Here is a 72,089-nt window from a genome sequence, read left to right on the forward strand (position 1 = left end):
GCCGTTCACACTTTTGCCTGACTGCTTAATCCTTTAACAACAAATAGAGGATATTGGGGGGAGGGATAAGAAATGCAAAGTAGATCAGGCTCTTGGCTCTGATACATTGCATCCCAGCATTCCAAAAGAATGGCTCAGGTCATTATTAATCCTTTTAGATACAATTCAGAATTCATGGCAGCAAATACACATCTCAAATGTGATTCTTTTTTCAAAAAAAGGGGCAGGTATAAGTCTAAAACTACATACCTGTAAGCCTTATAATACAGTAATAGTATGAAACAATAAGCAGAGGGAATCATCATAGGGTGGGTTAGTCCAAGACAGCCTTTAGATTGTCAGGACATGCTTACATTTATTGTTTACTTGGGAGAAGTTACAGTCCCAGTGGATAGGGATTGAGACAGTATGCTATTTACCTGGATTTTAGAAAGGCACTAATGTTCCACATAATAGACATGCAACATAAGATTAAGGATTTTAAATTTATTAAACTAGATTAGCAAATAGTTAGTAGGAAGCAATAAACTATGGTGCATGGAGATCTATTCAACTGTGTCTGTGGTGTGTTGGGGACCACTGTTGGTTATAAATTTGATAAATCAATTGGAGAGGCAATACCTCCCTCCTCAAAAAACCCTCACTAAACTCATCCATGATCTCCAGCTACTGATCCATTTCCTACTTGTCTTGTTGTTGTTCCTCTCCAAAGTGCTAGAATTGGTCATTGACTCATTTGTCTCCCAGGTTCACTGCTTCCCTCTATCAAACCATCCAATCCAATCTCTGCACTTACCTGGAACAAACTCCGTACCCCCATCTCACCAGTTCTGGACAGTCTCCACTGGTTCCCCATCACCAAACTTATTGAATTCAATATCCTCACACTCGTGTTCAAATCCATTCACTCCCTGGAACCTCCTTACCTCTCCGACCTCCTCACTCCCCAATCCACCACCCGGCATCTCCACTAGACTGGCACCAGCCTCCTGCTCGTCCCTCGCACTATCCAGAGTTCTAGATGATCTACAGCCTGTGGAGGAAGGAGTTAGGGAGACAAGCAGGGAGTTTGCATACTCAAGCCGGGATGTTCGAGGGTTTCAGTGGCCTGCAGTGTGAGACAGTGGTGGAGCTGGGCGATATGCGGAGGTGGGGTAGGAAGGATAATTGAGGGTCAAACAAGATACCAAGGTTCTGGACTGGCTTAGTAAGGTGGGCTGTGCATCCTTGGATGGTGATGCTGAAAGCACCTGAGGCAGCCAATCAGGAGGGCCTCAGTCTTGTCCTCTGAATAGGGTGCCCGAACACCGACGGGGCTAAAAAAGAGTTATCACTGATTACATTTGACACGCAAACGTCACACCACTATTTAAGGAGGGTGGGAGAGAAAAGATGGGGAACTATAGACCAATGAGGCTGAGATCGGTGGTAGGAAAATTTCTAGAATTCTTAATTAAGGATGTCGTAGTGGGATACTTAAGAGGATCACAATATGATTAGACAGAGTCAACGTGGCTTTACAAAAGGGAAGTCATACTTAATAAATCTTTTAGATTTTTTTGAGGACATATCAAGTAGATTAGATAGGGGGGAATCAGTGGATGTAGTGTATTTAGATTTCCAAAGGCATTTGACAAGGTGCCACATAAAAGGTTGATCCATACGATTAGGGCCCATGGAATTAAGGGGAATATATTAGCATGGGTTGAAGAATGGCTAACGGGAAGAAAACAAAGAGTAGGGATAAATGGGTCATTCTCAGATTGGCGGGATGTGACTAGTGGAGTGCCACAAGGATCAGTGCTTGGGCCTCAACTATTTACAATCTACATCAATGAGGACATCGAACTTAATATATCCAAATTCGCGGATGACACTAAACCAGGAGGGAGAGTAAACACCGAGGATGACATTAAAAAAGTGCAATGAGATATAGATAGGCTACGTGAGTGGGCAAATAAGTGGCAGATGAAGTATAGTATAGGGAAATGTGAAGTCATCCACCTAGGTGGTAAAAACAGTAGAGCAAATTATTTTTAGAAGGGGAGAGACTTGATAGTGTAATCGTTCAGAAGGACTTGGGTGTCCTTGTACACCAGTCACAAAAAGTTAGTTTGCAGGTACAGGATAGGTTGAGCAATTTAGGCCTATATTCTCTATAATATAGAAGAATGAGGTGATTTTATAGAAACCTATAATATTATTAAGGGGCATGACAGAGTAGATAGTGGGAGATTTTTTCCCTGGCTGGAGAAACTATAACCAGGGGTCACAGTCTTAAAATTAGGGGTAAGCCCTTTCACACTGAGTTGAGGAAAAACTTCTTCACTCAGAGGGTAGTGAATTTATGGAATTCTCTACCCCAAAGGGCTGTAGATGCTCAGTCCTTGAACATATTCAAGACTGAGATTGATAGATTTCTTGTGGATAAAGGGATATGAGGATAAGGTGGGTAGGTGGAGTTAGAATAGATCAGCCATAATCTTATTGAATGGCGGGGCAGGCTCGAGGGGCCGAATGACCTACTCCTGCACCTAATTCTTATGTTCTTAAAAAGTAAATGGCACTAAAACACAATAAATGCATTTATAAAGACCTTGTCCTTTTATTGCACCCATATAACATTGAAAAGTCTTAAAAGTACAACAATCACTCCGAGTAATCACTGTCAAATATAGTGACCAGATTTGTAGGCAAACACAGCAGCCATTTGGACTTGGAAATTTCCAATCAGCCATGAGGTAAATTACCAATTAATACGAGAGAAACTGCCTTCTCTGGTCAAATAACATAATGGGATATTTAATATCCACCTGAACAAACAGATGTTTCTTGGGTAATAATCTCATCCATATTATTTACAACTCTGGTTTTAGAATATATGGTAGTTTGAAAAAAAAACGTCATAGTATATATCTTATATGAACACAGGATTTTATTTTAATAGAGTATAATTCACTTACTCATATAGCATCATTGCAAAAAATTCTGTTCTGAGCATCAAAAAGCAGATCAGGAACTATTAAACAAAGGCAATGTGCAATGTCTCCACCTGCTGGCTAAATATAAACTGGTTTCAATAAGATGGAACAAGGGTTGCCTCCTAACATCATGCCAAGTGGTCTCGTCTGGTTGGCAATTCCTTCAATAGTGTTTTTTTCCTGATATTGTGACCGTTTGTAATTTAGGTCCAGCTTGTTTTTCTTAAATGCAAAAAATTCTACCTCAATTCTTTTTAATGTGGGTGGGCAGAGAACATTAATAGATTAGGAAGCTTGCTGAAAAACTTAAGATTTTTTAACAACAGCTTCTTTCAAGGTTTACAAGAAATTGTGAACTAGGGAAATGGACACCTTATCAAACTTCACAGATAAGGAAATTAGTATGTAAATGATTATAAAAGCATCAGTTGAGTTTAACATAAGTGTACTTCCTTGATCCAATCATCAAGCCAATAACAACCATCAGAAAAAAAAATGCAACATTAACATGAAAAGGAGCCGTCACAACCCTGCAAAAGATGGCAGTGTTGTTGATCTGATGCATCAATTGGCCATTGTGTTAGTCTACAAGCAGTCATTACTTTTTACAGCACATCCTACAAAGCACTAGGGAGGACATTCGCTTGACATGAAATGTGCTGTCACTTGAAAGGTTACTGTCCCATAAGACACCATGAAATCACTGGTATTGCAGCCATACCCGTAATACAAACATTTGAAAAAAATTAATAGATTGAGTAAAATGATTTGCTATTTCTGACTCTTGGGGGTCCTGTAGCTAAGTGGTTAGTGACTCTCCTCGCAAGCAAGAGACCTGGGCTCTATTCCCGGCAGGGCGAAACGTTAGGCAAGTTTCCTTACTCCATATGCCTGTTTACCCAGCAGAAAATAGGAACCTGGTTGTTAGTCGATTGGCGGATCACTTTTCCGGGGGTAATAATCCCTTAAAGATAAATAACAATTTGGTCACTTTATTAAGTTTATTAAGAAAGTTTATTATAATTTTAACCAATTTAAATAAAGTTACCACAATGAAAAGCATCCAATATTTATTTTATTGTTTCAGCAATACAAGTTGAAGAGCATAAGCAGTAAATATCTGAAATAGACAGTAACAGTATTGACAAGTCAGTATTTATACTACTTTAAAGTAACCATATAAAAATATTTTGAGAAGCACTATTATAATTCTTGGTTATTTTTGATGGATTAAACTAGGTTTCTTAGCTTGTAGGTGAATAAACATGTGCAAAACTGATCATGGTTTTGTATCAAAACTGCACTAAGAGAGCATTTGTGTGTATGGACATTAATGTTGAGCTATTGCTTGGACTAGCAGTTGCTGCATGCGTGTGCTAGACTAAAAGGAGCGACTGGTTCTCCCTCTTCATTCCCCATCTGGTGAGCTCCCAAATCTCAGGTAGGTCATCTTGGGAGATGCTTCACCTGAGCCTCTGAGGGAGGAAAATTTATTTTGAAAGCCAGTTCAAACGTGCAGATCTTCCACATTTCCTAGCAGGCAAATAAGACGGAACAGAGGCAGACAGGGCCCAGATCAGCTGCTCGTTTGTTACAGAACAGTTCACATCAACCTGAAGAAGCAGGTGATCACTCCCAGGATGAGGAAGGGTAGTTGACAGTATCTTGTTTATGGCACCAAAAACACTCAGCAAAATTGAGCAGGTCTTCACAGCTTCAGCCTCAGACAAAAACAAGCTTCTTAGTATAGTCCACCAATCCTTCAAGATTTACTAGATTACCTGAAATGTTTTGACATCTTCTTCCCCCGCAAGAAATGGAGAAATGTGGATGTTATTCTGGACAGGTCCAGGGTACAAAAAAACAAAACAGACAAGGCTTGGTGGCATTTGCAATTTCATTCTCACTGTGTTTACTCTTTGTTATCAATTCTCTATACCTTGGGCAGAAAGCCTGCAAAACCACAAGTCTTTTGGGGTTAGGGGTTAACTGTACATTGTATTCTGGATCACTCTAAATGTTTTATGCAAGGATATTTTATCCCATAAGAATGAAACAAGGTAGTTTGGAATGACATATATTGCATATTCTTATGCAAATGATACAGAGAAGAAGAAAAATAATATATGTTTGGTTGGGGAATATTCAAAACCTAAAAAGCAGCTTTCAAAGCACATTTTGCTGTTTGTAGAACACTTGAGTATTCAGAGTCACAGGACAAGCAGCACTTTCTGATATAATGAAAACAAAAATCAAACAGAATCCCTTTGGGCTGCAGAAGACTTATGACCTGCACTCGAGATACTGCCGTGGCAGAACAAGGGAAATCCAACTTCAGTCATTGCTAATTGGCTTCATCAGTTTAAAAAANTACTCCCTTTAGCAGCCTCAGACAGCCCCTTAGGAATAAATGGAGAAAAGCCAGAGATGTTGCCAAAGCAAAGCACTAGGGAATACTTATTACTTTACTACAATCGAGCTTTTCTACAAGAAACTACAAATCTTGCAAAAACTGGATTGCAAATACTATATATATACATATAGACACACACATATATATACACACACACACATAACAGAGCCTGCAGTGTGCAGTATATAACCAAAAGCTGACAATCATTACAAATAAAATGAATTTAACCTCTGAGAAAAGCAGACTGTTGAGGGAAGAAAAATCTCAAATATATTAAGTGTTGAGAGGCTTGGCTGGGAATTGGAAGAAAATTATAATCCAAAAATGAACACTTCCCTGGACTATTTTCTGATAAATGGGCGGATTTAGCATCTTGCATATTATTGTGCCAGTACAGTACCATGGTGAACTCTGATAGGGATTCTTGGTACATGTCAATCAGCTACTTGATTAAATGTCTATTTGGTTTGAAGTACACAAGGATTGTATTCCAGTACAAGTTAGAGGGTGGGAGGGGGGGAGAGGATCAATTATTCTAGGAAAGGCAGTTGGCTCTTGCAAAACGTTAAGCAAATGACATGGTAGGGGCTTCTCAATAATTTAGATAAGATTCAACGAAAAAAAACACATTTAAGGCGGAGCATATAAAAAGGATTAAAGTATTGGTAAAGTATGAGAATAGGATCCAATAACTGAAACAGAAACAAAAGGAGTGTATCACAAAGGAGGCTAGAATAATTATTTGAGAGATCAAAGACAATGCAATAAATTTTATGGGTTTGATATTGCATGTAATACCATTCCAACAAGAATTGCAATTAGTGTGAAATTGAATGCTATTTGGCATTATATAAAATAGCAGCTACAGTCACTAACTTTACAATAAAAGAACTGGAAACCCCCACTACTCTCGATCAACAGCAATTTATCTAACTGGATATTTACTGGACTTTTCTAGGACACAGCAATTTTGCTTCTTGTTTTGGACAAACAGCATAAGCACAAGATATCCTGATCATGCAGTGACACAGAAAATAGTGAGTGAAAATTGCTCCCCCCGGGAACCTGTAGAAGAAAGTTCAACTTTAGCCACATTAAATCCCAATGGTGGGAAATCCAGTCACATATCTTGGGAAACTGGGATGATAAATTAACTAATTGTTGTAATGTTTGCTTAAAAAAAATACACACACCTAGAAGAAGTTATTCGAATTGTTGTTTCAGAAAAAGGTGAGGCAGTTTTTCTTGAATTTCCAGCCATTGACATAGCCAATAGGATTTGAGGGAAAAGAATAGACCCATTTAAACTGGGTTATTTCAGCATTTTGCACACCTCGAAAATAAAATCATTTAGACATGCCAGGTATAGTTGAAAAAGCAGGATCTAAGATTATAACCAGTCATCCACTGGGTATTTGGGTCCACACAGTAATCACTCATGTCTAGTTGACATGGCTTTCTACATTGGTTTTACACACTGAAACCACAGTATCAAAATCAAGAGGTTAATGACCATCTCAGAACTTATAACTGAAGCAAACCAAAAAAATGAAATATTTATTCTATTGAGCGCCTGTAATCAGTGAACTTTCCTAGAAAAAAACAGCTTTTTGAAAGCTAGAACATTGTTCTTCTGTAAGTCAGTTTTTAAAAAATCCTTTAGGATTTTCTCATGATGTGTTCATATCCCATTTTCGTCACACTTGCGTGATATTTGCTATTTTCTTTAGCTGCGTATAAGTTACATATTTTGCAGTATTTTTTCTTTTCAATAAAAATCATATAAATCATTCTCGTTAAGGTGCAATGTATTAACCAGAAATGCACATGTTTTACATGACAAAAAGACACATCACTGAAAACAATAATTCACGTTAGGACTGTGCCAATCGATCTCTCTAGAAACAGATTCAGCTTATTTCAATAATCAAAGTACTTTGATTATATTCTAGAATTCCCTCCTTTAACTATCGGGGAGCCAAAAGAGAAGAGAGAGCAACTACATCTACAGGAGGACTTCAGGAATTATATGACGATATTTCAGAAAGAACTGGTCCCCTTTTGTAGGTACCTGAAAAATATAACTACAAGTTACAATTAGTAATTATTATTATGTGATGAAATTATTTAGCAACTTTGACTCATTTCCCGTAATCTCATGACAGTACTTTTCCGTCCGTCCCCCGTTTCTCCAAGAAATGTTTCTGGAGCAAACCCACGCAATAAATCACAGAAATTATCAGTTTTCTTACGCAACTAGTGTTGCAGCCAGCTGTGAAATTCCGGTTTATTCAGATCACTGTGTTCAGCAAGGCCATTTCATCAAATCGCAGAACTAGTCAGAGTTAAATCTTTTGTCACTTCAACTCCAAAGGCATTGTGTACAAATGCTAAATAAAATGAGATCACACATGCACATTCCATTCCTGCTCATGAAAGAAGCAGAGTGCTGATTTGAGAGATTTGCAATAGGTGAATCTCGGATGTGCCAGGCCTAATTCTTGCTCAGACGCCAACTTCACAGAAGTCAACCACTGAGATTGGCATCTGAGCTGAGCTCCTGAGGGTCAGCTACTTCACACCTGAAATTCACTATTTATAGACTGTTTTCTGAATCTCACAAATTAGGACCCAAATGTATGTCCTAGGACCTATGATAAAGCTGTTAAACTGGCACAATCCTTACAATTGAACTCAGGTTTAAATAAACAATTGTAGAATGAAAAGTGAAACACCCCAAAAATCTTCCTGTTCCATAAATTATGGCATGAGTTTTTTTTTAAAATAATTTTTGCACAAACATTTTGTTGTATTTATACGAATACAAAAAAAGGAAACTTCTGAATGTGAATGTATTAGGATTAGAAGGCTGCTGGTGGTCTAACCATTAAACAAATTCACCAATGAACACATGAATGCACACAGAGGAAACGTTACTTATCCAGCAGCCCAGAGTGAAGTAATGCAACACTGAATTAGAGTTGAGCTCTCTTGACAGATAACTAACCAATATAAAGTATTAATGTACTCCTGCTTATATAACTGAACCTTCATTTCAAACCCAAATCATTAACTCTTCACTTTGTGGCGTAGGGCTATGAATCTTAAGGAACTCTGTTTTGACCTGGTTCCTTGTTTGAAAACAATGGTAACTCGGTGCACTAGTCACCCACCCAAAAAAAACTTTTGTCTTCTACTAATGATTTACTGTACTTATTTCCACAACTATGCCAACTCTATATTTTGTAATTGAGTTTCCAGGCAACACCAGAACTAGGTTGTTGAAAAATAGCTTGCATTTAGCAGACTCTTTTCCCTCCTCAGCTCTAGCAAACCAAGCTGGGATTATTTTAAAATAAATTATTTAGTTTTAATGATGGGAGGTCCTGAAGCAAAAGCTAACACAGGCTATTTGAATAGAAACGGAAACATTGACGTATTTAATTTCTCTGAAAACCAGTAACATACCAGAAGCCAAGAGTGACAGATGATGAAATAGCAGGACTTTCCTCTTTAATTTGAACGAAGGGGAAAGTGTTGATGACAAAAATAGAATATCAACAATACACAAAATAATATAATTGAGATTATACTCTTGTGCATACATGACTTGCTGCCCTCCACATCCATCCAGGTTATGTTATATTGCAATTCCCATTCTAGGCAACACCAGAATCATCTTGGCAACATATAGTTAACTTGCATGTGGAAGTCTTCCCTTGCCCCAAGGTCCAATGTCAACTAAGCAACATAAAGGCCTGCAGGGCAAGGAGTAAAACTCCTGTCCATCAAACTTCTCTCAACCATTTATCTCCCAAAGTCTGTTCCTGGACACCCCCTAGATTACGATTAATCTTTCTTTTCCACATCTGCACACTTTCCTTGCTGCATCATACAACGGCGCACAATGCTGTCAAAGCTCCCCAAGTAAAACAGGGCGATCGTGCGGAAAAGGCCCATGGTAACGATCTGCGGAAACAATGGAAACAGATCCATCATTAGTCAGTTAGAATAACAACAACAAAATTACATTTGTAAATCATCTTTCATGTCGGGAGGACGTCCAAAGGCGCTGACAGCAGAACATTTCCGATTAAAACTTACAGTTGAATGAGAATTAGTTTTCCCCCTCTGAAAGATGTCAGATTTCCATCTGGTAATTCGTTTTCACATTCAGCATATTTGCAAATCCATATATCTGTCCAGTTTATGTATTTCATTAATTAACTGAGTGAGCCAGTGAATGAAAGCACTGTGCTTTCAGTGATACAATTCAAATTCAGTTCAGATTGCCCTAGTAACTCCTAAGTTCAATGACAATTTTCGCAGTGGGTGGGAGTCCAGGGCAACATGCTGAAGTTCACCACTAATTAAGGAATCTAATAAAGTGATAGAAAAGAAAGTATTGCATTGATTTAGCATTAAGCACTCCTCTAAAGGTTAGGATAAGGCATCTTTTTGGAAGTAAGGTAGGAGTAATATTTAAGATGCATTCAACTAGTGCTTTGGAAGCACAATAAAAAGAAAGCAGTTCCAGTCCCTGGAAACTATTAATCTAGGAAATAAGAACCTTAAATTAACTGGTAAAAAATGACTGTAAATGAACCAGGACTACATAATTTAAGACGAGACTTAAATATTGCTTCCGAAGGTTGAAAAAGGTGTTATTCGTTGAACAAAATATTAAGTTCTGCTTTGCTAAATCACAAACGTTTACAACACAACTAGGTCAGTCGACTACCTGAAGTCATCAAGTGGCCCATTTTCTCTCACCACATCACAGAAGATTTAAAACAAGGGGAAGGAAGGAGAGCAAAGTGCTGATTAAAGCATATGGATACGTGGGATGGTCTAAGTTTGCAAAGACAATTACACAATTCATCAGATTCAGCTTGACAAAAGTTGTCTGAAATTCAGAAAGCTAATTTTTCATTGTTATTGAGGTCATTTTAAAACAAATGCAACCCACTGTAAGCACATTATTTTAAAACATGATCTTCATCCAATAACCTTCATAATTGCCAACACTCACAATCAGATGGCAGATATTTGCTTAGAATCACCAAATGCAGAGATTATTACAAATATTATCGTGGAGTCCTGTAGCTCAGTGGTTAGAGCACTCGCTTTGAAAGCGAGAGATCTGAGTTCAATTCCAGGCAGGTCAGGGTGAAACCTTGGGCAAGTTTCCTTACTCCACACACCTAATAATAATCCCTCCAAAACCAAAAACAATAATAAATTGGTCATTTTCAATCCACGACTGTGTGTGGGACATTGCTGTGCGCAATTGGCTGCCGCGTTCGCCCACAAATATACAGTCAATTCACTTTACAGTGTGTTCTGTGAAGCGCGTTGGGACGTCCTCCCGACGTGAAAAGCGCTATGTCAAATGCAAGGATTATTATTATTATTATTACATTCGCAGCAATCTGATGCTTTTCTAATCAATTCCTCTAGATCTACCCGAGAGCAGAGATTTGCATTTCTGGTACATTGTTTCTTGGTAATTCTATTTTACTGCACATTTCAGAGACCAAACAAAGGAGTTGGCAGCCTCTAGTGCAAGTAAAAACTTGAGAACTTTTCTACACCAGTTCAAGCATTCATCACGACCAGGGAGATTTCACCAACTCTCTGCTCGCCAGACTACCTGCCTTTCCCCTCCACGAGCTGCAGACTATCCAGAACTCTGCAGCTTGTGTATTTTTCCATACTAAACTCTGTGAGCCTATCACCTCATCCTTGCCTGGCTCCATTGGTTCTCCTTCCCTCAGCGGATAAAGCTCATCCCTCTATGATCTTGCCCAACTCTACCTTTGCAACCTCTTCAAACGCTACCAACTGGCCTGCTTCACATCCCCTGCTCCACTCATTATTTGCAGTCTGGCTTTCAGCACATTTAGCCACAATTCTCTAGGACTCCATCTGAAAGCTCCTTTGACTTGCCTCTTCCCTCGCCACCTTCAAGGCCTGCTCAAGTACTTCCTCTTTGTCCCCCCTTTCAGATATCTTTTTTGGCCAGCAGGGTGTCTTACATATGCAAATACCCATCCCCATGCTTAAGAATATCCAAACCAGAGTTCCATGCATCCCACCTACAATAAGAAACTCCCATATTGGAATGCGTACTCCCTCCCTGGGTCTTATATAATTCCAGAGAGTATTAGGTGCAGATTGACAAGAGCCAATGCTTGTGGATCCCAGAGTGTGCATTGGGATACTGCTGCAGTTTAAATAACTAAAACCACATAGCTTGCCACTGAAAGCACTATCTGGCAAGCAGGGTTTATCTGGAGAGGAAGGAAAAGGAGAACACGACAAACCACATCAGACGAGCTGCATGTGCAACTGAAAGAGGCACACAACCAAATGTTTAGGCTGACAAAGAGATTTTAGAATATCTCAGAAGTTGACAGGTGAATGAAAGGAAATAAATACATTTTGATACAGGCACACAAAAAAATCTGATAAAAAAACAGAAGACAAAGCACATTATTCACTTTACTCAATTCTTGCCACAAACTCTCTCTGAAAAAAGTGTGTAGTCACAAGTAGAACATACCTGCTGGAGCCCTTCTGTAATACTAGTGACGGGTGACATACCACAGGTGAGTGCAGACAACATATACCCATCGGGACCAATCGAGCTGTTAAAATTTCCTTGCTGGTGAAAGGGGTACAAGGGGGAAAAAAAGGAAGGAAAAGGTACCAATAATAATCAAATTAACAAAGAGCTTGTATAAATTAGCTCATGCATTTCCATTCCCACCCATAAGTACAACAAGCATGTGACCATACAAGCTCACAATTTACATATACTGTATCTTAAAAAGATCATACAACACCAAACCAAGAGAAAGGGCTTTAACCATTGAGTATTGCCCTGTGACCAGCCAAACCATCACAGCTTACAGGGTTATTATATCTCTATTCAGCAGCAGAGTCTAAAATCTGTTCATTTCAAACAGGACTCCATAATTAAGTAATCTAGAGTACGTCATCCAATTCATGGGAACTCTCTCCAAAATCAATCTACTTTCAAAGCAGAGTTCCTGCAAGTCAAAGTGACGTGCTTCCAATTACAGTAAAGAATTTACATTCAGATTCCTTAATTAAGGAATCCCATTTGAAATCATTACTCTTTAGACCCCAGTGGACCCCAATCAAGGAACTCAAAAGAAATACTTAGTGGCCAAAGATGTAAGTTCTACAACAAGAGACATTGCCATCAATTCAGTATTTCTATTACAAACTCGATTACATAATCAAGAAGTATCATAGTAAAAATATTTGATTTGCAACAGTTACACAAGATGTTATGGAGGGATTTATGGAGGAGTTGACTTGACTAAAACATTACAAGCACAATCTTTAAGGTGAGCAGGCAGCCTACTCCTTCTCTCATCTCTGCCAATACAATTCTAACTGAACTCGGGAGATCCGTAAGACACCCAGAGGAGAGTCAAACTGCCTTTTTTTTCTCCTTCACCTCTTGGTCTGGGGAAGGGAGAGTGAGATGGGAAGAGAAGAGCGACTCACCTCCTCGATGTGCTTTCTCAGACTGAGTTCAGGAATGGTATGTGAGTGAAATTCACCTCCCTTTCATAAGGCATCAATAGTATTTCTCTGAACAGACACTCACCACAGCATCATTTACAATAATTTTTGCCACTTGGTCTGGCTGACATAATCCTGATGTTTCAGAGATCAATTTGGTCTCCAAAGGCTGTAAAAACAAATATTTTCCATTAATGATTTCAAAAAAAGCAAGCATATGAAAATAGGCAATTTAGTTGTAGTGACAACAGGATTTATGGAAATTTAGTCTGCCCAGTAACCCAATCAATTAACTCAGTGACAATTTCACTTTTAATTCCAATGCTTGATTCTGAAACATAATAATTCTTGCAATTGATATAGTGCCTTATCACAGCATCTTTTGAGCACTTCACAGGATTTACTGTGAAGTGGATTGACTGCATTTTGAGGGCGAAACATCTTCATAAATGTAGCAAGAAAAGATAATAGTTGTTACTGCAAAATCATAGCGACAGGAAAAGTAGTGCTTATTCAGGAGATCGGTCGATTAAGGTTTTAATTCCTGAGTACAACAAAACTTCTGCTGGGATAATAACCTTGGTTAGAGTAAGAGGTTTGGAATAATGAGAATCCACTATAGTTATTAACTGTAATTTAGATTACCTTCCATCTAAAGGGCCTACACTTCTGTCTCAAACATTCAACGACAGGCTGAGGACACTCCAATGACCTAGATGATGAAGCTACCACAGTGTATTATAATAATCCTGCATCTGATATAGTGCCTTATCATGTACGTTGAGACTCAGACAAGATTGCAGGTTTGAATCCCACATTACTGGAAGCCTGCAACTCTGTCTTCAGACACCTGCTAAATCAGCTATGGTAAATTAATGAGCTGGTAGAATGAGGCAGGGAAGTAAGCATGAAAAAAAATCTTTACCTTGTCTTTATTCTCTTCTTGAAAGCCAGGCGTGTCCGTGTCTGGAGGGTACGCAACTGTGATGTAGATGTTGTAAGACTTTACCTGAAAAGTTGAAGTTAAAAATTCGATCAATATCGAGCACTGAAAAGGGTTGAAAATAGAGAAAATATTCATTTGAGGTATGTTCAAAATAGAAGTTTTTTCTTTAATTTCATTCAATGTTATTACAGAAGAAACAAGGTTAAAATGTGATTAGAAACAGTGGGAACATTTGGTTTTGAACAGCTTTTAGCCTTGCTCAAAGATCTACTCTGACTGCAAACATATGGTACAACGTACCATAAATAGTCATGAGGTGAATGACCAATTCATGTAAAAGATGAAGAGCCTCATTCAGCCAAAATACATTTGAAAAAAAAGTTTACTGGAATTTTTTTAAAAAATGTGAAAATGCTAAAATAAAGAGATGTGGAAAAGAATCCCAGTAACAAATCCAATTGCATACAAACCCAATAAAATAAGCAAAAAATCTCCAGGTGGGTTTGGGGGAAAGAGAATTAACACTATACCCAAAATTTAAAACTATGCTTTCAGAAAAAAATTGCAAATTAAAACTTAATTCAACAAGTTACTACAATTACTACAATTACTACAGCTTGACTACAGTTTTATTATATGAAAAGTATAGGCATCTCTGAAATTAATACAACTTATAGAACTCAAAACTTTCCATGATTGTTTTTTAAAAAGCTTAAAAAAAATTAATGAGTCCACACACATTACACATATAAATTTTGAAATCTACGTTTGGACAGTTTATGCCTCAAATTCTACTTCTTTGAATTCTATGGCTCCTCTCCCTTGCTCAGTGTCTGACAATTCAGTTGTAGTGTATCCAAATAATCCCACGCTGTACCTGCGAAGCCATACGAGCTGTTAAGGGTGCCATATAAATGCAAGAAATGTTACTTACAATGCACAATGACAAGACATTCACACAAAAAAGTAGAGTGGCAGTGGATGCTGAAGCATGCACTCACTGGATCATTGGTGATGCACTATTAGATTATAAATAAACTAATAATCCTTGTATTTGATTATAGCGCTTTTCATGTCTTTTAGATGTCACAAAGCGCTTCACAGAATATACTGCTAAGTGAATTGACTGTATATTACTGGGCTCCTGAATAAGTACTACAGTATAACATTATAGAAGGAAAGAAAGGAGCAAGACAAACTGTGAGGGCCTGATGAAGACTATAACAATAATAATCCTTGCATTTGATATAGTGCTTTTCACGTCTTCTAGACGTCTCAAAGGGCTTCACAGAATAGACTGTAAAGTGAATTGACTGTATATTTGTGGGCGAAATGTGGCAGCCAATTGTGCACAGCAGTTTCCCACAAACAGTCGTGGATTGAAAATGACCAATTTATTATTGTTTTATTTGAGGGATTATTATCAGGCGTGTGGAGTAAGGAAACTTTCCCAAGGTTTCACCCTGCCAGGAATCAAACCCAGGTCTCTCACTTGCAAAGTGAGTGCTCTAACCACTGAGCTACAGGACTCCACGTAATCACTTTCTCCTCTCTCAACCAGCAATCCCTTTGCAAGAGGCCAGATGCTGGTACAGTGACTGAGAAAATAAACATATGGTATGCTTAAAAATACCATATGGCAATAGTATCCTTGAAAATTTAACACAGATAATTTGTCACATCAAAAGATTTACCTCCATTTGCAGCGATTCTGCTAATCCACGCAGAGCAAATTTGGAAGGAGAATAAGCAGTGTATCCAAATAATCCCACTTGTCCTGCCTGGGAAGATACAAACACAATTCTTCCCAGCCGCCTCTCCTTCATGGTGTGAATGACCGCCCTTGTAGGATAAATGCTGCCTAGATAATTGGTCTCCATTAACCTCTAGGGGAAAGACAAGAAACACTTTTTTTTTTAAAAAGTACCTATCATATAGATATTTAAGTTATAAAGATTAAGCAGCTTTAACAGTTTTTCTAAAAAAAGATGACTCCAAATTAAATAGCTTATGATAACATTGATTCTCATTAAAACAATTGTTGGCTGCACCACTAAAAAATGGTCAGCTAAGAATTCCCATCTGATGAGGAGGAGGGAAAACAGATACAGACAGAAGCAAAGACTACAAAACATTCGCAGGCAAGACTAGTACATAAATAATAGCCATGTGGGCGAGGTACAGGAGAGCAACCAGTACTCTTGGGAGTCAAGAGAAGGAAAAAAAGGTCGAACAGGATGGGGGTGGGAGGGAAAGTGGAGAAAAGATTGAGGAGAAAAGCAGCAGTTCAATCCAATGCTCCTAAATACAGTACTGCTGCATTCAAAATAATTTAACGTTTACAGATCATGTAAATTGCTCACCCTGAATAAGCCAACTTCAATATCTTCAAACTTCGCAGCAACTGATTTCCCAGCACAGTTGATGAGCATGTCCACAGGTCCTAGTTTCTCCTGGGCCTAGTGTGATCCAGTAAAGCATCAATACATCAGTAGGATTACACTATTAATGATTTAGTACACATCAGATTTGACTGAGAAAATGGGAGATTTCCTAGGTTTCATTTGAGCTGACCTAATTGAACCAACAATCTGCTACATTTGATACATCAATTAACATCAACCTGGCTCAGTTGGTAGCATTCTTTTCTCCGGGACAGAAGGTTGTGAGTTCAATCCCCAAATTGGTATTCTGAACTCACAAAGTCTAGGCTGACACTCCAATGCAGTGCTCTGTTTGACATGCAATCCTTCAGATTAGATGTTAAATCAAAGTCCTTATTGCCTGTCCAAACGGATGTTAAAGATCCCTTGGCACTATTTGAAAAGTGAAGGCAATTTTTCCCGGTGTTCTGGTTGTCAATCCACCAAATAATATTGGTCATTCACTTCAAGACTGTTTACAGGACATTGCTATGTACAAATTGGCTGCCACTTTCTCCTACAAAATACAATTATTATACTCTACAATAAAACTTAAGTGTTTTGAGACATCTTTCCAACATGAAAGGCACTACACAGGAGTGGAGTCCTGTAGTTTAGTGATTAGAACACTCCCTCGAACATAGGTTTGATTCTAGGCAGGGCAAAATCTGGGTCAAGTTTCCTTACTCCACACGTGTGATAATAATCCCTCAAGAAAAAAAAACAATAATAAATTTGTCACTTAAATCCATGACTGTTTGTGGGACATTGCTGTGCGCAATTGGCTGCTGCAATTCGCCCACAAATATAAATCAATTCACTTTAAAGTATATTCTGTGAAGTGCTTTAAGACGTCCAGAAGACATGAAAAGCTCTTTATCAAATGCAAGGATTATTATTATCATTATATCAAATGGAAGGTTTATAATAAATATTGTAGTCATTTGCTGTCCAGATCTTGCCTACCTTACTTACGTTGTGTAGATAATACACTGCAGTAGTTTGCAAACTACTTCTTAAATGGTCAACTATAATGTTTTGTGGCATTCTAGAATGCTTTAAATCAAACTAAAACAAATATAGAATGACTTTCCTAAGTAGGGATAAATATCTTGATTAGAAAGCATACCTGTTTTGGCTAGTTTAATTTTGACTTAAATTATGTTGTATACAGTAGGGGGGAGTTGGCCAAGTGAAAATGTCCCTGGGGCTGAACTATTTGGAGTCATATTTAAATGGCTTGATCTCTTGGAACAGAAGTGAAACATGTGTTTCCCTTAAAACAAAAAGTCAAGAAAGCAAACTTACTTGTTTGATTACACTTGCGACTTGGCCATAGTCTTTTGATATGTCGACAGAAATGCACAGCACCACCTGTGAAATGGTCAGAAGACATTCACTGCTCAAAGAGAATTTGTAAGTGCAGCAGACTGAGTACTTGGAACCAAACAGTTCAATTTCCTTAACAGAACTTCACGTCAAAGGGCTATAAACCCATGGCATAAGAAACCAATAGGAGCAGACACACAATGGGTTGAATTACACTTTTTCTACTAAATTACACCTATTCTGACAAAAACAGAAGTCGCTGGGAACACTTAGTAGGTCGGTAGCGTCTACGGAGAAAGGAAAGTGAGTCAACATTTCAGGTCCACAACCCTTCATCAGAACGGGTCGTGGCGGTTCTGACGAAGGGTCATGGACCCGAAGTGTTGACTCACTTTCCTTTCTCCATAGATGCTACCTGACTTGCTGAGTGTTCCCAGTCACTTCTGTTTTTGTTTCAGATTTCCAGCATCTGCAGTATTTTGCGTTTTACACCTATTCTAAATTGGTTTCAATGGAACTGGGGAAGAAGCTCTAAAAAGAACAGATACATGGTCTATGGTGGGGTGGGCAGGGTTAAAGTACATGAATTCCATCCCAAAATTCCACTTTGAATTCCCAAACTCAATAGTGTTAGTGCACAGGCTTAAAACAGAGAAGACAGGGAAACAACATTTTCCCTTCACTTTTCATTCCCAACCAACAATAATTTAACTGGCAACACCCTACTGAAATAAAAGCTAGCGACACCCAGACAATCTTACTCAGAAACACTTCAGTTCCATTCAGCTCATCTTAAATCAAACAGATATTAATTAGTTTTGGAGTACAATTTAATCTACTTTGCACTGATCAGCCAGAAACAAATATTTTAATCAGAGTGGCACAGTTAAGCAGTTAATCCAGCCATGAGGAAAATAAGCCTATCCCCCCTCCCCACCACCAATCCTAAATTAATTGCTTCCTTTCATCAATGAACAATGATGCTGCTCAAAAACAAAAGGACTATTTAAACCACGAGGGATTCACACCCACAACACAGAACTTTTTAAAAAGTCTGCTACACCCACCTGCTTGTCATTAATTGAATGTTTTTCGATTTCCTTCTTTGCCCGCAGAAGTTTGCCCTAACAAGAAGCAGAGAACAAGATTGTAAAAATTTGACACATTTTTCTGGTGCTTCTTTTAGACTTTCAGTAAACATCACCGAAGCATCACAAAATCTCTATTATATAACGTACATTATTTGTTCCTTCCCACCCCCTTTCACCACCCAACATGGAAAGAATTCTCCTTTGTCAGCAGTTTCATGAAACACTGCAATCTGTAATTACTTTGTTCAAGTTAAATAACAACGATGCACACTTATTATAAGTAGGTTTGACTGTTCTACACAGTAGTAATCAAACCATTCTCCAGGCATGTCAATAGAAAACATAATCCACCTAAACTAGTCATTTTTAATATCCTTATCCTTTTTGAATCCATTCTCTTTCACATGTCTGCGTTGCTACATACTGTACCTACCTCCAGCTAAGAGTGTCAACAGTAACTTGTTTCCATGAGTCACTAGTACTGCTGGTGTCAAGGAGGGGGAGAAAGGAGAAAGCCAAGAAAAGAGGGGAGGACGTACATGAATAATATTTTAAAAGAAACTAGATCACTTGTTCGGTTAGACAATTTCAGTCTTCCAAAATAATAGAGAAGTGAGGATTATACTATTGGCAATGCGTATTTACTAAGAGGAAACAAGTACTGAACATTTGCAAAACCTGGCATTGCTCTGAATTAGGGCAGAGTTGGCATTGGGTGGAGCACACAAAAAAAATCAGAAAGAGTATTCTTCATCTCAGACAAGAAAAGGAGGGAGGAGAGTCTGCTCTGTGGGCATCAGCTGACTTGCAACCCGATAACCAATTATAAGAACTCCCACTGGCAGTGGGGAAAGCACTTCTCAGAATAAACCACTCTGAGCTGAAGGGAGATAGGGCCACGGGAGAAAAGCTGATATTATTTAACCAGTTTGTGGTGATAAAGTTCATACAATAATCATCCCTTATGATTGCTGTGTAAAATTGGCTGCCGCGTTTCCCCACAAAATATACACTTTACAATATATTCAGTGAAGCGATTTGAGACGTCTCAACGGCGTGATAAAGCGCTACATAATATTAAATAATAACCCTTGCATTTGATATTGGGCCTTATCACGTCTTTGAGTCTTCTCAAAACATTTCACAGAATATACTGTGAAGTAAACTGACTGTGTATTTTGTGCGCGAAACACGGCAGCCAAGAGGATCTTAAATTGGATCTGTTCAGTAATTGGGAGCCAGTGGAGCCTGGGAAGGACTGGTAATAATAATAATAATCCTTGCATTTGATATAGCGCTTTCCACGTCTTCTCGACGTCTCAAAGCGCTTCACAGAATAGACTGTAAAGTGAATTGACCGTATATTTGTGGGCGAAACGCGGCAGCCAATTACGCACAGCAGTGTCCCACAAACAGTTGTGGATTGAAAATGACCAATTTATTATTGTTTTGTAGGGATTATTATTAGGTGTGTGGAGTAAGGAAACTTGCCCAAGGTTTCACTCTGCCTGGAATTGAACCCAGGTGTCTCGCTTGCAAAGCGAGTGCTCTAACCACAGAGCTACAGGACTCCACGTGGTGTGATGGGGATACGGAGTTTTGTGCGGATGAGTATCCGGGCGGTGGAGTTTTGCATTAATTGTCCCAGTGGTGATGGGACAAGAATTACCTTGTAATTACATGTAGTATTTACCACTTAATAACTTGATGGAATCTCCTGTCTATTTTTCATGTATATCACACACTGACCGGACTGGACAAGTGAAATCTAACCCTTTCTATCGCTTTTCTGGGGGCAATTATCCCTTCAAAAAATAAATAAACTGGTCACTCAATTCACGACTGTTTGTGGGGCACATATGTGTGCAATCTGCTGAAGTGGTTCGCCCAGAAAATATACAGTCAATTCACTTTACAGTATACTCTGTGAAGCGCTTTGAGATGTCTCAAAGACGTGATAAGGCGATATATCTAACGCCACGATTATTATTACAATAGCATTGGTGACTTCTGTCCTTGTCCTAGAGTAAACTGAGTTTCAATTATGGTGAGTCAAGAGACTAGAATTTCAATCAATATGTAACCATTGCACTTTTCTCTATTTCATTCAGTTTTTATTATTTCCAGTTCAAGGCTGGATTGGTTGGTGACCCTGTGGCATCAGACTAGCTTTGCCAAAACACATGGAAAAAGTCCCTTTTCTGACTACTACCAAAATAAATATTTAATAAAGTAACAAAACAAGTGTTGCACAATCAGATCTTGGAAATCAAAGGGACCTAGAGGACCATGTCCTTTGACACTTTTAAAAACTTCAAAATTATTTAAAAGTTCAACCTCATTTAATTCAGAAAACAATAGGGTCAGTTTGTGGAGTACTGTAATAATATTCCTTGCATTTGATATAGCGCTTTTCACGTCTTCTAGATGTCTCAAAGCACTTCACATAATATGCTGTAAAGTGAATTGACTGTAGATTTGTGGGTGGAAGCCGGCAGCCAATTGCGCACAGCAATGTCCCATAAACAGTTGTGGATTGAAAATGACCAATTTATTGTTGTTTTATTTTTTGGAGGGATTATTATTACTGTAGTGAAGTGTTTAGAGCATTCACCTTGCAAATGAGAGGACCTGGGTTCAATTCCTGGGTAGGGCAAAACATTGGGCAAGGTTCCTTACTCCACATGCCTGATTACCTAGCAATAAGTAGGAAGCCAGTCATTACTCAATTGGCGGATTGCTTTTCCAGGGTAATAATCATATCAAAAATAAATAAATAACAATAATTTGGGACACTAGTGTGCACAATTGGCTGGCCCATTTCACTCACAAAATATAGTCATTTCACTTTACAGTACATTCTGTGAAGTGCTTTGAGACGGCTCAAAGACATGATGAGGCAATATATCGAATGCAAGGAGTATTATTAAGCACAATAGGTCAATATTTACTGGCAACACTTTTTGGATTGCAGTTTAAAACAAAGTGTTCGGTTCAGTTTGACCTCTGTTCAAGCTATAAATATTTTTTGTAAGATAACCATAAGATAGTGTGATCACTTTTAAGTGTGATCATGAGAGAGTCAATGAGAGAGAAAAGAATAGGGGAATACAGAGAAAACCTGGGGTGGTGGGGGGGGTGAGAAGAAGAAAGGAAGTCGCAATGCCTCTTTTAAGAAAGTGCTGGACGTGCAAATGCAGCAACTCCAAAATCCTTAATTATAACGTAAATACTAATCAGGGAGACTGTTTGAAACCAAGGATTGTAACTGAAGAAACCATAGCTACCTTCGTTCATACAATAAAATGTTTAATTTGGGGTTTAAAATACTTCTTAAAAGATGAAGGAAACCTTCTTCTAGGATAGAAATACTGAAGCCTTTTCACCACTTTCTGTCTGACCCTCACAGTATAGTCAGTTTTCAGGACAAGTATGAATATGGACAACATTTCAATAATCATAATATTCTGTCTCCCCCTCCAAATATGCTAAAAGAATCAGTTTTGTAATTCAACAACAACAAAATATTTGTACAGGGCTTTTCGCGTCGAGAGGACGTCCCAAGGCATCAGTGTTTCGGACCCGAGCAGCGCATCAAGATTGGGGAAGGTGGAGGGCAATTGGGGGAAGCAAGAACATCGAAAGCACAGTCAAAGGGGAGGGACTTGAGATGGGTCTTGAAGGAGGCAAGGGAGTGGGCGAGGTGGAGGGACTGCAGGACGGAGTTCCAGAGAGTGGGGCAGAGTGGCAGAAGGCTCACCCGCCAATGGTGGGGCAGGCGAGGAACGTGAAGCAGTTCGGAGCTCACTGAGCAGAGGGATCGGGCAGGATGGTAGGGGGTTAGGAGGTGGCAGAGGCGGGGGGAGCAAAGCCATGGAGGTGAGGACCAGGACCTTGAACCTTTAAGCCCATCCATGGCCTTGCTCCCTCCTACCTCTCTGTCCTGCTGACTCCCTAAGAGCCTGCGCTCCCTCCCTTCATCGGGCTCCGGCCTACTCTATGTATCCTCTGAGTGATGGGAAGCCAGTGAAGTGATGGGAAGCCCTCTGCCTCCTTGTCCTCCTGGACCTCTCCGCCGCGTTCGACACAGTCGATCACGCCATCCTCCTCCACCAACTTTCCTCCGTCATCCACCTCAGTGGGACCGCACTCGCCTGGTTCAACTATGTGGAAGTTGACCCCATGTCTGTGGATGATGTAACCAAGAGAGAGTATATAGATATTGAAGATGAGGGGATATGAATTCCAGATATGAACCTATTCACTGCTGGTTATGGCAGATACATTTCATCCCCAACAGTTTTTCTATGGGAAACAATGAAAATATTCAACATTGATAAATTACCAATTCATCCAGTCACATACCTCATCCCGAGCCACCAAGGTTATAAAAGCACCATGCTTGAAGCACTCTATGGCAATGCATTTTCCAATACCACTGGATCCTCCAGTCACCTACCAGAATAAAAGCAAATGTTAATACTGTATTTAAATCTTTACCTGTCCAGCGCCTTGGGACGTCCTCCCAATGTAAAAGGTGCTATACAAATGTAATTTGTTGTTGTTTGTTGTTAAAATATGCAGCATTAAAAAACAAACATTTCTCTTTCAACAATTAAATAGACCATGTAGCAAATCTTTCTGCAATTTACAATAATGAAAACAAATGAGAATTAGTTAATAATAAAAACACAGAGTTTATCTTATGGTTTGTTTAATAACTTGACACAAAAATACAATCTTAAATACATGTTAACTATTTAATGCTGAACAAAACATCTTTAGGTTTATGATTATCATTTAAATTGTGTGCGTAGATCAATCTCTTTCTACTCAATCAATTTCCTTTAAAAGTGTATTTATTAGTCGTTGTCTACAATTCTTCTAACTTGACAAGAAAACACTCACATACAGAGCAATGATAAAGTTGACGACGAAACTGTGGGTAACTTAAGATGTGTTTTACCTAACACAGGCAATAATATTGGTCAAACGCCAATAGAGTATGGTAGCAATAAGGAATTGGCTAACTTCCCAATGCAAGAGTGAACCAATTGGAGTGTCAGAGACACAGACATTTAAGTGAATCAGAAAAGCTGCACCTGGAGACTCTCTGACCAGAATGTAATTTAAACATTGCAGTTAAATTAAGAAAGGGATTCAATGCTAAGCTGGCTGAAGCTTGTCCGTTTCAACTCTAGAATAGGCTGATTTCTATGTTGGGAACTACATTCTGCAAAAATGTTATGGACACATTTGGCATCTGTGCCCAAGCATGCAAAACCAACCCAAGATAAGGTACGTGCGTTTTCAGAAAAAACATTTCCAAAGAAGAATATTTTATCCAAGAAGAGGAAGATAGCATGGGAAAAATATCAAGTGGAATACAAAGGAAGGAAGGAAGGAAGCAAGCAAGAAAGCAAAAGTTTCAGCAGTTAGATTAAGGTACACGTACGATCACATAAGCCTCTCTTATGAACGAGAACTGCACCTTACTAGGGGTTACACGATGGTATGCCTTTAACCTGAACTCAATACATTACTCAAAAAATGCACGGTCAATACATTTTACAGTAAATCCTGTAAAGCATTTTGAGAGGTTTTGGCAGTATAAGGATCTACATCAAGTGTAAAGATACAGCGCCCTATATACCGTTAAATAAATCTAACATTTGATACATTGCCTTTCATATTAGAACAACAACTTGCATTTATACAGAGACCTTCACGTGGGGTAGCGTCCTGAAGCGCTTGACAGTGGCAGAGTCTGACCCCAAGCCAGCGAGAGAGAGGGGGGGAGGTGACCTTAAGCACAATTACAAAGGTCATTAGGGCGGGATTTGATGGGGAGGGCGCAGGGCAGAGGGATTGAGGGAGAGTTGCAGAGTTTTGGGGCGTAGTGGCTGAAGGCAACGGTGGTGGACTGGAGGGCACAAGGGACAAACAGGAGCCGGAGCCAGCCCAGCAGAGGGTAGCGTGGGTGGGGGGGGGGGGGAGCAGGTCAGACAGGGAGGAGGTGCGAGGGCATGAAGGGATTTGAAAACGAGTAGAGGTTCTTGAAGTCAATCTGTTGTGTAATTGGGAGCCAATGCAGTGCGGCAAAGACTGGTGTGATGGGGGTCTGGAGTTTTGTTCGGGTGAGTATCCGGGCACATGAAATGTGACTCTTGCAACACGACCCACACTGCAGTATCTAAATCTTATGGTTTTTTTTGAGGGGTGGTCAAATTTTAAATTCCAGAATAAAGAAGCAATCTGGCTGCTAGTCTGTCGTGGACTAATTTTAGGTACAACAACAACAACAAAATGACATTTACAGAGCGCCTTTCACGTCGGGAGGACATCCCAAAGCGCGGAACAATCAGATGTCGGGACCCGACATCCTGGGGGAGGGGTGGTGTAGGGGTGAGGGAAGGCAGAGAGGTGGGAGGAAGACCAAAGGCACAGTCGAAGAGAAGGGTCTTGAGACCGGCCTTGAAGGAGGCACAGGGGGGAAGAGAGGCAAAGGGACTGTGGGATGGAGTTCCAGTGTGTGGGGGCAGAGAGGCTGAAAGCCCGGCCACTGATAGTAGGGCGGGTCGGGCAGGAGACATGGAGCAGGACAGAGCCCGATGAAGAAAGGGAGCGGGCAGGCTCTTAGGGAGTCAGCAGGACAGAGGGGTAGGAGGGGGCCAGGCCATGGATGGCCTTAAAGGTGAGGACGAGGATCTTGAACTTGATTCCCTGGGGGATGGGGAGCCAGTGGAGTCGGGCGAGGGTGGGAGTGATGGGGTCACGGAGTCTGGTGCGTGAGAGTACACGAGCTGCAGAGTTTTGGATGATCTGCAGCTTGTGAAGGGAAGGGTTGGGAAGGCACATGAGGAGGGAGTTCCTGTAATCGAGCCTTGAGGTGACGAATGCGTGGGTGAGGGTTTGGGCAGCCTGAGGGGTGAGGCAGTGGCGGAGTCTGGCAATGTTGCGGAGGTGGTGGTAGGCAGTGCCGGTCATGGCGCGGATGTGGGGGAGAAAGGACAGTTCAGGGTCAAACAAGACACCCAGGTTCCTGAGTGGCTTAGTGGGGTTGAGTGTGCAGCCGTGGAGGCTGATGCTGCCAGCGCCTGAGGTGCGGAGGCGCTGGCGCGAGCCAATCAGGAGGGCCTCGGTCTTGCTGATGTTGAGTTGGAGAACGTTGGCCCTCGTCCAGGACTTGATGTCGGACAGGACCTCAGTAATCCTGGAGTTCAGGGTGGAGGCAGAGAGGTAGAGTTGTGTGTCATCCGCACACATGTGGAAATTTATCCCATGTATGCGGATGACGTCACCAAGGCGGAGCATGTAGAGGGTGAAGAGGAGGGGACCGAGGACAGAGCCCTGAGGAACACCGCACAAGACGGTGCGGGAGCTGGAGGAGAAGCCGTTTGCCGCAACGAAGTGGAGGTGGTGTGAAAGGTAGGACCTGAACCAGTCAAGGACAGAACCTTGAAGGTTGAAGTGGGAGGAGAGGCAGTGGAGGAGGATTGAGTGGTCCATGGTGTCAAAGGCGGTGGAGAGGTCGAGGAAGACAAGTAGGCAGAGGGAGTCCTGGTCACACATGGTCAGGATGTTGTTTGTGACCTTGGCCAGAGCAGTTTCTGTGCTGTGGGCAGCCCGGAAACCCGATTGGAGGGGTTCATGGAAGGAGTGGGAGGAGAAAGAGCGAAGCTGGGAGGCAACTGCTCTCACAAGGACCTTGGATAGGAAAGGGAGATTTGAGATGGGCTGGTAGCTGGATAGCTGTGATGGGTCGAGGGAAGATTTTTTCAAGATGGGGGTAACAGTGCCTGTTTTGAGGGGGGAAGGAACAGTGCCAGATGACATTGAGAGGTTAATGATGTCGGCGAGTAGTGGGGCAAAGAGGTGGAGCTGGGATTTAAGTAGAGGGGCGGGGATGGGGTTGAGGGAGCAGGTGGTGGACTTCATGGAGGTTACCGTGTTGAAGACAGAGGAGGCGGTGACAGGTTCAAAGGTGTGGAAGGAGGGATGGGTAGTTGTCGGATGGGTACTTGTGTGGGGTGGGGGTAAGGAGGGGTTGAAATTTGGGAGGGCAGTGGCAGCTGAGCAATTTTGGACTCGAGGAAGTCCAGCATTTTCTCGCAGTGAGAATCGGAGGAAATCAAATTTAAGCATTTGCTCAGAGTTATACAAACAATTGCAAAACAATCCCTAAATACTCTATTTCACCCAGACTGCTGCGGTTTTCAAATTCTGGGCAATATCATGCGATTGTTGCAACATATATTTGTTAGCAGTCCTGTTTTAAACAACCCAGAGGTTTTTAAAAAAAATAGTGGTTGGTTAACTTGTAATCCAAACCACTGATACCCTCAGCTTCCCCGGCAGGACCTTGTGTAACAACAGTCACACACTCACTATCTGCCTCAGTCACTCACTATCTGCCTCAGTCACTCACTCACTGTCAGTCTCACTCACTCAATGTCTGCCTGTCTCACTCACTGTTACTCGCTGCCTGTCCGCCACTCGCTGCCTCACTCACTGCCTGCCTCACTCACTCGCTGCCTCAGTCACTCGCTGCCTGCCTCAGTCACTCACTGCCTCAGTCACTCGCTGCCTGGCTCAGTCACTCGCTGCCTGGCTCAGTCACTCGCTGCCTGGCTCAGTCACTCGCTGCCTGGCTCAGTCACTCGTTGCCTGGCTCAGTCACTCGCTGGCTGGCTCAGTCACTCGCTGCCTCAGTCACTCGCTGCCTCAGTCACTCGCTGCCTCAGTCACTGCTTGTCAATCACTCACTGCCTCAGTCACTCAATGCCTCAGTCACTCACTGCCTCAGTCACTCACTGCCTCAGTCACTCACTGCCTCAGTCACTGCTTGTCAATCACTCACTGCCTCAGTCACTCACTGCCTCAGTCACTGCTTGTCAGTCACTCACTGCCTCAGTCACTCACTGCCTCAGTCACTCACTGCCTCAGTCACTCACTGCCTCAGTCACTGCTTGTCAATCACTCACTGCCTCAGTCACTCACTGCCTGTCAGTCACTCACTGCCTCAGTTACTCACTGCCTGTCAGTCACTCACTGCCTCAGTCACTGCCTGTCAGTCAGTCACTGCCTCAGTCACTCACTGCCTCAATCACTCACTGCCTCAGTCACTCACTGCCTCAGTCACTCACTGCCTCAGTTACTCACTGCCTGTCAGTCACTCACTGCCTGTAAGTCACTCAATGCCTGTAAGTCAGTCACTGCCTGTCAGTCAGTCACTGCCTCAGTCACTGCCTGTCAGTCACTCACTGCCTGTCAATTACTCACTGGCTCAGTCACTCACTGCCTGAGTCGCTCACTGCCTGTCAGTCACTCACTGCCTGTCAATTACTCACTGGCTCAGTCACTCACTGCCTCAGTCACTGCCTGTCAATCACTCACTGCCTCAGTCACTCACTGCCTCAGTCACTCACTGCCTCAGTCACTCACTGCCTGTAAGTCACTCACTGCCTCAGTCACTCACTGCCTCAGTCACTCACTGCCTGTAAGTCACTCACTGCCTGTAAGTCACTCACTGCCTCAGTCACTCACTGCCTCAGTCACTCACTGCCTCAGTCACTCACTGCCTGTCAGTCACTCACTGCCTCAGTCACTCACTGCCTCAGTCACTCACTGCCTCAGTCACTCACTGCCTCAGTCACTCACTGCCTCAGTCACTCACTGCCTCAGTCACTCACTGCCTCAGTCACTCACTGCCTGTAAGTCACTCACTGCCTGTAAGTCACTCACTACCTCAGTCACTCACTGCCTCAGTCACTCACTCACCGCCTCAGTCACCCACTCACCGCCTCAGTCACTCACTCACTCACTCACTCACCACGACGTGGGCCCCGTTCAGTTTCAGCGGCCTGGGGCTGATGAGCGGCGACACCATGTACAAGAGCAGCACGAAGGCCACGATGAAGGCCCCGACCACCAGCAGCATGACGAGCAGCAGCGGGCGCCAACCCGAGAAGTCGCTCCACACAGAGAAGCCCTCCCCCAGGGAGAACATTGATCCACACTGCACTGCACCGCACCGCACTGCACCGCACAGGCCCGCGGCGACGGCCAGAGTCCCGGACAGACAGACAGGGAGGGGAGGGCTGCGGCCACTGTGTGAGTGACTGTGTGTGTATGCGAGTGACTGTGTGTGTGAGTGAGTGACCGCCCCTGAGCCCCACAGCGAAAGCAAATCACCAAACAGCCTCCCCCCTCCCAGAGCCTGGCAGCACACAGACGCGCATGCGCGGCAGCCCCCGCCCCGGGGCACTGTGGGAATTGTAGTCGTGGCGGCCCCTCCCGCCCCAGTGCCGCGCGCGGACGCACGAGTCGGAGTCGGGAAAAAAAACGCACACATATATATATATATATATATACTCAAATACAACTACTCTCCCGATCGCGTTTAAGTATATACATATATATATATATATATTTACTTAAACGCGATCGGGAGAGTATTTGTTCACTTCCCGTTCAAGCAATTCTCCGAACTTTTGCACCTCATCGCTTTAAAATTTAAAAATTTAAAAATAAATGTTTGATTTGGGGGCATTCAAACCCCAGTTGGGACCAGGGCCCGAAACCCGAAAAAAATAACGAGAGAGAGAAAAAAAAACCTTCCCCACCAACCCCCCCACCCCCCACCACAGGGCCCACCCGCCGACCGCCGGTCAATGGTTATAATGAAACTTCGGTCAGACCGCACGTCCCGGGCCGCCCGCCCGCCCGCCCGCCCGCAGGTCCGGTCACCTTCCTGCAGCGAGGACATCGGGACAGCGGAGAGCGCGGCCACCGCTCGCGTCCGCGCGGCGCTCTTCACGCCGGATAGCGCCCCGGAGCGCTTCACAGCGGCGGAGTCGTGACAGCGAGCCAAGGGCGGGGTGGGCGGGTGGTGTCCATCGGTACGATTATAAAGGCCTTTGGGGCCGAATTTGAAGGGGGGCAATTTTACAGCACAAATTTACTGGGAGTGTTACTGTGGGCTTAACCCAGTTCAATGTGAGGGCCTTTGGCAAAGTCTCTTCATTAAACAGCTTTCTTTAAAACCACTTGTGAGTGTTTAATGAGAGCTGACAATTTCAAGAATTCAAACTCAGAGACGACCTGATTTCAGTTTGAAGATCATTGTAAAGAACAAGTGTAGCAAACAATGACTAATCCTCCATCTTGCAGAAATCTGCAGAGGACACATCTTGAGGCTACATGCAAAACAATATCCCTGGCAATATCATTGCTATTTTCTGCCAGTACCTTTGGGCGACTGTCCAAATCAGATGATGAAAAGTCACCATACTTACAATAATTATTATAAAGAATATTGAGATAAACATGATAAAGCCTTCTAAAAAATGCAAGTTCTTTATATTGATCAGTCTAAGGTCTGAACTTTTCCACCATTTGCATCAATGTTGACCAGCGATTAGCCCAGAGGTCCTTTGCTTCCGTTTCTTGGTGGTAGGAATTGTTTGTCAATTCTTTCATTGCTTCCTCTGATTCCTTGAGTATCACTCTGGCTCAGTGGTACCATTCTCACTTCTGGGTCTGAAGGTTATTGGTTCAAACCCGTTGCATTGTCCTTCAGATGAGATGTTAAACTGAGATCCCGTCTTGTCTGTTTAGCTGGTCATTAAAAGTTCCTTTACCACTATTGGAAAAGAGTTTTTCCTGGTGTCGTGGCAATCCCTGCAATAAACAATCTCCAAGTAAAATTGTTCATTTGTTTCATGTCTGTTTATGGGACATTGCTGTGCGCAATTGGGATGTTGCATTACTCCATTCCACAGAAACTCTTGTTAAGTGCTTTGAGATGTCATCCAGATGTGAAAAGGGCTGCACCAAATGCAAGGAATATTATTTCTTTACATTCTTCTAAAAGATTTAGTGAACCAAAACATTAAAACAAATTCTATTCACTGTGAGGAGGTGATTTCCAATAAGCTTTATTTACAAACAGAAATTAGGAGAGAAAATGCAAACATTTCAGATTTCTTAAACCCTCAAAACACATTTAAAAAAGAAATCGCTGGAGCTGTGAAAATTGCTTACGTTAAAGTAGTTCTTTGAATACAAATGACTGATCGTTTATGTATAAGAACTCAAATTACATAATTGTACAGAATTAATCAGGAATTTTAGAGAATTATAATAGTCCAAGCCCATGGTTAGTACGCTTAGAAGAATTAATGTGCAAATAGCTCGTCTAAAATGCCCCATTCAAAAAGTATTTAGGCTATAACATTCAATATTATTGTATTCCACGATATAGCCAATGTACAATATTCTTTAAACAAAATCCATGGTAAACTCTTGGTAGCATTTGGAATTTCTCTCAATTTATTTATATTACATATATAGTGAGAGATGGTCCATTCATAGGCAAATGTAGACATAGAATATTTAAACCATTATTCACTCAAGCTGCATATAAAGTCCCATGACCTCAAAAACGTAATAGTGCTTGAACTTCCACAAAGTGATGAAGAAAAACTCACTGTCATAAGTTTAAGTGAATAGAAAAGAAATGTACAGAAAAAAGGAACTATTTTGCATATGAATTGTTTCTGCTTTAGCCTTCCTGCCCAAAGTCTTCTGTGAATTTCTTCAACTTCTTCAGGTCCTCATCATTAACAGTTGGTTTTGTATTTGTTAAGGATCGTAGCATGTCATCCTTTAAAGAAAATGGGGAAAAATATGAGATAGGGAACAAAATGTAAAGGAACTAGATCAATCAATGATTAATTTAAAACAAATCAATCAGTCCAAGTGATCAGAACACTCTCCTAACAAGCTATTAATATAAACTAAATTTTACATTCAAGACATGTCTTTAATGCTCAATGAACTGCCCGAATTGCATTATAAAATGCTGGGATTATCTGCTATTCTAAGTAAATCTGTTATGGCTCTGGCATTCATTTTCATAATTGTGCTACTGTCTGGCAAGCTTCCAGCTGCTTGTTCAGCAAGGACTACCTTAACCATTAGGGCTTAATCAGACTAAAAATCTAAAAATAATTATGAACAAACCACAAATTCAAAGCTTCAATTGAATATTTTCTAGTGTGTTATTGAAAACAAAACCTAAAATTTATTGGACCTTTACTGAAAGATGCTTATGTTATTGTAGGTCAGAAGGTTGTGGGTTCAAGTCCTATCTTGGGACTTGAGCTCGAAGACGAGCTGAACACAACAATTCAATATTGGGGAAGCACTTCATTGGTGCTCTCACAGGTGCTGCTAAACGAAGGTCCATCTGTCTGTTCAGGTGGATGTTAAAGAATCCATGACATTATTTGAAAAGAGGAGTTTTTTGCAAATTGCCTACTGTAATTGCCCACAAGTACACAGACACAACACTTCACATTAACTACTGTCATGCACTTTGAGACAATATTTTAATAATGTCTTCCATTAGGTATAGCACCTTTCACATTGGAAATGATTTACTGTGAAGTGTAGCAATTGTGTATTTTGTAGGTGAATGCACCAGCACAATGTCCCACAGAAAGTCCCACAAACAGCCATGAAGTGAATGAACAATTTTATCTGGTTAGGCAGCACACCAGAAGAAACTCCCTTCTCTTTTTGATTGATTTCAAGATCCTCACACTCGTTTTCAAATCCCTTCATGCCCTGATACCTCCCTACCTCTCCAACCTGCTTACCCCTAATCCACAACCCCGCTGCCTCTGCTTGACTGGCTCCAGCCTTCTGCATGTCCCTTGTGCCCTCCCTTCCACCATTGATGGCTGCGCTTTCAGCCACTATGCCCTGAAACTCTGGAACACTTTTCCTCTATCCCTCCAATTGCCCCTTCAACAACAGCAGCAGCAAATTACACTTGTATAGCATCTTTCATGTCAGAAAGACATCCCAGGGTTTTGGACCCAAGCTGGGAGTAGAGGTCAGAAGGTGGGGGGAGAAAGGTGGCCGAAGGCACGATCAAAGATGAAGGTCTTCGGACGCAATTTGAAGAAGGCAAGAGAGGTGGTGAGGTGGAGGGATTGCGGGATAGAGTTCCAGAGTGTGGGGGCAGATGGTGAATGCCCGGCCGACAATGGAGGGCAGAAAGTGCGGGGGACCTGAAGCATCCGGTGTCCATTAAGTGGAGGGAGCGGACAGGCTGATATGGGGCTATAAGGTCAGAGAGGTAGGGGGGAGCAAGACCATGGAGGGCCTTGAAGGTACGAACAAGGATTTTGTACTTGATTCTCTGAGGAATGGGGAGCCAGCGAAGCCGGCCAAGAATGGGGGTGATAGGTTCCCGGATCCGGGTGCAGGAGAGGACACAAGTTGCAGAGTTCTGAATAATTTGCACTTGTGTAGGGAAGAGTGGGGAAGTCTAGTTGGCATAGAGCAGGCAGTTGGCATAGTCAAGCTGCGATGTAATGAAAGCATGGATCAGGGTCTCGGCAGCCTTCAGTGTGAGGCAGTGGTGGAGGCGGGCAACGTTGCGGAGGTTGGGAAAGGTGAAACAGGTCACGGCACGAATGTGGGATTTGAAGAATAGCTGAGGGTCGAAAAGGACACCGAGGTTTCGGATTGGCTCGGTGAGGTGAAGTGTGCAGCCATGAATGGTGATAGTGTCAGCAGCTGAGGTAAGAAGGTGCTGCCGGGAGCCAAGCAGGAGGGCCTCTGTCTTGCTAACATTGAGCTACAGGAAGTTGGCTTTCGTCCAGGAATTGATGTCAGACAGACAATTAGCCAGGACATCAATAGTCCTGGAGTCAAGGGTGAAGGCGGTGAGATAGAGCTGGGTGTCATAATAATAATAATAATCCTTGCATTTGATATAGCGCTTTTCACGTCGGGAGGACATCCCAAAGCGCTTCACAGAATACACCGTAAAGTGAATTGACTGTATATTTGTGGGCGAACGCGGCAGCCAATTGCGCACAGCAATGTCCTACAAACAGTCGTAGATTGAAAATGACCAATTTATTATTGTTCTATATTTTATTATTGTTCTATCTGCATACAGATAGAAATTGACCCCATGCCTGCGGATGACATTGCCGAGTGGGAACATGGATAGACTGAAGAGGAGGGGACCGAGGATAGAGCCTTGAAAACGCCACACATAACCGTGCAGGGGCTAGAGGAGAAGTCTTCCTTCCCCATCTTCAGGTCACGCCTGAAGACCTTCTTAGTCGACTACACCTACAGTCACCTCCCCCTTCCCCCGGCTTAATGTCGCGCTTCGCCAGTGTCAAGCGCTCTGGGACGTTACCCTGTGTGAGGGGCGTTATATAAATGCAAGTTGTTGCTGTATAGATAGGATTTTAGTTTAATGACTCATCTGAAGCACAGCATCTCTGATAATGCCGCACTCCTCCAACACTGCACTGGAGCGTCAACCTAGACTCTACGAGTTAAAAGTCCGATGTGAACCCACAACCTTCTGACTCAGCAATGAGAATGCTCCAAACTGAGCCAGGCTGACGCACATTGTACCAAATGTATAGGTATTGTACCAAATACAAGGATTATTATCGGTGTATGGTACTACCATATTTGTGCCAAAGTGAACTGAAGATCACTTATTTTGTATTGTTTTCAAACCAACAGAGGGAACAAAACAAACATACATATGCCTTTGACACACATTCAAAGCAATTTTAAATTTCATTTTTTTTCCTCTAAAAATGAGCTCTGAGGGCAAGAACTGAACTGTCAGGATTGCAATGAGAAAGATTTGGTCTATAAGAAAAAAGGCACTTGCCATTGACACTACAGGTTCCAACAGTTTTTCTCCTGGAACATCAATCCAGGTCATTTCCACAGCATTGGGATCACCAGGTGAACATGGGGTTAGCAGATCTTCCACAATTACAGAAGGATTTACATTTGAAGCTCCTCGGACCTATAAAAACAAAACGCAAAGCTCAAATGTTAGGGTATATTATTTACTAAGATGAAGAAAATTAGTGCTACATTTATAATCATACTCTTTATTGAAAAGTGAATTTGCACTCTAAGCTGGCAGCCTGGTGCTGAGTATTGCTGAACTGGTATTTCTTGTTGTAGCTATAATTTCATAACAATCCCTGCACTTCCAACATAACTGATCTAAAAGTCAAACTTCCTCATAACTAATTTGCACTGAGAACAAAACAAGGAGGTGGTTCACTGCAGATCTTCATTGCTTACCTTTAAGCAGTTGAACATTCAGTCTGGCAGTAGGATACAACAATTTTACAATTATATAGTGCCTTTCACATTGGGAGGTTGGCACAAAGTGCTTTTACAGAGCTGACGAGGAACCTGAGCTGGGGATTAGGAGAGATGAAGGTGATGGTGGGTGGCTGAGTGTGGAGTTAGAGGGTGGAGTGATCAAAAGCACAGACAAAAATAAACCAAAGGTCAACACTAGCTTAAGGAATTAGGCACAGAACAATGAAAGTAAGAAAATACTAAATTTGGTGACGTGACTGAGGCAGTTTTGTTGCAGCATCTGTATCTTGCCAATGCAATGGTTGCACCTTTCCTTCCAGAATACATGAAAACCATTAAAGTTTTTTAAAAAAGTTTTTTCATTAAAAACTACTCTTCGGTTAATTAGTTAAAAAAATTATTTTCATAAAAATTTACAACTTTTACAATTTTTTTTCTGGGTGGCCATGCTTTTGCATGTTGCCTGGCCTGGTTGTAATGTCAATTGCAGCACTGCACTTGCATTGCGAGGTTTGTGAAAACTGACTCTTCTTGTATATCGTGGGAACTTAAATTTCCAGGTACTCAACTTTTGAAATTTGAATGTAGAGGATGTTCCAAAATAAATCCTGATTTTCACTAAATTTATCCAGGATTCTTGTATGTTAAATTCTCCCCTCCAACCTAGATTTTTTGAATAAAAGTGGACTTTGGTGTTCCTTAGTATCACTTTATTCCTGGGGTATCTTACCTTCTTGAAGTGTGTAGCTGACTGAACTTTCCTTACTGGTTGCATCAAGGCATCCCGTACTATGATGCTTATGTCAGCTCCAGAATATCCCTCTGTTTTACTTCCAAGTGTCCGATAATTTTCTTCATTCAGACTGTTTGGGGTGACTCCAAGGTGCAGTTTAAACATTATACTACGAGCGGCTTTCTCAGGTAGTGGAATGAAGATGCGTTTCTCAAACCTGTAGGAGGATAGCAGTTTCAGGGTAAAACAAACTATTATTGTACAGGCACTGGTAAAAAAAATCACAACCAACGAACTCACAACACATGATCAGGGAGCTACCCACGAAGAGGATAAAGCAGATGAAAAGTGTGAAGTGATACGATTTTACAAGGAAGAATGAGCAGAGGGAAATAGATTAAATATGAAAACTTTAAAGGAATGGAAAAACACAGAGTTGAAGATCTCAAGAACGGTTCAAAGGAAGAAGGCCCCTTGGCCCATTCAACATCATTCTTTCAGAATACCCAGCCTACCATCTTATCAGAGCATCAAAGCTGTATTTAAAAATAAATGAATAATCCTGGCCTAAATGAGTTTCCTTTCTAGCAAACTGTTTACTTGTTAATTATCCGCTGGGTAACCAAAAAACCCCCCCACTGTCTGTCCAGAAATTGTCCTTTGCAACTCATCCCTATTCTAATAAAGGCTTTCGTAAAATGTTAAAGAGGAAAAAAGCGACACTGGAAGGTTATCTTACCTAATTGCTATCTTAAAGCACAATGTTTTGTTGTTTTTAAAAAAAATTTTTAAACACAATGGTTTGCTCTGTCCCAGCAGTCCAATACTTTACAAGGAAATGACAGTTCACCAATTTAAATAGCCTGTCTGTCTGTGGGAAGCCCTCGCATCGTGAAAGTCGCTATACAAATGTAATTTTGTTGTTGTCTGTCAATGATAATACAAAGCAACAGTTTTTTTGTTTGGAAGCCATTTGGCAGTCATGACCTAAGCAGTAATGTGGTATATAGGTAATTATTTGAAGTTTCAGCAGTTGCACAGTACAGTAAAATTGCAAGGATATTTTACCTTCTTCTTATAGCAGAATCCAGAACCCACGGGATGTTTGTAGCCCCAAGAACCAAGATTCCCTCATTATCTACTCCGACCCCTGCCAAAAATTGCCAATAGATTAATTGTGTAACACGTGTAGTACATAGATGTAGTTCATGAGAAAGCTATCACTGCTTCACTGATTTAGTCATCGCATTGAATATCCTAAGCAAGGATTTTGCAGTATTTACTATATTCTATATTTTTTATTCTCTCTCGCATAACAGATGCGTTGAATTGCCTCCAATTGTATTAATAATAAAATAATCCTAATATTTGGTACATCTTTCAGGTGAGGATGATGTCCCAGAGTGGTTCACAAGATATACCATAGAGTGGAGTTACTGTGTTTTATGGGCGAACGTAGCAGGCAAGTTTCGCACAGTAACTTCCCACAAACAACCATGAAGTGAATGACCAATTTTATTAAAAAGTTATTAGTGGGGACACCAGGACAAAACTCCTTATCTTTTCGATAGTGCCATGACATCTTTAACGTCCACCTGAACAGGCAAGTGTGACCTCAGTTTAACCTCTCATCTGAAGGATGGAATTATTAGGAATTAGGATGAGGGCCATAAGTACAGTGCAATTGCTCTATGGATAAAGTAAAAGCTATATTCTCTGCAGAAGCAAAAGACTGAATGATCTTTCCTGATTACCATCTTTCGTATATTCTAGTGCTTATTATAAATGCTTGAGACAAACCAGACCATTTCTTGGCTGACAGAATCACTGACGCTTACCCTGCATCTGAACCAAGAATTCAGTTTTAATGCGCCTCGCAGCTTCACTCTCATTTTCACTCCTTGAGCCACAAAGAGAATCAACCTCATCAATGAAGATAATTGAAGGCTTGTGATCTCTGGCAAGTTGAAATAAATTCTTTACCAATCTGGATAAAACAAAATATAAACACTGAATTAACAATTTATTGCAGTTACTAAGAACTAAGAAGAGTATAGCATGAAATAATACTTCGAAGTAACTAACTGTTCAGGTGCAATAGCTATCATTAAAAATATGTGAGGTATGTGCATTAGGATTGATGCCACAGCACTTTTAATAATAATAAACCTTGCATTTGATTTTGCGTCTTATTATGTCTGAGACGTCTCAAAGGGCTTCACAGAATATACTGTAAAGTGAATTGACTGTATATTTTGTGGGCAAAACGCGGCAGCCAATTGCGCACAGCAGTGTGCCACAAACAGTCATGGATTGTGTGACCAAATTATTATTTATTTATTTTATTTAAAAAGAGATTATTACCCCTGGAAAAGTGAACCACCAATCGACTAACAACCAGGTTTCTACTTAATGCTAGGTAAACAGAGGCATGTGGAGTAAGGAAACTTGCCCAAAGTTTTATGCCGCCCGGGCATTCAAAAACCATATTAATTCAAGAGCTACCAGTTCAAATCTGATAGGTTCGTGTTCTTCCCGGTCCTTATAATAAGCATTAGATACTCACTTTTCACTTTCCCCGAGCCATTTTGATACCAAATCAGAGGAAGAGACTGAGAAAAACGTTGAGTTGTTTGCTTCTGTTGCCACAGCTTTTGCCAGGTACGACTTGCCAGTTCCTGGTGGACCAAAAAGGAGGATTCCTCGCCATGGAGTTCGCTTACCTGTACAAAGAGAACTCATTATGTTTATTTCCAAAGTAGTTAGATGTGGCTATCTTTGGAGATGATCTTACTAAACAAAGAAATTTAATCAGGTCTATTTAAAAAATAATAGAGGTCGCTTACAAAGAAGGGCTTTTAAAAGGTGTCAATACAGATAGCTGAAAAGGTTATTTAACTTTCAGATACACCATGGGAGCACAACAAAAAGGCATAAGTTTAGGGTTGCAAAGGGCAATTTCAGAACAGATACCAGGAAGTATCACTAAACACAGGGTAATTAATGCCTGGAACGGGTTCCCAGGGAGAGTGGTATAGATCAGAACGCTGGACTCATTTGAGAATCAGTCTGAAGCTAATGGAAGGAAAGGGTTGGGTGGATAATCAAATGGAATGTTCATAAGCCTGTTTTGAGATCTTGTGAACTGATAAAAAACAAAAGCACAGCAAGTAATATCTGCAAACTTTGTCTAATTCAGATTTTCTACCTAGATATGTCCTTAGCATTATAGTATTTGTGGCAGTGTATAGAACTATAGTAATTTAGAATACACCAAAAATGGACGTTATAAGCGAGGGGAGAAGAGGGTCTAACACTAAACAGTTACACTACACTATTTGCACATGGATCTCCAGCTCTACAGTTTTGTTGTAAGAACTTGTATTCATTAATATTAATGGTACTCATTAATAAATACCATAATTGCTGTGTCCTAGCAACCTCCTCCTCACACATTTCAATTACTATACTCTGTACCTTACAAAAGGCGACTGCTTGGTAAGAACTGGATTGAACTTAGTTAATTAATGATTGATTGATGGTACATTATGGTCAGTTATCCTGCCTTTCGGTTAGCGTGTCTTTCTGGGGTAGGAAAGAACTAGCTGGAAAAAAAATGTTTTCTGGGATGTGAACAATTAGCTGCTAGAAAGGGAAATAAAAATTTGAGCATGTTAAACTTCGCACTATAAGAGTCTACAGAAATGAACAAGCTTTTTATAACCAAGATCTTTTTAAGAAAAAATATCTGTTTGGGTGGATCTTATAAATTGCAGTTAATAAATAGCAATTTCGTGTAAAATATTGCTTCTGAAATAGTCTCTTTTACATAATTTGTTTATTTGTGGTGAAACAACTCATTTGACAATCATGTCCACATAATAACTTTATGTTCAAACATGGGCAATGTTACTAACCTGTAAACAGATGTGGAAATTTAATGGGCAAAATGACAGCTTCTTTGAGTGCTTCTTTGGCACCTTCTAGACCTGCAACATCATCCCATCGAACGTTTGGCTTCTCCATGACAATGGCACCTGGACAATAAAAATATACAGTAACTATTTATGAGATAAAATGCATTAGGCTGACATTAAGGAAAAATCTCTTAAATATTAAACTATTACAAAGAACTTTAATCAACTTTAACATCCTTTCCCTCCACACCCTTTTATTAAAACTATTTGATAATTATACAAGTTTTACATTTTTCCTTGAATTATATATCGTTAGCTTCTCAATTTTTTTAAAAAATAACACATAATAGATGTTTTCCCTTTTTCTAAATATTTTAGCAATTTTTGTCTACAAAAATCGCCAACTTGTGCGTTGTAAAGTGACTGCGGACATCACTTCCTTGAGGCTGTGCATGGAGTGATGTTCACGATAACCTAATTCTACAAATGAAAATCAGCAAACCTCAATTTCTGATACAGCATCAGAGATTACATGATGCAAGTCAAATTATGTGGCACTTGCAAATACATACCATAAGGATAGTTCAGTGGATTTGGGTAGCATCACTAATCTGCAGGGCTACCAGCCCAATTGTTGCTGTGAACATTAATATTTAAATTGTGAACCCAAATTTTGACTCTTTGACCATCAAGTCCACTTTGTAAATTTATGTTTAAACATGGACAATGTTACAGGTTTAATTGGTAATAGGCAATGTGAAGCACTCTGAGTTGCTTAAGGCATTTGTTTATAATTCAGTGCCCTTACACTGTTAGAGGAGCTCCTTAGTGTAAGGGAACTGAATTTAAACTAATGCCGTAATCAGCTCAGAGTGCTTCACACAGCCTGTACAAATTAAACCTGCACCCTGCTGAAATCAAATCTTCTTCAATTCTGTCTCAAAGTAGTGAAATCAGCACCTTCTGCTTAAACAAAAACTTCAACAAAATCTACAAACAAAAGCAACCTCAAAGCTAAGCTTCAGTCTTAAATTTTAAAAATTCACATTGTCATGGTTCTTAAAAGTGAACAGAATAGGCATGGACCCAAAGAGGCCTAAGATTCACTTACATTTTTTGGGACTATAAAGCAAGATCGTTCTATTCGCAGTATTTTTAAAACACAGCCCCAAAATAAATTATTTCTCTAAATGTAACAGTGGTCCATTCACCTTGCAGCTGATTCTGTAATTTCTTCTTTTCTGAGTTGTCAGCTTCTCCATCACTCTCATTCCTAGAGTAAAAGTGAAAACAAGACAATGTTTAAAAGGTGATGGCCTTTTTATGCAGATGTAGTGCATAACAGAATATATTTTTAAAAAATAAATTGGATGAATACAAATATTTAAAAAAATCATCTGCTGGGTTGTAAATCTCACTACATTGGTTGGTAGTGGAGGCATTAAGCAGCTGGAGGAATGAGGAAATAGGCCAGTTTTGTATTCACACCTCCTTGACATCTTGTTCACAGCAGATTACTAGAAAAATCAAGGAAAGTGACCCTACATTTTGCATTGACATTAAGTGATTGGTGAGACTAGAAAACCAAGGGGAGTGAAACCACACAGTAAATATCCTTTCAGAATTGTCAAAATAATTGTGAGAAACATTTGTAGGTTCAATGAATATAACATCAACCCCTGCTTAAAATTATTACAGAACTCAGTAATATGATGGCTTTGCAGCTGTCCAAACTGAAGAGTTTTTTTCATATCAGCTGCTGAATTTGCAAGTAGCGACTGACATGTTTGCTAATTCATCCATTTAGGAACTGGAAGTGAAGCTGTGCTTCCTAACATTCGTTATCCAATCAGTGTCGCCAGACCTCAAGTGTTTTTTCTTTAATAGAGAAGCTTTGCTTACAAAAAAAACTAGACTGGATAGTAATCACCTATGAGGTGATTCACATTGAACATAAGATGCTATAAAAAATGCTCTTTCTTTCTAAACAAAACTTTGGAAGGTTATTATAATTAATGAGACATTTACAGCACTTTTCTGAATTACAGTACTTCAAAATATAATCTAAGCACCTACTGAAAGGAATTCAGAACAGCTCATGAACACCATTTATCTATGGTGATCCTAGCTGGACAAGCAGTAGAAAGCATGCTAAACAGTGCTTTCAACGACAAGCTATCGGTTTTAGCTTTTTAAACTAAAGTACCCCAATTTATAACCCAGGGTCTCCACGCCTTGATTCTTGCCGACCTGTGCCTAATACTCTCCAGAAGTAGGTAAGCAGGGTGTATCCCTCCAGGGTGCATGTACGTATTCCATTCAAGACACAGGAATTTCCATATTTGGAACTTTCAGTCAGATTTGGATACTCCTAAGTGCGGTGATTGGGTTCTGTATTTGACAGACAGACAGCTGAGCCGGACAAAACAACTGAATTTAGAAACTACAGCAATAAAATATCCAAACTGGAGATAGAAGAATCCTTGTATTTAGTACAGTGCCTCTTCAGGTTGGGAGGATGTCCCAAAGATCTTCACAGGATTTACTGGGACTGTGTACTTGTAAGTGAACATGGCAAACTAATGGCACATAGCAATATCCCACTGACAGCCATGAAACAAATGACCAATATTATTTAGGGTATTGTTGGTCAGGACACCTTCTCTTCAAATACTGTGAGATCTTTAATGCGCATCTGAATAGAGACAGACAGAACTTCAGTTTAATGTCACATCCGAAGGACAGGACTATGATAATGCAGCATACTACCAGCACCGCAATGCAGTGTCAGTTTAGACTATAAGAGTTCAAATCCTAATGACCTTGTGACTCAGAGGTGAGAGTGCTACAACTGAGCCAGGCCGAATATAGAAATGTTTAGAAAATAAATCAAAGATGACAGTAACATCTACTAGTGATGTAAAAAATCTGATTACTGGTTATGTTTTGTATGCATAATTTTGTCAGAAAAATGGTTACAAAATAAGATAACAGGTTCCACCTGGAAACAGCATCACAACATATAATGTTGGAAGTGGTCTTGCTAAACTGTGTCGAATTCGCTCCAGAATTAGGTAAGCAGTGTGTTTTCTTCATGGAGACTGGGAATTGCAGACACTGGGAAATTAACATACATAGGTGGCATCCAGAACCTTGGGACATGAAAGGCACTATACAAATGTAATTTTGTATTGTACAACTAGTATAATTATCTGGTTTAGAATTTCTTAAGCATGGCTATGAACGTATCAGACACCTGGCTGACCACAAGACATAAGTACCCTTTGTCATCATTCGAGTTGTTCTGATTCTCAACAACAGGTTTTTTAATGTTTTGTTTTTTCCTCAGGTGCTCCTTCAGTTTTTCAGCTCGGTCCAGATATTCTCCACACTTTGCTCGAATGCTCGACTTGGATTTATCACCCTGGACATCATCTAAAAGAAATAAAATTCAGCATATTTTAGGGTTTAAAATTTTACTTTCTACTAGAATAAAAAAGAGAAAATGTTATTCTAAGCAAGGGCTTGGTCTGCCCCTGTGAATTCAGGGGCTGAATACTGTGGATCTGCCTGGTGGCAGGGATTCTTACCACTTGGTTCCCATTAATCTTGCAACCCAAAGGCCTAAGAGATAGGCTCTAGCCGAACAAGTAGTGGGTAACTTGCCAGACAGTGCTCCCAATGGCAATTTATAGTGACTTTTAGTTTCATTTTAGTTGGATAATTCCAGGGATATCTCAATGTGTAATCTGGGGTCTCCAAGCCTTCGCTCTTGCTAACTGTGTCGCATTTGCTCCAGAATTGGGTAAGCAATGTATTTTCCTTCATGGAGCATGGAGTATTCCAGACACAGGGAAATTATCATTCAAAGGTTACACATGTATATATAACTGTCAGGTTTAGATGCTCTTAAGCATGGTGATGGGGTTCGTATCAGACACCTGTCTGATTACAAAGAAAATGTTAAACTGGTAAAAGACATTTGTTAGGCCAAAGTTAGGAGTATTGTGGATAATATTGGGCACTTCATTAGACTATGAAAGAAACAGAAAAGGTGCAGCATAGATTCACTGAGATTTTATTAAGGATAAAGGGTTTCAATTAAGAAGTTTGGCATTTTTTAAGTAGAGTTGAGGTTAAAAGGTGACCTGCACACTTCCACACCCACTGCCTCTCCCTTTCACAGGTCAAAACTGACTTTTACTCCAAAGTCATCCTGGAGGCAAACAATAATCCAATGACGCTGTTTTCCACCGTCCATCACCTCCTCCGTGTAACCCCTCAAGCTCCCTCTGCCCTCACGTCAAACACCAAGTGCGAAGAGGTCCTAAACTTCTTCGTCTCAAAGATTGAAAACATCCACTTGGCTGCAATCGTCCTCCCCACTATGACAATCCACATTGCCCCATTTCTCCCTCCTCTCTCTCAATCACAATCACCCAGATGAAGTTCACCACCTGCTGCCTCGACCCCCTCCCCATCCAGCAGTTGATCACTCAACTCCCCCTCCTCTCCCCCCTGCTGGCCGACGTGGTCAACCAGTCTCTCTCCTCAGGCTCTGTTCCACTCTCCCTGAAAACCGGTCATCCCAGCCCTCCTCGAAAAAAAACACCCTCAATCCCTCTGATCTCTCACACTACCATCCCATCTCTAACCTACGCTTCATTGCTAAAGTCCTGGAACACATTGTTGCAGGTCAACTTTGGTCACACCTATTCCTCCACAAGCCCCTGCAGTCTGTTTTTTGCCCTGCCCACAGCACAGAGACAGCACTTGTCAAAGTCACAAACGACATCCTCTCTATCTGTGACCAGGGCTCCCTCTGCCTCCTCCTGGATGTCTCTGCTGTGTTTGACTCAGTCGACCATGCGATCCTCCTTCATCAGCTCTCCTCCCTCATATACGTTAGTGGAACCGCACTCGCCTGGTTCGAGTCCTACCTAACCAACCGCCTCCATTTCATCTCGGCAAATGATTTCTCCTCCCACCCCCACCTGGTCACCTGCAGGATACCTCAGGGCTCCATCCTTGGCCCTCTTCTTTTCCTTATCTATATGCTCCCTCTGGGCGATGTCATCCGCAGACACGGTTAAACTTCCACATGAATGTGGAATGACACACAAATCTACTTTGGCTCCTCCAGTACCAACTCCAGGTCCGCCGAGGCTCTATCAGCTTGTCTGGCAGACATCAGGGCCTGGATGAGTGTAAACTTCCTGCAGCGGAATATGGACAAAACGGAAGCCATACTCCTTGGCTCCCGTCAACTTCTTCACTCCTGCGGATCTAAACTCCTCAACCTCCTCCACATCAGGTCCCTGACCAGGGCCGCTTTCTTCTACCTCCGCCATATTGCCTGCCTCTGACCGTAACTTACCCCAAATACAGCCTAAAATCTCGTGCACGCGTTTGTCACCTCTTGCTTGGATTACTCAAACGCACTTCTCGCCAGTCTCCCCAGCTCCACCATTCACAAGATCCAGCTCTTTCAAAACTCTGCTGCCCGCATTCTGACCCGAACCAAACTCTGTACCCACATCTCACCAGTTCTGGCCAGGCTCCACATCACCGAACAGATCAACTTCAAGATACTCACACTTGTGTTCAAATCCATTCACTCCCTGGCACTTTCCTACCTCTCCGACTTCCTCACTCCCCAATCCACCACCTCCGCTGGATTGGCACTGGCCTCCTGCTCGTCCCTCGCATCCTCCAACCTTCAGCCACTACGCCCCAAAACTCTGGAACACTCTCCCTCAATCCCTCCGCCTTTCCCCCTCTCTCCCCTCTTTCAAGTCCCGCCTGAAGACTTTCTTGTTCAACCGTGCTTATGGCCACCTCCCCCCTCCCTCTGGCTCGGAGTCAGACTCAGCCACTGTTAAGCACTCTGAGACGCTGCCTTGCGTGGAGGGCGCTATATAAGTGCAAGTTGTTGTTGAAAACATTGGTGTAGATTTGATGGTACAAATGGCCTGTTTCTGTGCTGTAATATTCTTTGTTATGTTTTTGTTGTTCCTGCTTTGTAATTAAAGGGCTAACACAATTATTTCAGGGAGTCTGTATGAAGCAAATGGGAACTCCTTTCTGCAGAAAGTGATCGCTCTATGCTGGTTTCACAGAATGACCACAGGATGTTTTTCCTCTTTTCCCCCCGCCAAATGTCTGCTGAGTATCAGCTATTGTTAAGAAACTAAGACCAGGAAAAATGAAGAGAAAAAGAAATCAGAAAATCCAGTTTCAATTACCAGCAGAGTGACAAAGCAATTCTGGTTCAATGAGAATACACATGGAAAAGGATTCACAAATGGGGCTCAATAAATGCATGACCGTCCCTCCCGACGTGAAATTACATTTACTCTATAAATGTAGGGTTTTTTTGCTGCTGCTGTTATTGCAATGAGACATGTTGTACTATAATCAACATTACCGATGCTATTTACGATGATGTGATAACACTACTAGGTCTTCAGTTACTGCTTCTGACTTTGACAGATTTGTACAAATGGACTTATTCATACTGCTCAATAAAAGTGAAACATCTAACTTATTGATTAGGGAGATTTCATGCTCACTAAGGAACAAGTGATGAATAAATAAAATTAAAGGTTAACAACAAATTCACATTTATATAGCCCCTTTCACATTGGGAGGGTTTCCCAAGGCACTGGACAGTGCAGGGTTTGTACCAGAGCTGGGGGTTGGGAGCTGAACATTTCCAAACAAGTAGCATCTACCAATGGCAGAACATACCTACATTTTAAAAGGGGGCAGTGTTCAGATGGGAGCGCGTCAAAGATATGCACAACAGAACAAATGTTCCCAACAACTTATCAATAGCAATACTTCAATAAAATTACTTACATTTGACAGCATGCAGGAAGTACTGCACTGCACACTGATATAAGCGTAAGGCTTCTTCATAGTTCTCTGCTTTGTCTTCTAGAGCAGCTTTGCTTGCAAGGTCTATACCTTTCTACAAAACAAATAACACAATTTACAATTATATGGCGCCCCCCCCCCGCACATGCCCACCCGCCCTCCCTCCAGCGCACACACTGCCCTGCTCCTCCCTGCACGCACGCGCAGCCCCTCACACACTCACACCCCCTCACCCACACTCCCCCCACACACTCACATCCTCCCCCACAAACTCACACCCCCTCCCCTCACACTCCCCCTCACACCCCCACCCCCTCACACCCACACACACTCACACCCCCCACACACTCACACCCCCTCACACACTCACACCCCCTCACACACTCACACCCCCTCACACACTCACACCCCCTCACACACTCACACCCCTCACACACTCACACCCCTTCACACTCACACCCCCTCACACTCATATACCCTCACACTCGCACCCCCACACACACCCCCTCACACTGACACCCCCTCACACACTCACACCGCCTCCCCGCACACCACCTTCCTGCGCACACTCACACCCACACACATACTTTCTCCTGTTTGCCTCTCCCCGGGCGGCCTACTCTGCCCCCGGCAGTTTCCACACCCTCTCTCCTCTCTCCACCGCCCACACTATTACACAACTCTCTCTCTCTCCTCTCTCTCTCTCAGGCCTACACCGTTCTCTGTACTGTTCGCTCTCTCCCTATTATACACATATTACTAGTCTCTCTGTCTGTAGTCTCAGTGTCCTGGGCCCTCTCTCTCTCTCTCTCTGTGTCTATCTATATATATATATATATGTTGGTCTGTGTGTGTATTAGTAGTCTCTGTCTGTACAGATGGCCTCTGCACACACTCGCCGTCACCCTCAGGCTGTGTTGGTGTTATACTGACTCTGTGTGTACCTGCAGAGCGGTGCCATTCGCGGCCATGGTTCCGACTTCGACCCAAAAACAAAGTAACTTTTTTTTCCCCTCTTGCGCCCAACTTCCGCAACACCAAAATGGCCGCCGAGACTTCCGGCCCAGCCAGGCCGCGCCTCGTCGCTGACGTCATCCCGCCGGAAATGCTCGCTCCCGGCGCCCGGGGAGCTCCAGTGCGCCTGCGTCCAAATCGCCGGCTCGGCTCTGACGCACGTGGGAGAGCAGCGCTTTGTTTAACAGTCACCGAAACAGCCGGAGAGGCTGAGGTCTCCCCCTCCCCCCTCCCACACTCGCCTTGCAAGCGAGAGACCTGGGTTCAATTCCCGGCAGGGCCAAACCTTGGGCAAGTTTCCTTACTCCTTCCTCACTCCACACAGAGCCTAATAATATTCCCGCCAAAGACAAAAAACAAAAACAATAATAAATTGGTCATTTTCAATCCACCACTGCTTGTGGGACACTGCTTGTGCGCAATCCGCTGCCGCGTTCGCCCACGAATATACGGTCAATTCAGTTTACGGTCTATTCTGTGAAGACGTGAAAAGTGCCTATATCAAAGGATTATTATTACGCTTACCTAATTCCAAAAAGTATCACCTGGAGGTTGGTGAGGACCAACGCTTGAGGAACCTGTTGTAATAATAATAATCCTTGGATTTGGCATAGGGCCTTTCATGTAAGCACATATCAAAGCCCTGCACAGGATGTACTGTAAATTGTACTGTAAATAGTAGTGTACTTTATGGGCGAATGTGGCAGCAAATTTGCAAACAGCAATATTATACAAACATCCATGAAACCAATGACCATTTTTTTTTATTTGGGGAGATTGTTGGCCAGGATACGGTGAGAAGCTCTTTTCCTTTTTGAACAGCCCGTTGCTTGTCCAGCCAGCACTACCCTCGTCTTTAGGGCTTTGACTTGCAGGGTTAGTAGTAGCCAAGTAGGAACGATCCCTGCTCTCAGTGATTGGTCTGCTCCTCCAAGTACTCCTGATGTGCCAGGCTGCCTCAGTAATGCTCGGCAGCACTGTGAACTTAATTGACATTTTGTTCCAAGCAAGAAATTGATTATACAAGAAAACTCTCTTCTTTACTTTTCTAGAATGAGTTGGGAACTAAATGAGAATTAACCAATTTGTACTGGATTAAAATGTATCCATTAAAAAAGCAACATACCTGGACATAATTTCAGATGAATGAAAAGTGATATGTGGTTCAAAAAGACCCTGAGGGGATGGAAAATTTGAGTAATGAAAAAAAATTCCCAAACTGCACCACAATCCAGAATTACAATGTCCTGGGAAGGATTGTAATGCATATTTTAAAAAACACCCCCAATATGCACACATGCACATATTTTGCAATTTGGACCTGAATCTGATTTAGGGCAGGAGTCAGGGCCAAGTTTGAGCAGGAGTGGGAGCAAAAGTTTGCTCCCAAAACAATGAAATTGTGAAGCAGTTACCATTTTCCAATGTTGGTTTGATGCTATTGTTATGTGAATGTGGCTTCCACTTTGTTCAGACTAGAATATGCATAAAGAGCAATTTGACTACAAAACTTTCTTGAAAACGTCCAGTCTAAAATTGGTTTTGCTCATTTTAAATGGTAACTTGGCTCAGTCAGAAGGTTGTGGTTTCAAGCCCCACATGGGGACTTTTGGGTTCACAGTCCAGTCTGACACTCCAATATAGTGCTGATGGTGCACTGAATTGTCCAAGATGTTTTCCTTCAGACAAGATGTCAAACCAAAGTTCTGTCTGTATATTCAAGTGGATTCTAAAGATCCCGTGGCAATACTGGAAAAGAGTAGGGAATTTCTCTCAGTGTCCTGGCCAACACTCCACCAGATAAAATGTATCAGTGACTATATGGTGTTTTCTGTGAAGTGCTTTGAGATATCTTGACAGCATGATAAGGTGCTTTATCAAATGCAACAATTATCATTTACTTCTGCAGACTGCAGATTCACCTCTAATCCTGAATTAATATAATGTAGGAATTAGAAATAAATTCAACTAATTTAAAATATTTTCGGTCGACCTCCTGCAAAGTTACTGAAAGCTTCCACCTCAGGAGGATAATAATGACTAATACTACAATAGGAATAAATTTATAAATATAGTAATAATAATGCTTGCTTTTGATATTAACTTCTTATCACGTCATTGAGACATCTCGAAGTGCTTCAGTGAAGTGAACTGACTATATATATTGTGGGCAAAATGCGGCAGCCAATTGTGCGCAGTAGTGTCCCACAAACAGTCATGGATTGAGTGACCAGATAATTATGATTATTTTTTATGGGATTACCCGGGTTGTCTTGCTCTAACCATTACACTACAGGAATCAAAGTATTGAAATAATTTTGAAAGGATGAGTGAGGGGAAAGGGCTTTTGGGTGAAAAGGTTGGAGTCTTGAGGAAAGGAGGGAAAAATCTGTTGGTGTGTGCTTTCTGGACTTCATAGTTACTGGAGAGCAAAATTTTATCATAAATCTTTCTGACATGACTTTTATCTTTGCGATTCTAATGGCGTTTTCTATATTTATGTAATCTAGCTTTAACTGTAGAATTGGCACCAGACTCTCCTCAACAGGAGGAATAGTGGTGTTAAAATCTAATGTGTATTGGAAAAAATATTGAGCCTTTCAGCAGGCCTTAGGTATGTCTGACATATGTGTTTTTTGACCTGATCTCAGATTTCTACCTCTGGTGAGCTAAATCCAGGCTTTCTCACATTACAACGTGACATGCAAATATGTATCTTGACCTCCCAAAAATGACTAATACAATCTTTTGTTCAACCAGGATTTGAGACAATATCAATATATAATCACTGGGACAGATTGTAGAGCATTTATAAAATACCAAAAAAGAATAAATAAGCAAATCTTGTTTTCAGCTCAAGTAAAGTCTGTTTGTTTTGTTCAGTAGATTAGATGCTTGTCTGAAGAAGCCACTTCCTACTTGAGATTGTGCCAGTTGGCCTGATTATGTAACTAAGTTTGGTACCTGATATTTATTCCAAAGAATCAATCAATGAAAGGCAGTTTTGGATGCAGTTCAACCGGTGTGCCAATTCATGCTTTGCTAGGTCCATTTGGGTGATTAGAAGATCAGTGAAGGCCAGAACTAAGTCGACATTATGCTTAGTTGAGTGGAGAACTATTTGGTTTTTTTTCGGTGTTAGTAATAATCCTTGCATTTGATATAGTGCTGTTCATGTTACATAATAATCCTTGCATTTGATATAGCGCTTTTCACGTCAGAAGGATGTCCCAAAGCACTTCACAGAACACACTGTAAAGTGAATTGACTGTATATTTGTGGGCGAACGCGGCAGCCAATTGCGCACAGCAATGTCCCACAAACAGTCATATGGATTGAAAATGACCAATTTTTTTTTTTTTTACTTTTTGGAGGGATTATTATTAGTCGTGTGGAGTAAGGAAACCTGCCCAAGGTTTCGCCCTGTCTGGAATTGAAGTCAGGTCTCTCACTTGCAAAGCGAGTGCTCTAACCACTGAGCTACAGGACTCCAAGGAGGACATCTCAAAGAGTAGTGATTGTTTATTTTTGCAGCAAAATGCAACAGCCAGTTTGGGCACTGGTATGTTCCACAAACAGGGATAAAGTAAATGACCAATTTTGTCTAGGAGATTGTTGAGAAACTGGGAGAAACTCCCTTCACTTGTCAAAGAGTGCCATCAAGATGGGAGGTGGCAAAAACGTGGATGAGGGTTTTGGCTACATTGAGTATGAGGTGTGGTCGAAGGGGGACAATGTGACGGAGGTGGAGGAAAGCGGTCCTGGTCAGGGACCAGATGTGGGTTACAAAAGTCAGCTGGGTTCAAACATGATGCCTGGCTTCCGCAAAGTGCGGGATAGGCTGTGGAACATAGGAACTTAGGTAGGCCATTCAGCCCTTCAAGCCTGTCCTGCCATTCCAGAAGATCATGGCTGATCCGTACCTCAACTCCAATTACCTGGCCTTGCCCCATATCCCTTAATACTCTGACCTAACAAATATCTATCCACCTCAGTCTTGAAAATGTGAATGAATCCAGCATCAACTGCAAGGATCACTATATTATATTTTATTATATTAAGTTTGCGCTCATCCAGGCCTTGATATCTGACAAGCAAGGGAGAGAACATCAGTAGTCCTACAGTCACAGCTGGAGAAGGAGAAGAGGATTTGAATGTCATCCACATACATGTGGAAGTTGACCCCATGTCTGCGGACGGCATTGCCAAGAGGGAGCATGTAAATAAAGAACAGAAATTGTCATAGATATACTTAAGCGCTTTGGGACATCCTCCCAATGTGAAAAGCTCTACACAAGTTGATAATAATCCTTGCATTTGATATAGAGCTTTATCACGTCGTTGAGACGTCTCAAAGCGCTTTAACAGGATATCTATAAAAGTGGTGTGACTGTGTATTTTGTGAGGGAAGTGTAAATTGTACTGTACTGCATATATTGAACTGTCAGGAGTTTAGTTGCTGGTAAACATAGTGACTGTTTTCCTAGTGTATTGGACACCCGGCTGACCAAAATAAAAAGCGCCACTGAACAGAAATACACAGTATCTCAGCCCTAGCACTTCAATAACAACAATAATAATAATAATAATTCAAAAACACTGTGATGTGAATGATACCAATTTGAGGTGGCGAACACCTGCCCCACCCCCTCCCCTCCCCAGCCCTGCCCTCCCCCCTGCCCTCCCCTGCCCCCCTGCCCTGCCCTCCCCTGCCCTGCCCTGCCCTCCTGCCCTCCCCTCCCCTGCCCTCCCCTCCCCAGCCCCAACCCCTCCTCAAAAAAAGCAGGGTAGGAAATTTAAAAAGAAAATAGCGTATTTTGCTCAGGTGATGAGCGTTTTATTTGCAATGTTGCCTTTGCACAGACAGACACACACAGACACAGACAGACACAGACCCCCCACACCCAGACCAGATGCCTGAGTGCTGCTGCTGCAGACCCGCCTGTCCCTTTCCCCCACAGCCCTGGACCCCCTGCAGAGAGGCGCGGTTGCCTGGGAACCAGCCCTGTTGTATGTGTGTGCCGGGGGTGCAGCCAAGTCCAGGAGGGAGGGAGGGAGGGAGGGAGAGAGAGAGAGAGAGAAGTCACCCCCTCACGCACGGCGTTCAACCCATCCGGGATGGCAACGCGGTAACAAAGTGCTTTGCGTTTGGCGAGAGAGAGAGAGAGAGAGTCACAGAGAGCGGCACAGCTCAGTCACAAAGTGACCCCCACCCCCACCAGCTGGCGACGTGCCAGTCAGTGCCGAGCCAACCTGCCCCTCTCCCGTCCAGTCTGTCGGCTGCCAGTCAGCCAACACCTTCCACGCAAGTGTGCCAGCGCCCAGAGCGGATGGAGGAGAGGCGGGGGGCGCGCAGGGCAAGGCGCGGCACGGCCAGCCCGTCCCTCAAGCCGGGAGCTGCGCGCTTCAAGAGCAGAGACCCTCAGCCCAGAGCCCCGGCCGAGAGCATCAAAGAGGTCAAGGTTGGTCCCACGCTGGCTTCTGCCCCTCCTTCGCTTCGATAATAGTCCTCGCGTTCGCGGTTGCGCCTCTCGAGACGTCTCCAGGCGCTTCGCAGGAGATGGGGTGCAAAGTGAATCGGCTGCATGCTTTGTGGGCGAAACGCGGCGGCCAGTTGCGCACAGCAGCGACCCACAAGCAGTCGTGGATTGAGTGACCCAAATTTAAAATACAGATTTACACCCATTTTGTATTTGCTGTACTTCACACATCGGGTCGGCAGAAATCGCACCTGCATCGAGATTTGCTCTATTAACTTAACATTTCAGAGCAAACAAAAATGGGCGTCAAAGTTAAAACTGAATTCAACAATTTGCCAAATTCTGCGCGCTCTGAACTGCTGCATTGACAAGAGTAAATCTAGATCGAGGTGGAATTTCTACCCATTCATCTATCATTTCATATAAAGTGTCGGTCTCCCCAACTCCTCCCTCCAATAGGCTGCAGATCATCCAGAACTCTGCAGCCCGTGTCCTGTCCCGCACCAGGCTCCGTGACCCTATCACCCCCATCCTCACCCAACTCCACTGGCTTCCCATCACCCAGAGATACAGTTCAAGATCCTGGTCCTCACCTTCAAATCTCTCCATGGCCTTGCACCCCCCTACCTCTGAGACCTTCGAACCCCCTACCACCTGCCGCTCCCTCCACTCAGCGGGCTCCGGCCTGCTTCACATACCCTGCCTCGCCCGCCCCACCATTGGTGGGTGGGCTTTCAGGCCCCGTACCCCCACCATCTGGAACTCCATCCCGCAGTGCCTCGCCTCATCCCCTCCCTTGCCTCCTTCAAGACCCATCTCAAGACCTCCTCTTCGACCATGTTTTCGATCACCCTCCTTTCTCCCCTGCCCTCCACCCTCCCCAATCCCAACCCCCAGCTCGGGTCAGAAACACTGACTGTCCAGCTCCTTGGGACGTCCTCCTGACGTGAAAGGCGCTATACCAATGTAATTTTGTTGTTAATGTATACATTCCTATGAATTCCGAAGAGATTCTCCATCATATTGGAGGAAAAAGGAGTCAGTCGAGTTGTGGGTTTGCATCTGGGAATAAATGATACAGTACTATAGTGTGAACAACTAAAGAAATAATTTGTGGGGCGATGGTATCTGGGCCGCTTTCGGTATGCTATAAAAGACTTGAAATACCAGGATTATCGACTTCAATGATTGATTAGGTGATCTTTGTGCAGGAGGAATTGAGTTTGTAAAGACTGGGATTGTTTGAGGTGGAGGAACATTTATGAGAATTGTTTTGGGTCATCTGGGTATCTGACATACATGAAAATCTATCACCATGTCTAAAACTATTGAGAAACCCAGAGATGCATGGAAATTTCTGTTTGTGTGGAATGAAGGGTACTCTCCCCTTAACCCTGGCCCCTCCACTTCATGGTGGGATGCACCATGCTAACCTAATCCCAGAAAGTAATAGCGCAGGGTGGCAAGAACCAGGGCTTGGGTACCTTGCATTGTGCTGAAGTTCGAACAGTTAAAACCATGCTGCTTACCAAGTGGACACTGACTAATACGCTTCCCTACAACTAGCATTTATATCACACGGGGCAGCGTCTCGGAGAGTTTAGGGCAGGCTTAGGGCTGGGGGCAGCTCAGGGTTGTCAATGGAAGATAAAGAAGAGATTAGAAGAAAATTGACAATCAGAAGAAGTGCCACATGAGAGACTCATGGCTAAAATCAGTGCATATGGAATCATGGGAGAGGTACTGTAGCAGAATGGATTGAAGAATGATTAGTCAACTGAAAGCAAAGGGTAGGAGTTAAGGGCATCTTCTCAGACTGGGAAGACGTAAGAAGTGATATTCCACAAGGATTCATGTTAGGACTGCTAATTCACCATATGTGTAAATCATTTGGATTCAGGTATTAAAGTTTGCAGATGAGTCCAAACTGGGGGGGCATAGTAAATAGTGAAGAGGATTGCAGGAAGACATAAACAGGCTAGCAGAATGGACAGACCAAAGGCAAATTAAGTTGAATGTAGGAAAATGTGAAGTGATTCACTTCAGCAGAAAACATAAAGAAGCCGCCTAAAGTCTAGATGGTAGCCTTAGAGGAGCAAATAGATCTGTCAAAATAATCCCTAAACCTAGCTACACAGATAGATAATGACTATCAAAAAGATAGTGGTCTTAGGCTTTATATTTAAAGAGATAGAGGATAGAGTATATAAGTGATGAACTGGGCTAATAGAAAAGTGAGGCAGCAATTTCTCCCTGCAGAATCCACTAAAACAGATACCTGCCGCTACAAACATCCCCTCCCCTACACACACACCCCTGCGCTACAAACACCCCCTCCCCTACACACACCCCTCCGCTACAAACACTTCCTCCCCTTCGAACACCTTCCTCTGCTACCAAAATCCCCTCCCCTTCAAACACCCTCCTCTGCTACAAACACCCACTCCTCTATAAACCTGTAAAAATGCAGCATGCTTGGCCCCGGGCCTCAGAGTGCTGCTGCTGGCTGTTTACTCGATGACACTACTGTGGACGGAGCAGCTTCAGATGCACATGCGGGGTACGGCGTGAGCGGGAAATGTGCTTTGCTCATCCTGAGGCCCCGATGTTGGGTTTGTCTGTGTTTCTCCTCTCTATGTATGTGTGTGTGTCTCTCTCTCTCCATGAGAGAATGTGTGTGTGTCCGTGTCTCTCTCTCTGTCTGTGAGTGCATGTTTCTCTCTGGGTAGAAACATATAGAATATAGAACTGCATAGAACAATTTGGCTCAACTACTCCATGTTGGTGTTTAGACTGCATGTGAGCCTCCACTCATACTCATTTTCCTTCCCCATAACCCCCTCTATTTCTTATATAGTTGATTTAAATTGGGAAGTGACGTTAATATGAGATACAGTTTCTTTAATGTTCTCTTTCCCACCCTTTTGGTAGTGGGCGATCCTTGCGTTGACTTTCATTTTATTAATGAAAATGCAATTTTTGCATTCTTAAAATCATTTTTAGGCATATGTGTTTTGCTTGCATTACTGGTAGGATGCACAGAGAACTAATTTGCTTACCATTTGGAAATGCAGTTCAGTTACTTTCGCTCACTTGTGCATTAAACTGATATTAATGTGGCTCCATGAGGTTTTTAGTAAGTTTAATTTCTAGAACAGCCCACACCGAAAGAACCGCTTCAGAGCTTGCCATTTGCTGCCTGGTTAGGATTGGATTGCAGCATATTTCAGAGGTCCAAAATTCTATCCTTTTATTATTAAACAAGCTAAATTTCAAAGATTTTTCCTTGTTTTAAATTAGGTGTTTTCCCCTCACATCAGCTCTGTCCTCTTAATTACAAAGAATAGTAAGATTATATTGACACTTGACTTTCCAGACGCATAATAATATGCGCAAACTCTTTGTAGTCCCAGCTTCCTCATCTTTTTGCTAGAAGTAGCCAGAGAGTGAATAGCAATGTTTGAAATATAAATATTGAAATCGGGGTTCTTAAAGGAAGAGTTAATGACGGTGAGTGGCCTTTGTGTTTTATTTGAAGGAAAGTTTTGCTTTGTTGAGACTCTTCAATTGTGGAGGAAATAGCCTTTTTCTACCTGAAACACCTGAGGACATTTGCTTCATGGTGTCCAGATGTATTTCAGAGTATGATGCGCATAGGAAATGCTTGTCAATAACATACATATTCAGTAACTAAATAGCCTTTCCATTGCACATTTATGACAACAGTGCAACATGTTGACACTATTATCAACGCATTTAAAAAAAAAGCCTGTCATGTTTTCTGCCCTAATTTAAGAGGCAATTTGTGTGAACTTCTATCTTTATAAATTGCCCAATTCTTAAATGCTTTAAATTGCTCTGAATTAGTAACTGCACTTCAAAACTGTTTTCTAAAAAGACATTTGCTGTAGAATTGTTGTTGTTATTGAGTGCTTTAATGGTTAAAGCAGTGAGAGACCCAGGTTCTATTCCAGGCAGGGCAAAACGTTGGGCAGTTTCCTTACTTCACACGTCTCTACTTACGTAGCAGTAAGTAGGAACCCGGTTGTTAGTCGATTGGTGGATCATTTTTCTGGGAGTAATAATTCCTTAGAAAAAAAATGGTAACTTCAATCTGTGACTGTTTGTGAGACACTGCTGTGCGCAATTGGCTGCCACGTCTCGCCCACTAAAATACAGTCAGTTCACTTAACAGTATATTTTGTGAAGCGTTTTGAAGTGTCTCGAAGACTTGATAAGGTGCTATATCAAATGCGAGGATTCTTTTTATTTACACAGTTGTCAAGCATTCAGGTAGTCAATTGTCCTGCAGTACTTACTTTCTGTAGCTAGATGTCACTTTTGCACTTTGTAGCTTCTTGAAATGTTTTTTCTGGAGCAGGAACTCTCAAACTTTGTCATAGTGAGCCTTCCTATTGAGGTAGCCTGAGTCAGGCCGGTGCCTGCCATTAATCTGCAAAAATATACAGTCAATTCAATTTGCAGTATATCCTGTGAAGCACTTTGAGATGTCTCGAAGATGTGATAAGGCACGATTATCAAATGCAACGATTATTATTATCCTTATCAATCAATCTTGAAGTTACCCTCTTCCCCCTCCCCACCGTTGTTGTAGGGATTGTTGTGGCGGGAAGCATTGTCGCGGGGTTTGGTTGTTAGGGTAGCGGCTTTGCTAGGATGTAGGGAAACCCGGACTGTTGAGAGATATGCAACTAATCTCTCTGCTGGCACCACACCTCATCAGGGAGGTGAACCCCATAGTTTGAGAAGCTCTCTCTTCTCTAGAAGATACAGATTATTATAATAATAATAATCCTTGCATTTGATATCCACTTGTGAGAGATACAAGATCTTCAGGCTTTTAAAAAGCCTAACCTCAGCAGTGATTAATTTGCAGCGATTAACAATTAAATCTTTAATGAAATGCTAAATAAGTATTTTGATTGATTTTTTAAAAATGCTTCAGGCGAACTTGCCATTGATTTTGCGAAGCGCTTTGAGCTGTTATTCAGCACTGTATCGTACAGGTGGCGTAGTTGTTTTTTTTCCCTTCAATTTCTTTTCCTTTCTCTTCTCAAAAGTCCTGATCCTTTCATAGAATCATCGAATTATACAGCACAGGACGAAACCATTCGGCCCATCGTGTCTGTGCCGACTCTTTGAAAAGAGCTATCCAATTCAATCCCACTCCCCCATGCTCTTCCCATAGCCCTGCAAACTTTTCGTCCCCAAATAATTATCTATTTCTCTCTTAAAAGTTATTATCGAATCAGCTTCCCCAGGCAATGCATTTCAGATCCAAACAACTTGCTTTGTGAAAAAATTTCTTCTCACCTCCCCTGTTTATTTTAAATCGGTGTCCTCGGGTTACCAACCCACCCACCAGTGGAAATAGTTTTTTCCTTATTCACCCTATCAAATTCCCTCATAATTTTGAAAACTTCTGTTAAGTCTCTTCTTAACCTTCTCTGCTCCAAGAAGAATAATCCAAGCTTCTCAGCCTCCCCTCATAACTGAAGTCCCTCATTCCTGGTACAATCCTGGTAAATCTCCTTTGTACCCTCTCCAATGCCTTGACATCCTTCCTAAAGTGTGGTGCCCAGAACTGAACGCAGTACTCTCGCTGAGGCCCAACCAGTGTTTTATAAAGGTTCATCATAACTTCCTGTCTTTTGTATTCTGTGCCCCTATTTATAAAGCCTGGTATCCTGTATGCTTTTTTAACAGCTTTATCGACCTGTCCTGCCACCTTCAAAGATTTACCCCCGGGTCCCTCTGTTCCTTCACCCCCTTTAAGATTGCACCATTTAGCTTATATTGCCTCTCCTCATTCTTCCTCCCAAAATGCATCACTTTGCATTTCTCCACATTTAATGTCATCTGCCGCGTGTCTGCACATTTTACCAATCATGTTTATGTCCATTTTCAGTCTGCAACTATCCTCCTCATTGTTTACTACTTTTCCTGGCTTAGTATCATCTGCAAACTTGGAAATTGTGCTCCGTATACCCAAGTCCAGGTCATTTATATAGATCAAATACAGCAGTGGTCCCAATAGTGAACCCTGGGGGACACCACTGCACACTTCCCTCCAGTCAGAAAAACAACCGTTCACCATCACTCTCTGCTTTCTGTCTCCCAGCCAGTTCTGTATCTATGCTGCCACTGTCCTTGTAGTCTCTTTGTGGGGGCAGCTCTTTTATATTTCCAAATGGCTATTCTTCACGTGTGAACCTGGAAACTTGTGGAAGTAGGGAACTGTGGATGGCATTACAGTTGAGGTCAATCCTGGATCACCTGATATCCACACATGCTGATTTTGTATAGTGTCGCTGGATAGCAATCAGAAATATAGCCCTGACTGACATTTCTGCTTCACAACCAGCCAATTGTAGAGTGAATGTTCTATTCTTTTGCTACCTATAAGAAAATATATGTATCAAAATTGAGGCAAAGTTATATTCATTATGTTGTATAAAACAATAACATCACTTAGTTGCTAAGATTGATATTCAGTAGCCTTCCAACAGAAGCTCACCTAATGAATATTCAGTATTTATAGGAAACAATAATTGTAAGAAAGGATTGTGAAGCAGAAGCATTTATTTCAATTGAATCTGGTATATCACATAATCGGCTTAATTTACTTAATACTTCCTGTCACAACATGCAATTAAGTGTAAGATACTGTCTCATTATCTAATTTAACCATTGATCCTGTTTAACATTGCAGCCATGTTTAAATTAAGTTAAGGCTAAAGCTGTGCTTTTTCTCTTTTTTTAGATAAAAACTTTTTTTTGTACAACCACCAGAGCTATTGGAAAGGTTAGTTAGAAGGGGAATTAAACAGTCAGTGGTTACAACACTAGCAATCAAGAAAATCTCTACTTGGAATCTTTCAATGCTAAGTTGAAGTGCTTGATACACTCACTTCAGCTCACATGATGTGCCAGCAGTTTTATTGTATTTTCAGCTGCTGCTACATAGGGGATTCCACTCTATCTCTCTCTCCCTCTCTCTTTCTATGTGAATTGCTTGAGAGTCTACTGCTATTTTTGCACATCACTCATCTTTGCAGAGATTAGATTTGGGAAACACTTTATCATGTCCCGATTTTTCAGATTATTCCTAAATGCAATTTGAATTTATTTCTGTACTGTACTGTAATGTGCAAACTGTTCAAGCCTTTTGGCTCAGGTGAGTTTAGGCTTCTTTCAGTTTTATGCACAGTTGGTAGAAAATTGGATCAGAAAATTGTGAGTTCAAGCCCCGTTTTGGAATTGAGCTCAAAATCTAGATTGACAATTCAGGTCAGACTGGTGTGGAGTGGGAAGGAATTGATTGTTAACGGTGTCCTTGTTTGTTTGAAACATTAAACTGAGATGTATCTGCCTGTTCTTAAAGTGAACAGGAAGGATCCCATGACACTATTGGAAAACAGAAATCCTGGCCAACAATCCTCCATGACTGGATGTGGGACTTTGTACAATTGTTTACCTACAAAAATAGTCTCCACACATGACAGTAATTAGCATATCAATATAATAATGTGTTCTAAAACTGCAAATTATTTTCTTCACTTTCAGTCTGAATGTACTTGTCTCTGCATAGAGGGGCAGAAAAACTTACATGTTAACAGTTGAGTCACCTTATCTAGTTTGGTATATAGTCAACCCTGCGCTTAAAAAAACTTATGCTTTTTTCCAAAAAATTATCCAAGTTTCACTTGTTTCAGAAATCATATTGCTGGAGTTTTATCTGACACATAATATTTTTTTTCCATTGTGGGCAAGTATCACCCAGCTGATTAGTACAGATTAATAGTCTTTTCTGTCATCAGGAGTGGGAGTATTTATTTTGGAAAAAATAGACGTAAGTAAATCTATGAAAAGTACGTTTGCTATTCTTTGACAGCCTGAAACCATCATGTAAACTTTTCTTTTCATGTGACTTTTTCTTGGGTCAGCATATGCAGGGTTATTTTCGATACTATCTCAAACACAGCCACCTGGAGCAGCTTGCAGGCTTTCACTAAACATTATTGACTTGCTTGCATGGCTCAGAATGCTAAGTACTTTGGCAATGTTAGACCAAGCTGTTCTGAAGTTGCAATTCCTGTTTTCCTGTTTGTGTTTGGAGGTTCATTGAATAGGGAAGAATTCTCGTTTACTCATTGAAGTCTTCCTATTATTTGAATAGAACCTATTATTTGAATGGCTTGGTATGACTTGAAGATTCAGTCCACTCATTGTTACTTGGGAGTCTCAATATTGGCTTCCTTGGTTGAAGAGCTAAGAATCTCGCCCAAAATGAGATTGCTTTGTTCTTAAACAGATCTTGTCATCTCTTTGAATGTACCCACATTTCATTACATAGTGTTTCAGAGTCAGCCAGCCTTTTACTGCAGAGTATGTATTGACCTTTGGTGTACGGTAATGAGCCTGGCCTTTTTAACCTTTAGTTTTGAAGTTTGACCTTATGTGGAACAAAATATAATTTAAAGCTGCATTGAATGTAGTAAATTATTGTCTTTGAAGGAGTTGCTGGAAGCCATCTGTATTATTTCATTGGAACGTAAACCACATATGAGCTTCTTTGAAGAAAAGTAATAGTCATTAAATAGAAATGTATTCTTTCAGCCCATTAGCTTGCAATGGTCAAGCTCATTGCTCTTAGTTTTGGATGAGAATCTATTTGAAATCTCATTAAATTGGGTTATTAGCAAATTATGTTTTTTTTCCCAAAATAAATTCTGAACTTGAAGCAGACGAGGTCATTCGAATAACATTTTACATTTTAAAAAATTGACGTTTGAAACAAAAAATGTTTTGATGCTGCTTTATTTTTAAAGAACAAAAATGAATTTCCCTTTTCTTGTGTTTTTCAAGATTCACGCTGAGGTATGGTTCTATGGGTGACTGGCACTCTGTTGGCAGGTAGGGGGTGGAAAGGGGCGATGACTAGAGGCGCAGTTGAGGCAGGTTTTAAGGTGGGACTTAATAAGACATAGAGAGGGGGCAAGACGGAGGCACAGAGGGAGGGAGTTCTAGAGGTTAGGGAAGCGGAATTTGAAATCTCAGTATTTGTGTCACTGAGAGAGCACTCCAAGCTCAGGTACCCATCCAAAACTGAAGAGCTTTGAGACGTCCTCCCGATATGAAAGGCATGATATAAATGTATATTGTATTGTATTCCTTATTGTCTATATCAGTGTGATGGAACTTCCTTAAAGGAACAAGTCTACCCAAAACCAGTGTCCAAATGACAGTAAGTTAAAGAATATTTGATTTAAAAATAGTTTGAATCTCACACCCAAAATTGTAGATTGACAAAACCACCCAGACACAAGATTTCCTGGAAAAAGTAAAATGTTAGTAAACTGGTATCTTAGACCCACCTCTTAGATGGGGAATTGTCTGTGGAAGGAAAGGAAAACAGGATCAGAGGAGCCTTTCTGTATATTTAAACAGGCGTCTGATTGTCTGAGAGTATCTGAAGTATATTTGATTTTCTCCTTATAAAATGCAGTTGCCACACCTTACAGTGAATCCTGTGAAGCGCTTTGAGACATCCTCCTTATGTGAAAGACATTATATCAAATGTAATAATTATTATCATTATTTATTATGTCTGGAGATGTCCAATGACTAAAGCTTCCCAACCTCCCTCTTGGAGATAGTATTGGGAGAGCACACATATGGGGAGTAATTGGGGGCTGCATGAGCATTGAGGAAAATAATCCAGGTGGCAACATTTTAAAAAGTGCTTGGGTTTTCATTGGCCACCATTAATTTGGTGGTGGGATTTATTTGAATTTTAATTTCCCTCATTCATCCACTTATGTTTATGTCTTCATCTTTATTTTATTATGACTTACTAGATTCTTACTCTCTGGAATTTTTCTACCAAAATTACATTACAATCTACACTTATATATACCTTTCACATCTGGAGAATGTCTCAAGGTGCTGACATTGCTGATAATTCCCAGCTCCTTGGCTTGCCTTCAAACCTGTCTTAACACCTACACTCTGATTGTGGCTTTGATCAACAGTCTTAAAATGTATTTTCTCTGCTTCCTGCTGGCTGCTTCCTAGTGTTTCTGGGAAGTGTTTCAAGAGATTCATCCTACTTGAAAGGTTCTATCTAAGTGCAAGTTGTTGCTATGATGTTTTGTGTTAGCTTATTTACAATATGTTCCTTACCAAGGTACACTAGAGATCCTGAAGTTCAGGCAGATAGAATGTGTACAATTGTATCACTGCAGTGAAATAGCATCTATCACTGCAGTGAAATGGGCTCCGGGTGTATAGGAATGTTCAGTAGTTGGTGATGCAGTTTTGAGAAAATGTGGATTCTTGAGAAACTAGGCAGATTTTTTAAAAATCAAAATTGTTATTGGCAAAATATTCTTAATCCGATACGTGTTTTAAGTGCAATTCAGATACAGTGATATCAATAACAAATAGAAACAATTACACACTAATACTTTAATCAACAAAAGTTGTGCTTAACTCTACATTATTAAGAAGCAGATTGGGCCAGTGATCTTTTTAAAGAAATTAAATGTGTCTTTCAATAAAGTTGTTGATCACATATATAACATGAGCATTTCTGTGACCTTTTTGGCTATCTGGATTGAAGCTTCATAAAGTTCCGTCACTATTTAAACACCAGGCCTGCACAAAAGTAATTTGTGCATTGGTTAATTTATGAGCATAGTGGCAGAGGATAGAAAGTTCTCACCGTTTTTCAAAGTTGATTTTGTCTGTTTTACTGCTGCTGTTTTTACACTAGGCTGGTTTCATGAAGCCAATCGAGAGCACAGAGAATCCATAAAATAAATGCATCCATTTCATCAAGCTCATGCATATAAGGCTATAAATGTGATAGGGTCGAGCAATAAAGTCGAACAGTTCTTGGTCTGAATTTTGACTGTTGCTGAGTAATTTTTAAAACTTTTTAAGGCTTGAAAATGTGTTGATGTTGTTTGACTGAAAAGAACGCTTGATAATCACTGTGTTTGACATAGCAACAGCTCTGACTTGTGTCTGGGTTGCAGTTGTGTTGATGATCACTTTAGGGTTGCAAAGAAACAGTTTGGGTTGCGGTATGGATGTGGAAAAGCTCTTTCAGACTTCCTTCATCTTATATTGAAGAAAGTGAAAAAAGCAACATTGCCAGACAGTTTTTTTTAAAAAGAAAAGAAAAAAGCCCCTGGAAGACAAATGCCTTTTTGCTGGCAAAAACTTTCTTCTATCTCCCATCAAGAAATTGTTCAATTGAAGGCAAGTAAATGTCTCAATGCTGTTTCTGTTAATGACTAATAGTGTCCAGGTTTAATATGTGATGTCTTCCTCAAAACATTGTTTGTGGCGTGTGTGATATACTGTAGACTTAATCTGCATCAAATTTAGTTAAAACTTACTTGATGTATTCTTGCTGTGATGTGAAGCATTTTCAAAAAGGTATTTAATTAAAGGAACATTAAAGGCTTTATTTAGTCATCCGTGTACTATTGTGCCTTTGGTTGAAAATTTTACATTTTATAACAAAGTCTAGTGTATAAATTGCAACTTTTGAGGTTATACAGGAAGGGGTCTTTCAAGACAGTTTTTTTTCCAACTTAAGCGTGTTCAATTATTTTCATAATTCTCAAGCATATGCTCCTGGTCTGACCCCTCTTATTGGGGTAAAGTTCCACAGTTCCTAGTTTCCTTATCTAATATCCCGCCCAGGTTGCTATTGTTTATGTGTGAGCCTTGGCAGTGAGTTTTAGCAGACCACTCCACTGTAGAGGATGTAACACCAGACTGCCACACGTGTATTACCACTACAACAGCAACAACAAAATTATATTTGTAAAGTGCCTTTCACGTCGGGTGGACGTCCCAAGGCACTGAACAGTCAGGGATCAGGACCTGAGAGTGGGGGGCAGGGTTGGAATGAGGGAAGGCAGAGAGAGTAGGAGGGAAGTCACAAAGGAGGGTCTCGAGTCGTGCCTTGAACTAGAGGGTGATGCAGAGGACCAGAGCAGGAACTTGCCTGTTTTACCCTCCCTGACCTGTGGAAGGACTGGACTAATTTAGCTTCCCCATTCCGGGTGAGACCAACAAACTCAGCAAAGCCCAGGATTTGAACCTGCGACTCTGTTGCTGCAGCTCTGTTCGCTACACTATCCGAGCTACCGCTAAAGTCAGTTATTACCAATTTTTGCCATAAATAGATGGTTGTTTTGGTGAAAGGTCATCAGGAAGAAGCGATTTTCTCAGAATTTTTTCAGAATAGTCAGGTTTCTGGAATAAAAGCGCTTTGCTGTCCAGTTAATTAATGCTTAAATCAGATGCTCATAGCTGACCTCTGAACCCTGCGACAGTGCATAACTGACCAGTATGGCACTGTATGTACATGATGTGCTTCAGGATATATTCTTGGCGCCCAAGAATGTTACTTGGTGCCAGACTCTCTCGCATTTCGTGCTAGCAATCTGAGAGTGAAGGAGCTGTTTGGAGTTGTGCTGTGAAAGACCTTGTCATGTTCTCTGCCTCCTTTTTAAAATATTTTTGCAGAAAATTCAATAGAATTTACATTTATATTGCGATTTCATGTTGGAAGGATGTCTCAAAATGCTTCACAGTGCTGGATTGGCACCGAGTTGGAGATGGGGAGGACAAAGAAGACAGAAAGTGCAATCAAAGTTTTGAAAAGTGCTTTGAAAGATGACAGGGAGGGAAGAAGTTGGAGGGACTCTGGGATTGAATTCCAGAGAGTGGGGTCAGAATGATGGAAAACCCGTCTGCTGATGGTGGGATGGATCGGATGGTAGATATGAAGCAGGCCAGTGCTCACTGAGCAAAGGGAATGGCGTGTCTATAGGGTTGGAGCAAGACCTTGGAGGGTATCAAAGGTGAGAATGAGGATCTTAAACTCAGTGGGGGCCAAGCCAATGCAGCCAAGCGAGGATAAGGGTGACAGGCTAGTGGAGCCGGATGTGGGAGAGGACATGGGTCACAGGGAAATATGAAATGCTTTGGTTTCTGTTCGGGAGGTAGAAATACTACCTAACTAGGAAATGAAGTTTTGTACAGTGTGGGAATTATTGTCTGTTTTTTGGCTCATCCAGCAGAGGGCCCTGCAGGCTTGCACATTCAATGGTTTAGTTGTCATACTTGGTTTGTGAAGAATAAAAATAGTGCACAGAACCTCGGGGGAGAGAGAGTGGAAACAAGAGTATGGGAATATACGTACAGTCAAATATCCGGTTAAAAGAGAGGACAAAAAGGAAGTTGGTATCTCTGAAATAATTCCTGAAAACTTTAATTTGCTCCTATTTAGAAACATTGTGAGCTGCAGACTTTTGACAGCCAGCAGCAGGTCTCAACAGATCAATTACAGAGAACGATGTAGCACGGAAACAGGCCATTTGGTTCAACTAATCTATGCCTTTGTTTATACTCCACACAAGTCTTCACCCCCTCTATTCCCCTCTCCCATACCCCTATATTTCCCTCTCCAATACCCTATATTTCCCTCTCCAATACTGCTCTATTTCCCTTATGATGGACACCAACTTTTGCTTGGACAAAGTGGGTCTGCGATGAGAAGAGGTGAAGCGCATTTTGCTCATTCTTATCTCTCGTCAAGGACAGCAAAGTCCCAATGTGGGTTAAGCTTGCAGCGTATTAAAACTTATTCAAACACTCCACCTGCATGGTTTTGAACTCCTGGGAATGCAGTAGAGGGGTTTCCTCTGGCCCATTAGATTTCATCTCCCACCTATCAGCCCATTCTACAAGACTATCTGTGTCTTCCTGCACCTTTTTGCAAACCACTTCATTATTTGCCACCCACAATTTTACTAAAGGTATTTTTCTAAAAGCTATTTTTCTATGTGGGGGAATAGAATTTAAAAGCTCTGCAAAAAGTGGAGCTATGCACTTCTTGCAGAGTCCCACATACCAACTAACCAAGACGTGGAGAATCTTAATTGATGAAGTCTAGTTTTTATATCAGTCAGATTTGAAATTTGGACTCTGGTTTCTGAGGCCACTGTCTCCCTGTAGAACTATGTGGAACTATATCTCCCTGTGGATTATCAATTATAAAACACTTCGGTCTATCGGTTTCATATTTTGGCACATAGTGAATACAATTTGTGTAGGTAAGTAAGTTTCAGGCAGGATTTGACCACTGGTCGTCCAGCCAATTGCCCAAAATATTGCTTTGACAAGTCTACCTAGGGGAAGAAATTCCACATGGGTCTAGATTTACTCTATTTATACAGCAATTTAGAGCATTGAGAATATGGCAAATTTGTAAATACAGTGTTAATTTTCAAACCTTTTCTCTGTATGTTTGTATTAAGAACAACAGAAAACCTGGTTCAAAGATAAGTCCTATAGCTTAGTGGGTAGAACACTCGCCTCGCAAGCGAGAGTACCTGGGTTTGATTCCCGGGCAGGGCAAAATTGTTGGGCAAGTTTCCTGACTCCACACCCCTCTGTTTACCTAGTAGTAGGTAGGAATCTGGTTGTTAGTCGATTGGCAGATAACTTTTCCAGGGTTAGTAATTCCTTCAAAATAACTAAAAATAATTTGGTCACTTGATCCATGACTGTTTGTGGGACACTGCTGTGCACAATTGGCTGCCATACTTCACACACAAAATATATACTCAATTCACTTTACAGTATATTCTGTGAAGCGCTTTAATAATAATAATAATAATCCTTGCATTTGATATAGCGCTTTTCACGTCGGGAGGACATCCCAAAGCGCTTCACAGAACACACTGTAAAGTGAATTGACTGTATATTTGTGGGCGAACGCGGCAGCCAATTGCGCACAGCAATGTCCCACAAACAGTCGTAGATTGAAAATGACCAATTTATTATTGTTTTGGGTTTTGGAGGGATTATTATTAGGCGTGTGGAGTAAGGAAACTTGCCCAAGGTTTCGCCCTGCTTGGAATTGAACTCAGGTCTCTCACTTGCAAAGCGAGTGCTCTAACCACTGAGCTACAGGACTTTGAGACGTCTCGAAGACGTGATAAGGCGCTATATCAAATGCAAGGATTATTATTATTATAAGACTGAATTAAATAATGTGTGAAATTCTGGACACTCTCAAAATGTTAAATAAAGTGTAAATTTAGACCCACCTGGAATATTTCCCCGCCAATGTCTATATCTAATTACCTTTAATCTTTTATTGATTTTCAGGAACGTGTATGTTTCCTTTATGAAACCTAGATAGGAAACCAAGCTTCTTGCAAACAAATTTTGCTGTGGAGATGTGGGCTTTGTACTTTCTTTGAAACTTTGTGCAACACTGACCTTCATAAGCTGCTTCATCAGCTTTGATCCACACAGCTTTCAATTGATTGGGCATATGATTGTTTTTTTCTGAAAGAATACGTATTACATTCCAACCAAAAGCAATAAAGACAACTGGTGATTGACACGTGGCCCATGTACTCTCAAATACAGAATTAGTATCTTCAGATCTTCGTATTGTTTGAATAATAGGGGAGGGATTTGATAATCTCTGCTAGTGATCTGATGAAGGAGCCGATTGAATATACTTCCTAGGCCAGGGACATTGAGGCCAATTGTAGTATCTCGACTGCTATTCTGGCTGAGGTCAGTAGACATGCCATGGGCCAGCAAAGACCAGGGAGCAAACCTGGCACCCTCTGACTCCAGACCGAACTGAAGCTTCAGGCTGACACTTCAATTAAGTACTTGGGGGAATGATAGAATGTCAAAGGCTTTTTTTTATCTAACTTTACACTGAGGTCCAGCCTGCCAGCCCAAGTCCTGTGGTTCAATTTGAAAAGAAAATGGAGTTTCTCCCAAAGCCATGGCTAACAATCCTCCGGATGAATCAGTTATTTACCTTGTCATTATAGTCATAATTTGATGTTTTTGAATATTTTTCATAGATTTGTTTTTCACTATGGTTATATAGACCACAGTGGTTTGGAACATGAAAAATTTGATCATAAAGTTAATGGTTACATAAGATTGAAAATGCAACAGAAAGACCAGATTCAACAACAACAACAATAACAACTTGGATTAATATAGCGCCCTCCACGCTGGACAGCGTCTCAGAGCGCTTCACAATAACGGATGCCGGGGCCGAGCCAGGGGGAGGGGGAGCAAGGTGACCAAAGGCGCGGTCGAAAAGAAAGGTCTTCAGCAGAGATCTGAAAGTGGGAAGAGAGGGGGCGAGGCGAAGGGAGTGAGGAAGGGAGTTCCAGAGCCTCGGGGCATAGTGGCTGAAGGTACGGCCGTCGATGGTGGAGCGGAGGACTCGGGACGAGGAGGAGGCCAGACCCGGTGGAGCGAAGGCAACGGGTATTGTTGTGAGGAGAGAGGAGGTCAGAGAGGTAGGGGGTGCAGAGGAGTGAAGGGATTTGAAGACAAGGGTGAGGATTTTGAAGTCGATCCTCTCTGGGACAGGCAGCCAGTGCAGTCTGGCAAGGACTGGGGTGATCGGGGAGCGGAGTTTGGTGCGGGTGAGAATGCGGGCGGCAGAGTTTTGAATGATCTGGATTTTATGGATGGTAGTGGATGGGAGACCGGCGAGGAGGGTGTTTGAATAGTTCAGCCAAGAGGTGACAAAGGCATGGACCAGGGTTTCAGCGGCTTTTGGAGAGAGGTATTGGTGGAGACGGGCGATGTGTCGGAGGTGCAAGAAAGCGGTGCTGGTGAGGGACCCGGATGTGGGGGAGGAAGGATAATTGGGGGTCGAACCTGATGCCTAGGTTGCGTACAGGTTTGGAGAGTTTTAGTTGATGAGAGCCAAAGAGTATGGCTTCCGTCTTGTCAACCTTCAGCTGAAGGAAGTTTGCGCTCATCCAGCCCCTGAGATCTGACAGGCAGGCTGACAGAATATCAGGGGACTGGGGGTTGCAAAGTGAGGTGGAAAAATGGAGTTGGGTGTCGTCCGCATACATGTGAAAGTGTACCCCATGTCTGCGGATAACATTCCCAAGAGGGAGCATGTAGATCAGAAAGAGGAGGGGGCCAAAGATGGATCTTTGGGTACCCCGCAGGTAACCGGGTGAGAGCGGGAGGAAAAGCTGTTTGTGCAGATGTACTGCTGGCCGTTCGTGAATGAATCACAGTCATTACACTTTACAGGAAACTCTGTGAAGCACTTCAAATGTTTTGACATGATAAGGAACTATATCAAATGCTATTATTATTACTATTATTCTAATTAAATATATTGGAATAATGGTCTTTCCTAATGAAACATTTTATCACAAAGTAATATTTTCCTATGTGCCATTAATTCTTTGTGCAGATTATTCGTTCTCTGTGTAAAATGAGATGAACTGATTCTTGTCTATGAAATGAAACAGTGATAGGTTAGGCTCATGTCATTAATTTCCTTTATTCACTGAAGAGAACGTGTGCATCAATGTGAAAAGTATTTTGATGGAGCATTTTTTTAAACCTCTTTTAAATAATAACAATCCTTACACTTATCATAGCCCCTTTCGCAATGGGAGGATGTCCCAAAGCATTTCAAAGGGATAACAATAATAATATTTGCATTTGATATAGTCCCTATCATGAGGTCAAGGCGTCTCAAAGCGCTTCACAGGATATACTGTAAAGTGGATTGACTTTATTTTATGGGCAAATGCAGCAGCCAGTTTGAGCACAGCAACGTCCCACAAACAGGGATGGAGTGAGTAATCAATTTTATTTGGGGGTTTGTTGCCCAGACCATCAGGAGAAACTCCCATCACTTTTCAAATAGTGCCATGGGATCTTTAACGTCCACCTGAGTAGGCAGACGAGACCTTGGTTTCGCGTCTCATCAGAAGGACGGGTAATGTGTAGTCACTGTACACATGGACACTGTAAAGTGCAGTGACTGTGTGCTTTGTAGGTGAACATCCAGCCCACTTGCACACAAACAGCCATGGAGTGAGTAACTAATTTTATTTGGGGGTCATCGGGAAAAACTCCCATCTCTTTTAGAATAATAGCATCCGTACTATTTGTGTTCACTGTTCTTGTGACACCATGTGCAGGTTATAAAACACTTTAGGGAACTGGCAATGGTAGCAAAAAGAACTGCTGGCTTTGTAAACATGCCTTTGAAATATAGCAGTACACCATGATCTGCAAAGGTTAGTTTGTCATGCATTGAAGAAAAAAATAATGGGTGTTTAGAAGAAGCAAATAGAAGTTTGGAGAAGGGGAAAGTAGATATTTTAGTGAACAAAATGCTTTGAACCCTTTAAAGATCAGTGACAGAATTTACTTTTGGACTCTTTTCCTTTATTTTTAGCTTTTTTTGTTTATCTTTCAAATATTTTTTGTTTGAACAGTTTGAGGCCACTGAGTAAGCAAGATAAATTAACACTTGCAGGGATAGAGTCATTAATCCAGCACCACTTTAGCTTGAGTGTTTCATGTTAATTCACCTCCCACACTCTGTGGGTTTGGAAATTCCTCCCAGCCAGACTCCCCCCTGGTTTAATTTCCTAAGCATTCCCTCCTTAAACCGAACAAAACATTCAAAAGAAATCAATAGGAGGATTAAAATAAAATCAGAGAATATTAAACCAAACATCAATTCTCTACAACTGGATTCTAGAAACAGGAGCAATGATGGTGGATATTAAAACGTACCTTTTTGACTGCAACTTATGGTCACCTTCCCCTTCCCCTTCTATCTTGCTCAACGTCGAACTCCACCACTGTTTAGCCCTCTGAGACATCCAGAGTGAAGGGCGCCATTTATATGCAAGTTAGTTTTATAATCAGAAATTAATGCTTGTTTGATATGCAACGCTTTATTACAAGGCTGATTTGTTTGTAATACGCAGGGAGTGTAGACACATTCACTGAACATGAGCACAGCTGGCCAGCTTGGCTTCCCCGCGCCCTCTGCTCTGTGCATTGTGTTTGCACACCATGAAAGTTAAATCAGCGGCAAACTGATAACCTGATATTCAGCCATTTTAAGTTTGTGGAAACAACAATCGGTTACATTTATATAATAATAGTACTTACATTTGGATTTCACGCATTTCATGTCAGGAGGATGGCTGTAAAGTGGTATGTACTGTACCTTATAGATGAATGCAACAGCGATGCCCCACAAATAAATGACCAGTTT

At 41.6% G+C, this 72,089-nt stretch overlaps 2 protein-coding genes across 2 annotated transcripts; both read right to left on the reverse strand.

Moving 5' to 3' along the window:
- Nucleotides 1–4,034: 4,034 nt before the first annotated feature.
- Nucleotides 4,035–28,837, reverse strand: kdsr (3-ketodihydrosphingosine reductase). Its single transcript, XM_007900523.2, has 10 exons — nt 28,576–28,837; nt 23,109–23,198; nt 18,720–18,776; nt 17,632–17,697; nt 16,264–16,359; nt 15,595–15,786; nt 13,880–13,963; nt 13,040–13,123; nt 11,960–12,061; nt 4,035–9,363 (listed from the first exon to the last, which is right to left on the reverse strand). The coding sequence occupies exons 1-10, from the start codon at nt 28,750–28,752 to the stop codon at nt 9,244–9,246; spliced, it is 1,068 nt and encodes a 355-aa protein (XP_007898714.1). The 5' UTR covers nt 28,753–28,837; the 3' UTR covers nt 4,035–9,243.
- Nucleotides 28,838–30,666: 1,829 nt separating this feature from the next.
- Nucleotides 30,667–47,508, reverse strand: LOC103183186 (vacuolar protein sorting-associated protein 4B). The gene is made up of 11 exons (XM_007900524.2): nt 47,390–47,508; nt 46,428–46,539; nt 42,848–43,001; nt 40,778–40,839; nt 39,567–39,686; nt 38,216–38,372; nt 37,488–37,636; nt 36,718–36,799; nt 35,647–35,866; nt 34,465–34,605; nt 30,667–31,410 (listed from the first exon to the last, which is right to left on the reverse strand). The coding sequence occupies exons 1-11, from the start codon at nt 47,414–47,416 to the stop codon at nt 31,309–31,311; spliced, it is 1,326 nt and encodes a 441-aa protein (XP_007898715.1). The 5' UTR covers nt 47,417–47,508; the 3' UTR covers nt 30,667–31,308.
- Nucleotides 47,509–72,089: the final 24,581 nt, after the last annotated feature.

Source organism: Callorhinchus milii, unplaced genomic scaffold (genome assembly GCF_018977255.1).
Source record: "Callorhinchus milii isolate IMCB2004 unplaced genomic scaffold, IMCB_Cmil_1.0 Scaffold2, whole genome shotgun sequence".
NCBI lineage: Eukaryota > Metazoa > Chordata > Chondrichthyes > Chimaeriformes > Callorhinchidae > Callorhinchus > Callorhinchus milii.

Coding starts and splice junctions, on each gene's coding strand:
- kdsr (XM_007900523.2), bottom strand. CDS start 28,752: ATGTTCTCCCTGGGGGAGGGCTTCTCTGTGTGGAGCGACTTCTCGGGT. Junction 13,124..13,879: donor AAGAAGAGAATAAAGACAAG/GTAAAGATTTTT, acceptor TTGTTTTTACAG/CCTTTGGAGACCAAATTGAT. Junction 9,364..11,959: donor TTACAGAAGGGCTCCAGCAG/GTATGTTCTACT, acceptor TTGTTTCCGCAG/ATCGTTACCATGGGCCTTTT.
- LOC103183186 (XM_007900524.2), bottom strand. CDS start 47,416: ATGGCCGCGAATGGCACCGCTCTGCAG. Junction 39,687..40,777: donor ATTACAGAATCAGCTGCAAG/GTGAATGGACCA, acceptor TTTATTGTCCAG/GTGCCATTGTCATGGAGAAG. Junction 31,411..34,464: donor TGGAACCTGTAGTGTCAATG/GCAAGTGCCTTT, acceptor TTTTCTTTAAAG/GATGACATGCTACGATCCTT.